The sequence below is a fragment of the Hakea prostrata genome, chromosome 4 (genome assembly GCF_041222555.1).
Source record: "Hakea prostrata isolate BN-2017 chromosome 4, UWA_Hpros_2, whole genome shotgun sequence".
Taxonomy (NCBI): Eukaryota; Viridiplantae; Streptophyta; class Magnoliopsida; order Proteales; family Proteaceae; genus Hakea; species Hakea prostrata.
Window position 1 is genome coordinate 31,167,547 of NC_142603.1, and position 72,089 is coordinate 31,239,635.

A 72,089-nucleotide genomic window follows, 5' to 3' on the forward strand; every position below is an offset into this window, starting at 1 on the left:
GTCACTGCTCTCTCACATCACCGTTTGGTATAAGTACTGGCACATGTCACAGTAAAGCCTAGCCCAATGCAAGTCATCTACTCAGTCGGTCAAGTCAAATCCAGATACGTCCATTCCTCGTCCCCGGCGATCCTTTCCGGTATCCTTCACACTAGAGTCAACGAAATCCCAGATTTCGGACTCAACAACCCTATTGGTCATCCACAAATAGTAAACGGGAAGCTCTCACGTCCTCTCACGGATTGGTTACCGGTCTTGAGCGCCCGTGAGCCCAAGTCTAGCCATTTGCAACCCCACCAATAAATGGCCCCTTTCGGGTATCCGTAGCATGGTTTATGTCCCCTATCGGATTGGTTACCGGCCTAGAGCGCCCATCCAACCATACACTACCACGGGTCGTTCGGTCTTAATGCCATTGCGATTCGGGTCTGACACGACAAGGATAAACCTAGCCACCCAACTAGACAGTCCTATGTATGTCATCCAATAACCCGGGAGAGTGTCGATAGGCACCATCGGAGAACATCCCATACTATTCCCTCCGATGCCTAAGGACAGAAGTGTCAATAGGACACTCCCCAATCCCAAGTTATACGTAGACAATCACATATTCAAGTTCATCATCTTTCATGCATCCAATACATCTTATCATAAAAGTTAAATCATGATATTGAAATGAATCATCATAGACATAAGTAAACAAGAATAGTAATATAATATGACAAGAGTATAAAGATTTCAATACTACTGTTCTAACACATATATAACAGTCTTAAAAAGATTTAAAAGAAATCAAGAGACTCTATTCATAAATAAGAACATAAATCATAAGTTGATGATCTATATGTTTATGGAGATAACCATCCTTACCTTGGGTTTAATTGTTGATGAATTGAGAATACCAAGAAATAGTCTAAAAGAATTGTTAAGACCCTAACCAAACATCAGTAATAAGTTAGAGAAGAAATTGGGAAGATCGGATACTAATTGGATCAAAACTGGCCAAGGTTGTTGTCTGCAACAACTTTGGTCGATGTCCTTGGTCGATGGTATCGACCAAAAGGATCGACCAAAATTCTCTTCGGGACAGAATAGTGGATTTTGGGGATTTTCATCCGAAATTGGTTTTCCGGTGTTCAGATCAATCTGAAACTTGGAGGAATGCTTAACAACAGTAGTAGGACACTATGAGTCAAGAAATTTACCCACTACAATGGTCCAAACAAAAAGCCCCAAATTGAGCTAACAAGTTCAAGTGACAAACATCATGGCATGAGTTGGGATTGATTGCATTGATATGGAAATGGCATGTAATAGCTAGGGTAACTAATAGAAATTCGATTGGAATCATATAGTAGTGATAAACATGAACATAGCATACCCTACAACTCAATTTGGTACAAAATGGCATGATGTTAATAGAAAAATTAAGGAATTATGCTAGGCATGAGATGGAGGCATAGCATCAATGGATGGCTAAGAAGATCATAGGTTAATCATATGTAAACACTTGGAGTGGTGGTTGCAAGGTTGCAGCACCATTTCCAATGTCTCATCAGCAAGATAGGAATAGAAAAGAATAGAAAATGGTAGGATAGAGAGTGGAATGGTGATTCATACCTTGGTGTGGAAGATGTAGACAAGAATCAATGATAAACAAGGAGTTTTTGGTGAAGTGCCCTTCACATTAGCCAAGAAGTTTCTTTGGGAAGCTCCCCCCACGTTTTCAGGTGAGAAAATGATTGCAATAGGGCTTAAGGCTCGAGGTTATAATAAATAGAATGGGAATATTCCATGGAATCATTAACTTGGCAGACTGGGAAACTTTGGTCGATGTCCTTGGTCGATGGTATCGACCAAAATGTTTCTCAGCAGAAAAACAGGTTTAGTTCAGCAACTTCAAGTAGGGTTTTGAAAGGCTATACAAGGTCAATTTGGGTGTGGTTTTCTTCTACAATTCAATCAAGAAGTCTAGTTTCGGAGAATACCTTCAGATTGTGCACAAGAGGTCATTAGGTACATCAACTAGATTAATCTTCTCCGATGTGCAGACTTTCCTTAAACACTGACAAAGCATCTAAGCAAGGGGTATCATCGTCAATGTCCATGGGCTCGGTCTCCGAATCATGATCATCAATCAGAATGGTCCATAAGTCTCTTCTACTAGCGTTTCGGGTCTTCGGACCTAAATACAACAGTGGTTCCGGGTTAGGGTCAGGGTCAAAATAGGGCTGGATATTACACTGTGTACTTCACGGCGTGCAATCTCTACCTTGATGACTAGGGCATCATCATGAGGCAGACAAACGCCTCTCTCATCTTCTTCTCCAAGGATGATCGAACCCTCACCATTTGGTCTCTTACGCTTCTGCGTCTCTCCGGTTTCAACAAATTTTGATTTTGCTATCAGCCTCCGGAGTGATTCAGGCTCGGGACCTCCAAAAATTGTAAGTATCGATGACCGAGTAGCATCAATTACCTCCTTACCCTTCTTAGATTTAGGAGCCTCTACCGGTTGATCCGGGCTAACTGAACGGTCCCTTTTTATTGCTGCATCGCGTGGTTCCTCTCGCCTTCTATTGACAAAACTGGACAAATGTCCTTGGGATATCAATCTCTCGATATCTGCCTTTAAATGTCTACAATCACTGGTATAATGACCGTAATCTTTGTGGAAACGGCAATACTTTTCTCGATCCTGCTCCCCTGGTTTTGAAGGAAGCTTCGGAGGCCACTTCAAGATGTTCCGCTTCTTGATAATGTTCAGAATATCAGCCCGAGGAGTATTTAATGGAGTATACTCACTTTTGTTGGGAGATCTCTGCCGCCACGCCTGATGAGGCTTTCCAACTCGATCTCGAATATTCTACTTTGGCTTCTGTTTATTCTCAGGAGCCTTTTGCTCCTTTGCGGAGGCTTTATTGTCCCCCTGGCGAGCATCTAAGATTTCCATGACTTCGGCCTGTTTTTGACATCTCTATACTAACTATCATAAGTTGTGGGCATATCTTGAAGTAATAACTTCAAGAGTCTTCGATTAGTGAGACCAGTGAGCAAAGCAGTTTTAGCTACTTGCTCATCTAGATTCTCTATCTCCATTGTAACCCTGTTGAATCTTTTCAGGTATTCCCGAATCGATTCATTCTTCCCTTGTCTTATAGTGAACAAGGTTTCCTCGGCCTTCTTGATTTAGATTCCACTCTGAAATCGCCCTATAAATTTGCGTGCCAACTCGTCGAAATTCACGATCCTTCCCGATGGGAGTTCGAGAACCATTTCTGTGCCGCTCCAATTAAAGACGAACCAAAGACCCTGCAGAGAATTTCATCAGAATTACCTGCAACCGCCATAGTTTGCTAATAATAACCGATGTGGGCCGTGGGATCTCTGGAGCCATCAAATGTAGAAAAAGTTGGCAGACGGAAATTGTGAGGAAACTGGTATCCGGTAATGGGCTCGGCAAACGGAATCTTTCGAATAACTGAATAGATATCATCAGTTATCCTACCTCTCGCCAATTGCCCGAGCTTCTGATTGATATTAGCTAATTCCTGACCAATATGTGTCTATCGATCTTCAGCAACACGATCACGACCTCGAACAACACAATCATTATCACGAACAACACGATCATCACGAACTGCACGATCATCACAAACAACACGATCATCACGAACAGCACGTCTAATAGTTGGTGAGTGAGTTCTTACTCCTGTAACCAACCTTGTATTTGAATCAGTAGTACTCCCTTGTGGTCCGTCGAACCGATCATCACGCCTAGGGAGATTTTCAGTTCTCCTAGGTATTCGGTTGCCTTCACGGAAGTTTTGACCGACATTTTGTTCGTCAATCAGTCTCCTGTACCGCTGTGATGCACGCCTTCCTGCATCACGACGATCGGGCTCTGGTGGTACCACCACCTGTTTGGTCAGTGCACGGAGTGCCTGACTTACATCTAGCATCTGGAGTTTCAGTTGATCCAGTTGATGCTGGAGTGAATCTGGAGGATTATTACCTCCTTGACCGCCATCTACTTCGAGCGGTCGACTTCCCTGAGGACTATCTGGATTGTTTACTCCAGGAATTTGGACGCCAGTATCTCGCTATGCAGCAGCTGCTGCTACCGCTGATCTAGTCACCATAGCTTTCTGAAACGTTTCCCACAGACAGCGCCAAATGATGCGTCCAAAATCTGCTCAGCCCTTAGATCTCTTGAGAATGACCTACAAAACAAAGCGTCAAGATGTGGCCCAACGCTGGGGTCGGGAGTCCACCTCCAAAGGCTAAGTTAGTTGATGAACTTAATCACAAACGGCTCTGCTAGAACACAGAGCTAAGGAATGAATAACTGGAATACGATTCAGATAGTAAGCATTTGAGTGTTTTTGTCTGTCCTCACCTTGTGAATAGGTGATGTCTTATATAGAGTGTACATTCGAATCTTCTTCGTTGGATGTATTTGAGCCTTCTTCGGATAATCGTTGGATCTTAACAGATAGATCCGTTGAGTGATAGACTTCTACTAGTTTGGACTAGTAGAGAACTCCTAGGATAACCCGATCGTTATTTGGTGGTTATCCATATGATAGCGATGATTGACAGCCGCCGAACTTTGCTAGCCGTCATTAGGTTAATTAACCCGCTTCAAAAGTATTGGATTAGGGCGTGCTTGTGGCTGATTTAGTTTTCTTCCTCAGCAAGCTATCTCCTGAACCTGGTTCGCTCGGAAACGAGTCGATTCCCTTCGTCTTGACCAGAGTTAAGGGTCGAACCAAGAATGAACCAAGTTCGATCATATTTTCTCCGTATCAATTGTTAAAAAAAAAAATCCACAATAGTTAAAAATATTTGGCACCGTAAATTGAGAGTACAAAGTAAGGTTTCCATATGTCATAAGTATCAAATCAAAATAAGAAGCAGTATAGATTGCATTGGAAGGGAAAGGCAATCGAGTTTGCTCAATTAAAGGACAAATTAATAGAGCAAACTCGAGTTTTATGGGAATTTTTTTTTTTGGTTCCAATCGTTTAATATAATCACAAACTTTAGAAGATTGAAAGCCTAAACGAGAATGCCAAAGATCTGTGGTGGGAGAAGCAATAATGGAAATAGGGAGATCCAACTACAACTAATAAAGACCATTGCATGCCTTACAAAGCCCAATCCTCTCCTTCGTGGAAATGACATGTATCACACAATCAAGAAAGAAAATTAGGGATAAACCTCATATCCAAAAAAAAAAAAGCCCAAAAGAACGAATATGTAACACGTTCACGAGGGATAAACAGAGTGTGGGGCTACAATGCCCGATATGGGTAACAGTAGCAACACCTTATTTGGAAGACGAATAGATTGGGCGTGGGGGACTACTTTGATAAAATAAAGGCAGATAAAAAATCATATGGAGATTGGTACCGAAATCAATAACTCATAATAAAAATACTTTATCTACAACATTTACCAAAGGAGAGAGAAATTTATGAAATTAATTTGTGGATAAACATGATGCAACAATGGGAGCAGCCATAATTGTAGTAGTCATGGAAGAAGATGATGAACAAGTGACGGCGCATGCTTAGAATCGATTGTTAGGTTGATACCATATTAAGATGACTCATCAATAGAAAAAATGATTGAATGAATTTCATACCAGAGAATTCTCAAACAAATAAACAACACATATCCTATGCTGATGGGAAAACAATGAACAATAAAAAAAAGTACAAAATATGAATATACGACATATGAAAAGGTTTGAATGGAAAAACCAATAAAGGAATGAAAGTTAGAGATCATATGGAAATAATTCAAATAGGAGGAGGAAATCATATAAAATGCTTACCCATCACGTAGTCTTCCTTCCCTCTGCTTCGCTTTCCCGATCACATCTGACTCTCTCATCTTCATTGTCTTAATGTGCAGTGTTCTTCCGGAAACGCTTTTAATGGGAATTTGTAAAGAGAGATTTTGAGAAACCGGGTCTTGGGAAATCGGCGGGCTTAAGATTAAATGGTTTACTGTTGGGCTGCCACGCTTAAAAGTTTGCTAGTTTAATCCTAATCGTTTATTTGGTATTTTACAGGCATCTGCTTTTGGCAGTGCACACTGCACAGAGGAATTTTTTCCATCCGAGAATCTAAAACCCAAAACCTGCTTGCAGGTACAGCTATTCTACGAGGTACCGAGATTCCAACATCAACTCCTCAACGGACTCTTATCGACGGACGATCATCGACAACCAGATTTAAGTGTTGGTTCCACATTCTCTCTTCATCTGCATTTAATCTTCAGATATTGTTCGGTTTCTCTGATTCTGTCCAATTGAAGCGTTATAGACATTGTTTTTGGAGGGAATATATCTTTGTCAAGGGTTACTTTTCTTCTTTTAACTTTTCCATTCAGTCCTCGTTGCTTTCATGTGATGGGGGAAGATAAGTAGTTAGTGGATGAATCCAAAATTTCATGTTTTCCAAGCTTTGCCCCGTTTATTCCGATTTCTTTCTATGTTCGTATTTGTGCGTTAAACAGAGAATCTGAAAGCTTTCCTTTTTTTCTCATTCATTACCGGTTTAAGCTCACATATTGTTTTTCTTTGGTTATCAGCTAACTGAATTTCAGAGAAGAAGGCGCTTCCATGGCCGCAAAGGCTTCCAGGAAATTTTTCAGGGAGGCTTTGTACAGGAAAACGAATTTTAAAGCTTTTGCTGGGTCCAGACATTGGAGTTCGGTTGCTGAGACTGCTCCAAAGATCCCTCAGTCTTCTAAGAAAGTATAACTAAAGCCTAAGTTTTGTCTTCCTCTTCCTCTTGTTATCTCTGAATCATTCTCATTCGTTTAAGAATGCAAAAGCTTTGTCTGACTAGTTCTGGAAAGAAGAAAAATATGAATAATAGAATGACTTTGCAAGTTTGGGTTCTATCCGTGTATCTATCAAGTATCAACTAAAGTCCAACATACCAAAAGAGAAGGGAAAAAACTACATATTAACACTAGACGAGATAGGGATCTTTTCCTCGGGATAGCCTTTGCGATTCCTACTGCTTTGTCTTCACTCTCTATTTTCTACATTGCTTGTTCTGTCAGAAGCCTTTTGGTATGCTCGTGTTGCTTTCTTGAGCATTTATATATTATTTACTAAGAAGTTGCCGGTTGCATTGCCAACTTGGCTAAATTTTAACCTTGTTGAGGAAAACAAAATTTTAGATGTGAACTTTCCAGAAATGAAATAGATAGAATTAAGCTTATGCTGAACTGTGGGTTTTATGGTGGATATCTTTTCTTCTTTGTATAAGTTTCTGTTGAAGGCGTTTGATGTTGGCTAACTTTAATTCTAAATTTCAATTTCCTAATACGCTTTAGTTTGTAGGGGAGGTTATTGACTGGGGCCACAATTGGCCTATTGATTGCTGGGGGAGCTTATGTGAGTACTGCAGATGAAGCAACTTTCTGGTACACCATTCAATTTTCCATAATTATGCAGTTGTTTTCATGTCAAACTTACTTATTTATCTTTTGTTTTGATGCTGCTAATGGATATATGATCATAAATAGAAGTCCTTGGCTTTATTATCAATTTTGTTTGATGGACTGTTGTCTTTCTAAGGTTTGAGATTGTTAATAGGTTAAACTGAGTATTAATGTTTGGTGCTACCAGATGGTAGGAGGTTCTTAGTGGTTCTTTCTGTGTATTTGATATACTATTTAGATGGTGCAGAGTGCAGTTGTTGTTTGTGATTCATTTTCATATTGAAGGGATCACAAAGACTCTTAAAAATCTTGTCAACATCTTTGAGTGATACTTCTTCTGTTATTTCACCAACTGATGAGTTACTTGGGATCTTTATTTTCCTTAGTAAGGGCACTATGAAGTTGAAGTGAAAGAAACAAACTATCATTTTAATTTCTACTCTGTAACTAATTAGCTTGTTTAGTGGTTCCTGGGTAGTGGCCACAGTACAACACCTTTCCCCCCCCTTTAGGTCGAATTTGAGTAGGAAATTGAATAGTTGGATGGACTTGATGGTGGCGATATTACAGCTTATCAATTAAACATCTGTTCTTACTGGTGGAATGCCATTAAAATATTTCTGTAAAAATTTCATCCATAGATAATGCACTGTTTGAGGTGGAGTAATAACTGAAATTTTGCTGGAGGGATTATAGTGTTTGTGTTGCCAGGATGCTGGTACGGTTCCCTTCTATTCTTTAGCTGCCCTTTTGCCTGATCGAATGTGCAGAGTGATGCAGCTGGCCTAACCCTAATCCCTGATTAGTAATCAATTAGATTTGCTGCAACAGACTCAGGTTACAATTATTGGAAAAATAATAAAAGATACTTTTTGGATTCACTGTTTTAGCAGTGTACAATGGGGAAAAAAAGGGGAATAAAGAAGAGAGAAGAGAATATAGGAGAGGAGAGAAATTAGGCTGTCCAAACTTATCAAACTTGGATCTAGTGATGTGTAAATGGTTTACAAAAATAAATAATAATATATCAAACTTTTTATAGTAGGATTTTAAGTGTTATTGCGTTCAATTTTTTTGGCTGTTTAATTATGATCATATGAGATCTGATTAAAGACATGTTCGATCGATTGGGATTGGCAACACGCAAGATACATGTCCTATGGTCTTTCAAGAGATATTGTTTTGCGGGGTACATCAATTAAAATGTTTATTGAATGTAATGATAGTATTGATGGAAATATTAAATAGGTTTTAGGTAATTTTTTAGCACTTGCTGGAATCGCTGGATGGATCGCAGGCTTCAAAGAGAGTTTCTAGACAACACAGGGTCCTCCTTAAAAGGACCCTACTCAAACTCCCTTGGCTGTGAATTCTGTATTATTTTCATTGATCAAAACTGATTTGTTACAGCAGTAGGCTTTGAATTTGTAGCCATTACATAAAGACTCCAAATAAGACTCAATGTAGGAGACCAGATTCTAGAACATCTTTGGACTCCTACTCAGACTCCACAGCCACTAACCCCTTCTTTCTCCTCATCTCCCTCTACCCTACGACAATTCTTTTCTTCAATTTCTGATCGAGAAACCTCCAAGAGCCCTGCTGTTCCGATCCCCAGTCCACTGCTAGTCCTCTTTTGGCTACCCAAAACCTTCGGCCAGCAATCCCAGCGCCTTCTCCCCCCTTCAAAACCCAAGAAACAGCCTCCTTGCATCTTGCGCAACCAAGAAAGAAGAAAGAAAGAAAGAAAAGATAAGAGAAGAAAGAAGAAAGAAGGAGAGAAGGAGAAAAGAAGAAAAGAAAGAAAACTAAAGAAAGAAGGTGAGCAACCCCCTCTTGCTGCATGCTTCCCATAGCCCCATTCCCTCAAATCTGAACCTTTCCTAGTCCCATTGCAATCTGTTAAAACACTAACTTTATTTCCTTCTTAACCCACCTAGGTTTTTGTTAATCCAAAGTCCAAACTTACCCTAAACCTTAGTCAACCCAAAACCAACCCATCTGGAGATTATTGAAATCCCTAAAACCTTTCCCAATCCATCTCCAGACCCTAGAAATATTGCTGTGAGTAAAGGTATTAAACCATAAGTACTCCAGCCTCCTTGTTTACATCAGGAAATCCCATCTCTTTCTTGCTCTCAACCTTTGGCTGCTTGGTAATAGACTTCAATATTTACTGCATTTTTGCTTGGGGGGTGGTACATTGAGGGGATTCAACACCAATGACTTCCCTTTGAAATTTAAGATGCTTTGATTCTACACTGTTGTCATACACCCAAGGGCGTCCAAGTAACACATCGGTGAGCACCTTAGGGATAATATCGCGCCAAACATTCTCCTCGTAGTCTTAACTTTCAAGGGGACCAAACAATGGTTCTTAACCTCCAAAGTGTCAATTATTTAACAAAGAGTCAATGACACTGTGTAAGGTTGTGGGTGAGACTCCACCTTGAGTTACTAATCAACCACAAAAGCTTATGATACGACATTGACGCAACTGCCACTGTCAACAATCACTTGGGCTGGGGCTGGGGCTGGTCTGCTTCCATGAGTGCATAAAAAATACAATGTCGTATCCAATCCTCATCTTCTTTTTCAGCCAATAGAATTTTGGTCACCAAATTGACCTCATAAGTATCTTCTTCATAGCCTTCATACCATGTGTCATCTGCTTCTTCTCCTCTTTGATTAGTGTCGATAAGCTGTTCATCAATCATCATCTTCATGTACCTCAATATGTGAAATTAGGTTGTTAAAATTTTCCATGTACTCTTCAATGGATATAGTGCCTTGGCGAATGGTGTTAAGTGATCATATAGCCTCCTACAGAAGGTAGAAGGAAGGAACTTTGCCTTGAGAAGGTCTTTCATCTCTTCCGATGTGGTTGGCTCTTTACGTAGGTGATGCTACTTTGACTCATAATTTCACCACCACTCCCTTGCTGGTCTGGTCAACGTAGCATGAGTCAGCTTTAATTTTTGCTCCTTTGTCAAGGAGAACCAATCAAAATAGCTGTCAAAAGCGCACAACCAGTCATAGAAAAGAATGGGAATAGATTTCCTATATAATCCTTCAATTCCATCTTAATTTTGTGTTTATCATCTTGTCGCCCACCACCAAAGTTGTCATTATGTTCTTTATGTTGCATTTGGACCCTTTGAGGAACCGGGAGATGATGTTGTTGACGAGTTGGAGGTCTCTCTTTAGTAGCTTACTTTGTACTTATTGGTTTTCTGCATCTCTCTCTCTCCATGATGTCAAATCTGTGCATCAACCTTTGTAGAACTTGAAATAGATCATTGATAGAAATTGGAGCATGGTTAGAGTTCTTAGAACTGCCTCCTTGAATCTGGCTTTGATACCAAATAATGTAAGGCTAAGATCAAGGCTGACAGCCAATTAAACCCACAAACCAGAAAATTCAGAACTAAGACAGAATTTTAGTCTAAGATGGCCAAATCAAATTGTAGAGATAGATCAGAATTTGAATGAGGGACAACATTAGTTCAATACAGCAGCAACTTCAACCCTAGCTTGAACAAGAGATGAAAAGAAAAAGGATAAAGGTGCTTCAGCTCTCAGTATTTAGCTTCAGCAGCAAGGTCCTTACCTGTCTTATCACTCAAGTAAAAAGACATGATAATAAATTCAAAGCAAAGCTTCATTAGTAAGTTCATAAGAATCTGTGGGCTGAGAACAGCCTATTATATATTCATAGAGTGCTATTACTTGCTCTCCAAGTTACATAAAATATTTAATCTATGGGCTGAGAATATCTTCCTGACTTAGCTAATATTTTAAGCAACCAAAAAAAAAATAAAAAAATAGAACTTTCTATAATTAAGAAAGTTAGGATCTAGGCTTTATAATCACCCACATGCTTGAATCCTAAAATACAACTAACTTTTAGAATGTAGGAAACAAATAATAGAGACTAAATAAAATCTAATGAGGTCTTCAATCTTCCAAAGCTGGAGATGCAAGTGGGTCTCATCTAATCTTTCATAATAGGGAAAATTTAAGGGACACCCCAAAATATAGTGAAAATTACAGACACCCCAAAAATATTTAAATTGGTAGAGAGACCCCAAAATGTCTCTTATAATGGAACAATGGTACAGTTCATTAGCAGATTCCATTAAGTCAGGTTAGATAATTCATAATTCCTAAATTGGCCTTAATGTCTTGTGACTTTATAGTATTACCCTTAACCACTTGCCTCTAATTTTTTATAATTTTATGATGCTGCCTCTAGTGGAATAAAATCCTAATTCGATAAATCCCAATTAATAGATACCAGACATCCATCTTCTTCCTCCCCCCCCCCCCCCCCCCCAAAAAAAAAAAAAAAAAAAGGGTCATGACTGACTCTGCAACTCCAGTTCCTTCACCTGTTTCACAGCTATGAAGCTGTGCATAATACTATGATTCATCTAGTCTTGTAACCTTTACTACCCACCACCCATCATTATCATAAGCACCCACTTCATTACTTATACGAAACTCAGAAGCATGATTTCCAGAGCTGTCATTTGGTTGCAATGAACAATTTCTCTTAACCAGCATCTGCTAACAATCTTTTTTATTCCAGAGAAACTTGTTTCATTTTTGTTGACAAAACCTTGGCTGCATAGTAAGAATCCTCAAACCCTTCTTCTTGGCTGTAAATTTCAACAAAATCTTCAATGTGATAGGCCAGGGTTGATTTTGAGTGAATTTTTTTTACTGAAAAGAGGAGATTATTTGTGTTCAATTAGAGGAAATTAAACCAGTTTTTGATTTGTAGATGAGAAACCCCAAAATAACAGAAGAAGACACATTCATATTCTCACAGAGCTGGGGCACTTAAACTTTGCCGATGCTTCCTTGTCGTTTGGTTTGCAGCAGGAGCAATGACAAATGAGGAAGAGGGAAAGAGGAGAGAGAAAAGGTATTGTGGTTAAAAATGTTTTGATAAAACCCTTCTAATACCTCCCAAAATCAATACAAAAATGCCAGAAATTAACAAGATAGTACTGGTTTTAATGGTGCCAGTCACCCCCGTACCCAGAGGTGCCCCTTAGCCTACGGCTGCCCAAAATCACTCCCATCATATTTGATGCCCTCACCACTCCCTTGTCCCTCTATTTATTATCCCCAATTAACCCTAATTCTCTCTCTCTCTCTCTCCTCCACATGGGCTCATCCTAGGGTCCTAACAACTACTGGCCCCTCAAAAATCACCTTGTCCTCAAGGTGATGGAAAAAATTTGAGGTTGAGTCGTCACATGTGTGCCAGCCATCTTCCGCGAATCGTGTAAGTGCCGAAACAAAATTACCTCCAACTAACTGTAGAGTTTTTTGGTATTTGATAGCCGGACTGCAAGTTGCCTAATGCTCACCAGATTAGCATCATCGGGAAGCATGTATCTCTTTTCCAATGCTTCGGGTGCACCCCAAGCCAGAACATCCTCTCTGCCCAGTAGAATTGATCCAGCATAAATGGGCACAACACCGTTGGAATTCCCGAATGTAGTGCTTCTGCAGTCGATCCATGCCATGATGAATTACCAAGGCACATCTTGGAAACAGCCACTTGTATGACATAGCCCCAGAAAAGCAAAATAAATGACCACCGAAGAGCAGTATTCCATCCTTACGACCAGGCCCTTGATTGGAGGATGATCTCGTCTTGGCAGCTATCTCTTGGGTGGCAGCATTCAAAGCTTCATAGCCAGCGGTGAAGAGGATGAATCGATAACCTGTGATCCCTATAATTGCTTCAAGTACTCGAAGAAATGCTCGAGGCTTCGTTAGAAAACCCATGCTCCCAATAGAACTCAGCCCTAAAAAGATGGGTAAAATGGAGGCTGGAGTTTTCAGGAAATATTCCAAATCAGCATGCTGTACACACAGTTCATTCGTTGTTTTGAGACACCCTGAAGGCAACAGAGCCGAAATTTCTTTGTAGTTATGAAACAGTCGAAGACTGCACTGTGGAGCATCGCAGTTCCGGCATCCTGTCCCTTTGTGAACGAAATCAACCCTGTGAGAAACATCAGGTCCTTGCGCTTCCACCGCACGAGCAGCCTCCCTGGTACTACCAGTTGTGTTGGAAATTTCTGTCGCTGGCAACGAAACCAGGCAGAACCACAACCTCACGCTGCGCTCCATTCTCGCCGCTTGCGTTCTTACTCGATGTTGCGAGGTTGAAGATGAGGATTTTCCCATTTTATGGCTTGGTTAGGCCTTGGTTCGGTGAGTGCTTGGGTCGAATTAATCTTAGGTGTGGGTTGTGGTCCAACTGGGTTATTTGGGTCCAAGTGTTAAATGAAATGTATTGGATTTTGTTGGAGTGAAATGGGCCAGGCCCATAGTGGGTCTTTGAATCGGTGGGGTTCACACACTTAAACCCATGAGTAGAAAAGGATAAGCTGGATATTTGATTAACAAAATGGGTTGGGCCTAGGGTTAATACGATGGGTTGGGCCCAAGGTTTTTTTTAGGAAACCTGATGGCCCAATCTTTGGTGAGCTTGGCACCGATATTGCGGTCCTAAGTTGGGCCCAAATAAAGGAGTCGTTGGTCCGTAGAGTATGAACCAAACCCATTAATAGGTTTATTGTAAACCAAACAAACCCGGAACTTCCTCTAGTATCGTCTTCTCCATCTGTGGCGAGCAGCAACCCTAGACGCCGCCGGAAGATTTTGGCCATCCTCTCTCGCCTTCGGCCTCATCTAAGGGGGTTTCGCCAGAGCTCGAACCACCCAGCTCATCAACCCTCTGAATTGACGACGCCTCTTCTCTCGCCCAAGAGCAAAGTCTTAAGAAGCCCCTTCTCCAGCAGAATCAGCGTAGAGATCGAACTTCAACTCAGAAAAAATGTTTTGAATGATTGACTCTCCCTTCTGCTTATTTTCCCTTGTTCGGCAAGGAAAATTCTTAGCCACTACTGGATTTCTCATTCTTATGCTGCTAGGCTTCATCTCTTTGCAATTCTCAGCGTAAACTTTTGATTCATCATTGTGTTCCTTAGCATCGACTTCTCTCTGATGGGTGTTCGCAACCAAGCTCGAATCCGGCGTCTTCCCTTCATCGAAATCTTGTTGTAGAGCTGCTTTGAAGTGTGTCCAATCGAACACTGGCCGATGCTTTTGGTAAACCCACTCTAAGGCTTCTCCATCCAGATGTTGGAGAGCCACACTCAGTTGTTGCTCGTACCCGATGTGATTTTCCCAACAGAAGAACATTACCTCTATCAACCATCTCTGAACTCCTTCACCAGAAAACGAAGGCAGTGCCATGATGCCATCACCCCCTGGATCGTTACAGCTTTGATGCCAATTGATAAAACCCTACTAATACCTCCCAAAATCAATACAAAAATGCCAGAAATTAACAAGACAATATTGGTTTTAATTGTGCCAGTCACCCCCACACCCAGAGGTGCCCCTCAGCCTATGGCTGCCCAAAATCACTCCCATCATATTCTATGCCCTCACCACTCCCTTGTCCCTCTATTTATTATCCCCAATTAACCTAATTCTCTCTCTCTCTCCTCCACATGGGCTCATCCTAGGGTCCTAACATGTTTTTTTTATATTGGATTGATTTCAACCATTGGATCTTTTAAGTGGACACGTGTTATGCATCTGTCAAGTATTGGATGGCAATGGATGATACCATAAATGTACACCATAAAAATCCTAAATTTTGATGGGAAAGAAAAAAGAAAATAGTATATTGCTCTTTCTAAGTTATAATATATAGAATAGGGTAAAATCATAATTTTAATTTTTAGTATTGAAATATTACTAAGGATATATTTGTCTTATCCTCTTATTCAATTTACCATTCTAACAGAAAAGGTTGCGGTTGCCAGTTTAAGAGACATTTTGGGGTGTCTTTGCCAATCTGATATATTTTTGGGGTGTCTATGATTTTCATTTTTTTTTTGGGAGTCCCTGAAATTTTTCCTTAATAATATTCTCATTAAGATCACAAATGAAGCTGTGTCACTGTTCACATTACTGCATTAGTGTACACGTGAACAGTGTTTTGGCTCTTCTAGAAGCCCAGTTATGCAACTACTTGGCCCTATGGCCCAAGGGGTTGGTTCAAAAGTGAACCAGCCCTGTTCCTAATTCTTCTGTTATATTTCTTGCCAAACAGCTCAGCATCTACATCACTGCATGTCTGTCTGTGCACAGGTGCTTATGTAAACTTTGCAGCAAACTGAGAAACTTCTGTTTCGTGTGGCTAATGGGTTATGTTGGAACTCCTCTATTAAGTTGATAGGGAAACGTTTCTTTAGTTTTAAAATACTGATGAACTGTTATCTTCATGCTATATTCATGCCTATAGAATAGCTTGCTCTAATCTACTTATACATGCTGTATTTTTCTGGTTAATGGACATGTCTTAAATTTACATTCTGCAGTGGTTGGCTATTTTCAGCTACAAAACTTGTGAATCCATTATTTGCCTTTCTGGATTCAGAAGTTGCTCATCGACTGGCAGTCTCTGCAGCTGCCCGTGGTTTGGTTCCAAAGGAGAAAAGGCCAGATCCATTGATATTGGGGCTGGAAGTTTGGGGACGCAAATTTTCGAATCCAATAGGTCTTGCTGCTGGTTTCGATAAAAATGCTGAGGCTGTAGAAGGACTGTTAGGGTTAGGTTTTGGGTTTGTGGAGGTGGGTTCAGTGACTCCTGTTCCACAGGAGGGTAATCCAAAGCCTCGTATCTTCAGATTGCAAGAGGAGGGGTAAGCCTGCATATTGCATCCCAGCCTTTTCCATTCAGTAAATAACCTTAGTTGAAATTGCTTACTCTTGTGGAGTCCGAGTTTCACTATCAACAAGAAGAGTTAGAAATTGTGTTTGGCCTTGTTCATATTTCTGTTTTTTGTAATGATTTGTGGAGCTGCTTGGTTTTGGCAGTGCTATTATAAACCGATGTGGCTTTAATAGTGAAGGAATTGTGGCTGTTGCAAAACGTTTGGGTGCTCAGCATGGTAAGAGAAAGCTGGCTGAAATATCAAGCACTTCGACCTCCTCTAGTGATGAAGTTCAATCTGGTGGAAAGGCAGGGCCTGGAATTCTTGGGGTTAATCTTGGCAAGAATAAGACAAGTGAAGATGCCGCTGCTGACTATGTTCAAGGGGTTCATACTTTGTCCCAGTATGCTGATTATTTGGTATGTTCTTTCCTTTTTGTTTTATGTTGCCGTGGCTTTTTTCTAACTTAGACACTTGACACAGTATGTTATCTTTTGGTTGGTAGACCTAAATGTTTAAAATGCTGAAAGAATACATTAATGCTCTGTTAATCTCTATGAAAAAGATTCACATCAGAGTGTTATAATATCAAGTCCCATACTAATCAAGTCACTCAACTTTTCATACTTTCTTGGGAATTCATTAAATTTAGCCCATACAAACTAGTAGTATTGCTGTGCAGGTTATAAATGTTTCATCACCAAACACTCCTGGACTGCGTAAACTTCAGGGAAGAAAACAATTAAAGGACCTTGTTAAGAAGGTTTAGATCTCCATGAACATATTTAGCTATTGATTACCCCTAACAACAGAAAGACCAACTGCTCCCTTGTTTTGTTCTGAAGGTACAAGCTGCTCGTGATGAGATGCAATGGGGTGAAGAGGGCCCTCCACCATTGCTTGTGAAAATTGCTCCAGACTTGTCTAAAGAAGACCTTGAAGACATTGCGGCAGTATGTAGAGTTTTACTTTTTAAGTTGTTTTATTTACTATTGACCTGTTGATTCCATCTAAAGTCTCTCGTGGTTTTTGTTGTTTTTCATTGTTACAGGTTGCTCTTACTCTCCGCTTGGATGGATTGGTAAAATTTTCTTGACCAGAATGTCAAGTCGTTAACCTCCTTATATTTGAGTTAAATGATACTATAGTGGGTGCTTTACTCTGTTCTTCGTTATCATATGTCACTAAGTTAGCAGTATTATTGATGTAAACCCAGATTTAGGGTTAAGGGCTGTATTGGAATTTTCCTAAATCAAAGGGTTTCCCAAGAATTCCAACAAAGAGGAAGGCTTATTCCAGAATGTTCAGGATGTTCTATGGCCCTAAAACCCTGCTGTAATGGTGAACTCAGACCTGAACATAACTAAAATTCAAAACTAGGGTGGGTTTTTTTTTTTTTTTTTTTTTTGGGGGGGGGGGGATTCAACTATGGTTGGACAGGGCCTGCCCTTGCCGTTTCTGCAATTTCAGAACTTGTTTATAATGATTCTGGGACTTGGGGAAGGTCCGAATTGCATAAGCTTTAGGTTTTTAGAACTTTGAGAAAAGTTGCAGAAATTAGATGAAGAAGACGAAGTGCGTAATTTTCTTAAAGCTAGGGAAACAGGATTGAATTGAGGGAATAAAGGTAGGACTGTCTTCTAGGGAGTGGTGTGATCCTAATGGAAGCAAAAAGGGGTAAGGTACTGGGGATAGGGAGTTGCAGGGGTAGGATCCTAGGGCTGCCGTGGGGAGACCCGCAAGTGCTGGGGGAAGTGGGGAAAGGGCTGGGAAGAGTTGTGGACTTGCAGGGTTCGGGTGGGGGGGGGCTGCTGGAGTGTTGCGGCAGCAGGGGGGGATTCAGAGGTGCGCAGGACAGGGGAGGGGCAGCGAAGAGGCTGAAAAACAGTGGTAGGGGATGCTTGTGTGGGCAGGGAAAATGGGTTTTTTTGGGGGGGCTTACTTGGTAGGAGCTTTTGGAGATGCTTAATGGCTGCTGTGAAGGAACTTAGCTGCTGGTTGTAGATGAAAAAAGCTCTTCAAAATCCGCCGTGGCCCTCCCAAAGAGAACCACGGCCTGTGTTCCACAAAGACTTATTTTTATTCAATCAAAATTGAAGAATTCCAAAGAAGTTCTTGGCTATTTATGGCCTTTATTTTAACTGACTCTATGTGGGAATCCTTAATAGACAAGGATCCCACCACTTGACTAAACCCTTGATTTGGAATCTAAATAATAAAAGACCTTAACTCTAGGTGGGATTCCTTTATAGATTAGGATCCCATCACATGAATTAAACACATGCTGAAATGAAACTTTAAGTGACTTAAAACTCTAATTAGCACATGCTAAATTTAGTAGCATTCTAATTGACATGTGCTAGACTATTGACTTAAGTACTCAAAAGAGTCAAAACAGATTTAATTCAAGAAATAAAAACAAACTCAAACTCTAGAAGTAGAACTGGAAATAATTCCAGCACTCACAAGAGGGCTAAGATGCCCTAAATACCCTACTAGGGGGTTCGCCCAGATCAAGGGGGCTTCTTGGAGCCATCCAGGTGGCCCCACTTAGGGTTTCTTGTTGGCAGTGAGCATTGACATCTAACATCCCAAGGAAATTGGATGATATTTCTGAACATTTAAATTCCTAAAATGAAATTACAGATATTACAGAAACCTAAATTCATGGCCTCGTGAGGTGAAAAAAGAAAAAAAGCACTCGAAACAGAGGCAGCCTTCTTCCAGCAGCAGTATCATTTTCAAATTTTCGTCTCTTTTCTTCTCCAACATATGTTTTCATCTCCCAGTAAGGATTTTCTTTAGAAGAGATATCTGCAAATTGAGAAGATGCTAACGGAATGAAATTCCTAGTGTGACTATGTACTTACAATAGCCAGTTGTAAGGAAGAAAATCTTAATCTTTATCTCTGGCTATTGTTGGAGTTTTTCTGCAAACCCAATATCCCTTCCATGAAAACAAAATCCTGGGTCTGCTACTCTCAGCAGGACTTAACCTCTACCAACTTTGTGTAATGCTATAACAGCATCAGGAATACAAGATGACAGAACCACAGGTTGGGCTAATAATAACTGTTAAAGGGAAGAAAGAAAAGAAAATTTCCAATGGATGTTACACTAAGAGCATATAAAACACCTCTGCGTCCCTTTTAGGAAACAAATATGTTGAAGTGCTATTCAGAATGTTCTGATCAAAGTGCTTTTGATGCTTGATTTTGAAGTTCCACTGCTTCAGGTTAGCTGCAGATTGACCATGTGATCCTTAATCCTCATTTTATAGTCTTATGGGATTAGGTCTAGACTACTGTTTCCAAATTCCATATCCATACTTTCTTTGTAATTTCCACTACTCGATGAAATTGGGCATAGAAACTAGAAACAGGAAGAAGCAAAAAAGTTCCGAAACCTGTAATTTTTTTGGAAATTTGTTGAAGAAACTTGAGGATATGACAACAGGAGGTAACTTTTATTGATGTTATGTAATGTTAGTGATGATAAGGAGGCAATGGTTCAAAATAGCGGTGCTTGTATCGATGAATACTCCTGATCCAATTCCTACTACAGAAGCCATGACCCATGTAGTGTATCTGAAGAAATCTGTGAGTGTAGCAAAGGAGACCTAGGCTTGACCTTGAGATTGGTATGCCCTGCAGATGGAAACTAGGTTTAAATGTGCAAAAACAGTGGAAAAGGATTGAGCAACAAATGTGAAATGAGAAACCCCATTCTTCCCTGGAAACCCAATTTTAGGGTTAGGGTTCTTGGAAAGGATTCCCAAAAACTAAGGGTTTGCCCAGAATTTTCCTGCAACTAGTCTCCAAAAGTCAATGGGATGAGCTAAGGTACCAAGGATGTTCCTAAAGTTATTACGGGAAGGTCTAGGTAAGATTTGGTTTAACAAAACTAAGAGGGTTGTAGAATTTGGTTAACAAAAAAATGTGGGATGGATTTAGGGTTTTAACAAAGTAGCATGGGGTGATTAGGGGACCTAAACTTAACAAAAGGTACCTAGGGAAGTCTGCTTTTGGGTTTTGAGAGGTTTAGGGTTGATTTTGGGATAACTATGGGTTGATCTCTCAGTGAGGAAAAGTTCTTGGGCAGTCTTGAACTCTCTATCTTCTTCTTTTCTTTTTTCTTTCTTGTTCTTTTCTTTGTTTTCTTGTTTTAGGATCTGCTGCAAGTCAGAAACAGGGGAGGGGAGGGTTGTGACGGAGAAAAGAAAGGGGAAGATGGGGCAGCAGGGTAAGGGAGGTTGGGGGGGGGGGCTGGGAAGGATCGCAGGTGGTTGGGGGAGCATTTTAAGGCTGTCAGGGGCTGGTGGAGTTGCTGCCAGTGGTGGGACAACAAAGGGGGAGGGGTTTAGGGTTTGCGCAAGCGGGATCGCAGGTGGTAGGGGAGGCTGCTAGGGAGGAAATTAAAAAAACAGCAAATCCTACGGGTTGCCGCCACAAATTCCACCCCCAAAAACCATATTTGGATTGTGCCTCAATTATATCAATTGTACTCGAACTGTTAGATAATTATAGTTGGTGATAACAGCACGGTTTCCATCGCTATTACAGAACCGTACATGAGACTTCAGCTTCATACGGCTCCTCGAAGGCCACAAATAAATCTAAGGATCACTTCAGCATTATCTCGATATTTAGTAAGGTAAATAGAGTAAAGATAGATTGGAGTTTTAGGGCTGTTGGGGGCTGGTGGAGGAGCTGGCAGGGGTGTGACAGAAAAGGGGGAGGGGTTTAGGGTTTGTGCAGGCTGGGGAAGGGGGCTGGGGTAGGTGCGATGGGTCTAGGAGGGTTGGGGGCTTGCTGTACCTGGAGGCTGCTGTGGTCTCTTGAAGTTTTTGGAGACTGGAATAAGAGTGCTAGAGCTTGAAGATGGTGTTGATCTTTGAAGAAGATTCTCAATTTTGACTCTACTTTGGCCCCCTCAACAAGGCCACGATCCTTAATCAATTCTTGTTCAAATAATCAGACTTAACTTCATAATGAAAAAAATGTTTATGGCCTATGAAAGACTTCAATCTAATTGGGAATCCTTTATAGTTTAGGATCTCCCTTACAATTAATCTTGTTAGAAGTCACACTCTGAGAATCAAACCAGATGTGAGATTGAAGAAGAAAGCAAGGAAGAAGAGGAAGTAGTAGAATCAGTAGGGGAGAACTGCACCCTGCAATTCTGGATTAGTTTTCCAGAATCACAGGCCCTTTATTTATTATACTGTTCTCCAATTACATCCTTGGAGGACAAGCAATGTGTCCTCTAAAAAAGGAAACAACTAGTACATGAAAAGGACAGAATAAATTGATACAGGATTTTGTCCAAAATAGAAATAAATAGAAATAGAAAGTGCTAAAATAGAAACAGAAAAGAAAATGAAAAAATATGCTAAAAATGAAACTTAGGCTGCAGCCTCAAAACTTGCACACCACTCCTTGTGCAAATTTCAACACTCCCCCTCAAGATGGAGAATGCACAAAGAAAGCTTCAACTTGGACAAATAAGAATAAACTTGAATGGTAGCACCAATCGTTAGCGGCGAAGCCACATAAGGGCCGTGGGGGGCTATGCCCCTCCCCCCCAATTTTTTTAAAAATTGATTATTTCCTTTATTTTTTCCTTATTTTTCTTACTCCACATGCCACATGTGAAATATCATTATTTGGCCCCCCCTAATATTAAAAATAAAATTTTAAGGTAAAGATGATTGGTATAGATGTCATTGTTAATCATTATCTTACGTTAAACCCCTACTTTTAATGAACAAAAAGTTAAATCTTAATTAGAAACTAACTCATTATCCATAAATTTCTCCCGATTTATTCTCTCATATTTCTATTCTTATTTATTCTCTCCCGAGTCTTCTCTTTTATTCCCTATTTTTTCTCTCTTCTTTCCTCACACTTCTCACAACCGGCTTAGGTAGTTAGGGAAAATTTGGAAAAGCTAACATACGTTGGAGTTTTCCTAAATCATCTTCACAATTATCAGGTATTCACTCTCTCTCAATTTTTTTGGTATTCTTTTCAGAAAATTTTAGAAAACCACGAAGGCATGAACCAATTAAAATTATTTTTTTCAAATAATTATTGAACCAATTGATTTTTTTTTCAATTTAATTACTAAACTAATTGTTTTTTTAACATTATATTGAACTACTTATTTAAGTAATAGGTATTCTCTCTTTCTTTCTCAACTTATCTCTCTCTCTCTATTTTTTTCTTTTATTCTTTTTAGAAAACGATGACTTAATTGAATTTTTTTTGTTTAATTATTGAACTAATTGCATTAATTTTTTTTCTTCTAACATTGTATATTTGTATAGTTGTATTGGACTAATTATTGAAGTAATTGGACTAAAATATGATTAAATAATCCAGCAGTGGGTCTCACATGGGCCCACACAATATGTGTGGTAGTGTTAATGCTCGCCTAACGGGGAGGTGATCCAGACTTATTATTTGCCCCCCCCCCCATTTATTTAATCCTGGTTTTGCCCTTGCCAGTCTCGAACAGTGTAGCAATAACAGAAGCCAATGAACACTACGAGAACTTCACCTAGGAGATGATCAACATCAACTTAAAATCGTAAAAAACTTTAATTCTTCATGTCAACGAACCATCTAATAATGAAAACAATTGGCAAAATCCATAAGTACAATAGCATCAAAGGCATTGTCAGGCAAAGGTATGAGTAGGTAAAAGATAATATTGGTTACTGTAGATCAAGTAGGTAGGTAAAAGGTAGTATAAGTTACTGCGGACCAAGTATGTAAGGTCGTATGTGTTACCACAAACCAAGTAGGTAGGTAAAGCTAGTATAGGCTACTACAAACCAAGTAGGTAGGTAAAGGTTGTATAGGTTGTTACAGATCACGAAGGTAGGTAAAGGTGGTATAGGTTGTTACAGACCAAGTAGGTAGGTAAAGGTAGTGTAGGTTGCTACAGACCATGTAGTTAGTTAGGTGTTGCTGTAGAATACCATCTTAAGAGGACAAAGATCTTCACCAATAATTTTCTTCAACAAATCCTGTATAAATATAGAATCTTCATCAAGAATATTCTTCACCAAACTTGAGTAGATATAGAAAGAGTCTCCAATCTCCCCTCACGTGCAACATTACACATGGACTAGACAAAATTATAACAAAAAATAGCATTGTGGCCAAATTCCAATATAGGAAAAGAATGTCAAATCTGTAAATATCACAAAATTGAAATGGGAATGACATGATGTAATTAGGAGAAATCTCAAAAGGAACTATAAATCAAAACCAAAGGGTAAACTTGAAAGGAGAAAAAACATTTAATGGCAACATGTAAATATGGAAGCTATGGATAATAATTAGAGATGAGATTCCCAAATAAAAAAAATATTTGAAAAAGAAGAAGTCAAAGGATGTAACATGTGCTCAAAGCAAATTTCAGATACTTCCAATCAAAGTTCAGAAAACTGAAAACAAAGTGCTGAATTTTTTTTTAAAATTTTAAATCTTCATGGTAACCCTAATTCAATTAATAGTTTATCATTCCGTTCTTCAAACTGGAAACCACGACGCTCAAACCGGCAATGTATTATTGCTTTGATACCATGCTAGAAATCACACTTTGAATTCAACCAGATGTGACTTGTGAGATTGAAGAAGGAAGCAAGGAAGAAGTAGTAGAACTAGTAGGGGAGAACTGCAGCTTACGATTCTGGATTAGTTTTTTAGGATCGCAGGTCCCTTATTTATAATATTCAGTTCTCCTATTTCATCCTTGGAGGACAAGTAATCTGTCTTCTAAAAAAGGAAACAACTAGTACATGAAAAAGACAGAATAAATTGATAGAGGATTTTGTCCAATATAGAAACAAGCAGAAACAGAAAGTGCTAAAATAGAAACAAAAAAGAAAATGGAAAGTATGCCAAAAAGGAAACTCCCGCTGCAATCTCAAAACATGCGCAACACTCCTTGTGCAAATCTCAACAAATCTCTGCCACACAAATAAAGACTTTAATTTAAACTAACATCTAATGGAATCTCCTTGAAAATAGATTCCTCCTAAGACACTAGGACTTAAACATAAAGAAAGGGTTCCTTCTTGTAAATAAAGACTTGTAAGAGTCCTTTAAAGAAGACTCCTAAGGACTCAAGGACTCATCTTTAAATTTAACAAGACTTCTAACTAGTCAAGACTCTTTGAAAACTAAGAAACAATATTTCTGAAAATTAATTCCAGCATGTATTTAGCTGTAATGGACCAAAATACCCCTCTAGGAGGGTTTGGCCAGCCCTAGGCCACCCTAGGATTTCGACTAGGGGTTGAACCCTTGTTCACATCATTCCCCTTTCTGCAATTTGTCATGAAACATGAAGAAATGGTCCCCCCCCCCCCCCCCCAATTTGAAGTAGTTCAATACGTATTGATTTTATGGATATGTATCAATTTGTATTGCCATGTATTCATGTGATACTTATTGATATGACTGATACCTCTGATGCTTTTCTTTAAACAAATGTGTCTTTTACAAAATAAATGATAAGTATTACAATATTGTATCGTTTTGAGCTGTATCGTCGGATACATATCAATATGTACTGCCATATTTGAATTTTTTTTTGGTTAAAAAAAAAAGAAGAAAAAAAAGAGACATCTCGGTGTATAGTAATGTCTCAGTGTATTGGCAGATACATTGAGAGACATGGGAAACGATAAGGGAAAACACATTTCTATCGCAGGCGTGCGATATCAATGTGTATTCGACGACATGAAACGATATGGGCCGATACTTTAAACCTGGCCGATCATTCTCGACACTGAACGTTATACAAGAGTTACTCAAGTGTTCACTTGATGACCTTGAGTTCCAGCTGAAGAATGGAGTTTGTACTATAAAGAAAGGTTGGTGGTAGTGGAGGACTCTCTCTTGATTACTAAGTTGCTCACTGAATTTCATTCCACCCCATATGGAGGACTTTCCAGCTTTCTCTGGACCTATAAGCGCATTGTGGCCCTTGTGTATGGGGTTGGCATCAAAAGAACCATTAGTAACTTCATGGCTTCCTGCGATACTTGCCAACAGAAGAAACATCAATCCATGAGTCTCGTGGGACTGATTCGGCCATTACCCATATCTGAGTGTGTATGGGAGGATATCAGCATGGACTTCATTATTAGATTGCTGAAGATAGAGGAAGATGACACAATACTAGTTGTGGTAGACATGTTGACTAAGTGTGGGCATTTTATGATACTATTCCATCCCTAAACAGCCGTGTGACATGGCAACATAATTCAGCATAGAAGTCGCCAAGCTGCAAGGTTTAGCACGACCTATTGTATCCAATCTAGACCGACTGTTCCTAAGCAATTTCTGATCCGAACTGTTTTAGATTACCGGTACTAACCTCCAATACAACAATGCTTATCACCCACAGACGGATGGCCAAATGCAGTTAGTTAATAGGTGTTTGGAAATTTACATGCAATGCTTTTCTGCCCGACAACCCAATGACTGGCCCAAGTGCCTTGCATGGGCTGAGTATTGGTATAAGACCACCTATCATACTTCTACTAAGTCGACCCCTTTTCAAGCTGTGTATGGGTGTGTGCCTCCATCACTGCTCTGTTGGGATTGGTGTCCTACCAAGGTTGATGAGGTTGACACTTACCTCAAGGAGCAAGACAGAATTTTGGATTAATTAAAAAGCCAACCTTCTTGACAAATAATGTATGATCAACATTACTTTTCTTGTACCCAATAGAAGTCATTGCCTTCTGGGGGCATCCAAACCAGCATCTAGGAGACTGTATTAACCCATAAATTGACCTCTTCAACCAATAAACTTTCCTTGCAGTATTGTAATCGGAGAAACCATGTGGGATTTCCATATAGACTTCTTCTGCTAACTCCCCATGTAAGAAGGCATTCTTTACGTCTAGTTGGTGCAAGTTCCAATCTTTGTTCACAGCTACAGACAACAAGAACTCGACAGTGTTTAGTTTCACAACAGGGTGCAAAGGTCTCTTGATAATCAATCCCATAGGTCTGATAAACCCCTTTGCAACTAGTCTAGCTTTCAACTTGTTGACTGATCCATCCATATTTTGTTTAACCACAAATACTCATTTGCAGCCCACTGATTTTTTTCCTGGAGGAAGTGTAACCATCTCCCAAGTGTCATTTTTCTTCATTGCCTGTATTTCCTCTACCATAGCTGCCTTCCATCTCTTATCAGCATAGGCTTCCTGCCAACTTTTAGAAACAGATGTATATGACAAAGAAAATATAAAAGCACGGTAGGAGTCAGACAAAGAGTTATATGAAACATATTTAGCTATGGGATGTTGAGTACAAGATCTGACCCCTTTTCTAATAGCAATAGGAAGATCAAAAGAAGATACTTTAAGGGGAACAGTAGAATCTGATTTTGGAGCAGGAGACTGAAGTGGTAACGTATCACCTTTCTCCACCTGCTTTAGCCGGTTGTAATTCTTCCTCTGATAAGTCTGCACCTCCTTATTCTAGTCAATCTGGTTTTGAAAGATCCCAACAGTGTGTCTCACAGGAGTGGTCTCCCCCTGGCTAGGTTCTTCACATGGTTCATAAAATGAAGGGGGAGGATTAGAGTCCTCAGTTATACTGGACGACGTCTCCCCCTGGTCAAAAAACACATGCATCCAAAAACCTTTGGAGGAATAACAAAAGAAGAGGCTCCCTGAAGAATCTCATTTAGGACATTTAAAACCAAGTATCCTACTGGGCATTCTATTCATAAGGTAAGAAGCAGTGAGTATAGCATCACTCTAGTATTGGTCAGGTACATGCTTAGCAATCATAATGAACGGGCTATCTCTAAGAGATGCCGATTCTTCCTTTCGGCAACCCCATTTTGGGCAGCCGTATCAACGCAACTGGTCTGGTGTATTATGCCAGAGTCAGAGAGATATCTCTGAAATTCACCATCAATATACTTTGTGCCATTGTCACTGCGGAGGATCTTCACAGTGGCATTGAACTGAGTTTTAATCATATTATGAAAATCACGAAAACATCAGAAAACCTCATTTTTTTGTTTTAAAAGATAAATCCATGTAGAACGAGAGTGACAATCAATAAAAGTAAGAAAATACATATGGCTAGTAATAGACACAAGTCGGAAAGGACCCCACACATTAGTATGAATTAGCATAAAAGGAATAGTTTTTCTATTATGAAGAGAAGGTAAATAAGTAAAACGAGTTTGCTTCGCAAAAATGCAGGCTTCACAAAAAAAATTATCCTCATTACAAAAGGAAACCAAATCAGGAAATATTTTCTTAAGAGTTCCTAGAGAGGGGTGACCTAGCCTACGGTGCCACTGATGAAGGTCTGATATTACCGAATGGACCGGATTAGATGTAGTCAAAGCAGAAGCAGATCCTCCAATTGGCTCGAGCAAATAAAGTCCATTGTCTGGTTTACCACGTCCAATCTCCTTCCCCGTGACCAGATTCTGGAAGACACAATAAGATGGGAAAAAAGTTACTTTACAATTCAAGTCATGTGTAAGACTATTGATAAAGAGCAAGTTAGTAGAGAAAGAAGGAACATGTAAAACTTTAGACAAAGAAAGTGACGGAGAAAGCCGAATGGTCCCTTTTCCAGCAATGGAAGAATATGAGCCATCAACAATTCGAACTTTATCCTTTCTAGAAGTTGGAGAATATTGTAAGAAAGAGGAGGATAAACCTGTCACATGATTTGTGGCTCCTGTATCAATGATCCAAGGAGTAGAAACTGAAGAAACTTGAAAGCCTGTAAAAGTTTTACCTGAAGTAGCAAGGTAGGAGTTGGTATGGGTAGTAGAGGAAGCAGTGGTCGAGGCTGTATTGGCAGTAGAAGACTGTAGAATACGTCGTAGAGTAGCGAACTCCTCCTGTGAAAAGCCAACGTCTGCAGAGGGTGTGGTGGAAACTATCTCAGAAAGATTAGCCTTTGGTTTTCCCTTTCTTTGTGCTCGTTTTTGCTAAAAATCAGCAGGCTTCCCATGCAGTTTCCAACAATTTGCCTCGGTATGATATGGTTTGTGATAGTGCTCACACTTGACAATCTCCTTAGCCGGATCAAATTTAGTGCGAACAGACTGTTAGGCTGATTTCTCCATAATAGGAGTATGAAGCATGACTAATCGACGACTTTCCTCACACTGAACAAGAGCATAAGACTATTCTAGTGTAGGAAAGGGAGAATGACTTAAGACTTGTACTCTGATTTGATCGTACTCCACATTCAAACCTGCCAAGAAGTCATTTACCCGAATCTTATCAATGTGCTTCCTATAAGTAGTCACATCTCATCTGGGTTAGTGGGATGATAATCCCCATAATGATCCAACTCCTACCAAAGAGATTGCAACGCGGCATAATATTGGGTCACAGTCAGTTCCTTTTGGGTAGTCTCATGAAGTTTTTTCGTAGCTCATAAACCTGTGCATCATTCCCCAACTGTCCATATGTTTCAGTAGTAGCCTTCCAGATTTGGGCTGCAGTATCAAGTAATAGATATCCACGGGCAATATTTGGAATCATGGAATTCAAAAGAAATGACATAATAAGAGAGTCATTCGAGATCCATTTATCCTGTGAAACACCTGTGGTAGTAGGTTTGATAATGGTGCCCGTAATGTGTCTAACAAGTCCTCTTCTGGCAATAGTTAGGTAAGCAAATCGGGACGAAATCAAATAATTTGTCCCATCAAAGCTTATCAAAAGAGGATGAAGAGTGGGATAATGTTCGAAGCCAGTGGGAGCAGGAGTACCATCAATAGTTGTCATGTTGACAAAATTATTTGCAGTTCTTCAGTCTTCACCCTTTCGAAGTAACAGAAATGTCACAAAATGCAATAGCCGAACAACTCAAACAAGTCTAAGTAATGACAAGTCTGAGTAATGATATGAGCCAATTTTGCACTCTCTCTCTCTCTCTCTCTCTCTCCTTTTTCTTTTTCTTTTTCTTTTTCCCTCTCTCTCTCTCTCTAAGAGAATAGTAGATTAGAAGAAAGAAAAAAAATAATAATATGGTTCGGCCAAATATGCAATGGTCTGGTTTGGTCTAAATTTGGAGAGAACCAAAATATGGTTCGGCCAAAGAGTAAAAGATTTAATGTTTACCTGGTTCAGCCATCGTCATCTTTCAGAGGGTTACCTGAGGAGGCTTCAATGGTAGAGGCATCGCTAGGCTGTCTGATCTGAACAGTGGAAACTGCAAAGGCCCTTATTTCTTGGTTGTCTGCTTTGTTTTCTCTACTTCTTCCTGAAGTCCCAAAGGGTCACCAGGTCTTCTAGTTGATACCTGTGATCAGAATCGGAAGCAAAAAGCCGGAGAGACGATGAGAACGAAAGCTAAGGCGAAGGCGATGGCGATGGTGGCTTCGTGCAGCAGTTTCTCTTCTACTTTTTTTTTCTGTCACTGTTCTTCTCAAATTGAGGCTGTAGATGCATCAAGTAGCGACAAGCAGCGGCGGTGGTGTTTCTCTTCTTCTTTCCTTTTCTTCTTGGCCTTCCCTAATCGAACCCACTGTAGTGCAATGGAACTGAAGAACAGAGAAAAAAGAGAGACGGAACTGCCAGAAAAAAATAAGGAATCGATGGGTTGCGATGGGTGCAGCGGAACTAAAGAACCGAAAAAAAGGCGATGGGTTTTTGAAAAAAATCAGGGAATTACGATGGGTGGCTTCTGGAGAGATGTCTCGGCAATGGAGGTAGGTTTTCCTCTGCCAATTTTTTTTCCCTCTTCCCTAATTGAAGTTAGGCTGTGATACCATGTTGAGAAACACGATATTGTTAGAATGGCTTATGGATCAATGATCTCAAGCCCTCTGTTTATAATTAAGTAGAAAGTAACTATTATAAGGAATATAATTTTCCATGAATACAAACTCTAATTTAACTCCTATACAAACTCTAATTGAACTCCTAGTAGAATCCAACAGTTAGGAGTCTGGTTGTTTCATTTAAGTTATTAAGTTGGGTGTTCTAATATAAATTGGATTCCCTAAGTTGAGTTCAAGTTGGTTTTCTTTTTCAGGGCCCTAGTTTAATTTTCCTTTAATGTAAGGCTACAAGGAGAGCCACATCCTCATTTAAAAATCAGATTTGATGAATTGAATAAACAAGCATTGAAGGACGACTTGGGAGTCGTGGGTTCCTAGGAGGAAGCCCACAGCCTGGGTTATTTGAGTTCTATAATATTTTGCAATTTCTAGTTCTTCATCTTCTTCTCTAAGTCTGTGGCAGCCATTGAAGCTTCCGATTCTGCAACTTCTTCAAGAAACACCCTCTACACTCAAGTACATACATTCCCCCCCTACCCATCCTCCCAAACCCTGAAACCATAACCCTAATGCTCCTATCACCCTTTTCCTTTTTCTATTTTTCTGTAATTTTTCTGCAATTTTCAAACCTTTTCTTAGACCCAAAATTCAAGATCAGATCTATGGCAATCAAACTATTAGATCTGTCTCAAACTTTAGGAACATCATTCCCCTAACCTATTGACCTTCTGTCCCAATTTCGGCCCAATTGGACGAACCCAAACCCTAGGCTAACCCTAATCCTAGTTCCACTCAAACTCTGATAACTCCCAAAGTCCCCGACTTTGCCCTGAACCCTTTTAGGATTACAGTCTCCCATGCCTTCTCTACCTCCCCTCCAAACTGTAACCCTAACTAAGAGTTCTAAGCCAAATACAGAACCTAGATTTGAACCCTAGCCTTAGAAATTAATTCTAAAATTAGAGAGCAATAAAACAAAATTAATTCGCTCAAGTTTCAGCCCTAATACAGCCTGGTCGAACCCTATCTTCCTGGCTTCCCCTCCATGCCATTCCCCTCTTAAGCCTAGGCCTCCTAACCCTAGATCCGAGGTTTGGAAGTCAAACAAGCTCATCCCGCAAGTCATATTTGGTCTAAGTACTGCTGCTGTCCATAGAGAATTGACTAAGATTAGACCTGAGACAGTGAGATTCAACGCTTACTGCTGGTTCTATTTGAGAGCATCCTGAAGAATGGCCCAGACCCTGGGTTACATCAAATGTGGAATAGTAAACAGAATCATTACCATGCAGAGCCTAATAGAACCTGTAGTACTCTTGGTCTTAGCCATGAGAATAAGTTATAAAGAGCATACCAAGAAGCACCGTGGGTTTTAAAGGAATCAGAGTAATAATATATGGCTGGAAGACATCACCAACATCCCAGCAGTAGCCTTCCAAGATCACCTCGAAATTCAGTGAACTATAGGTAATATGAGCCGACTTAAGAACCAACAATCATCATAAGGGGTTCACAGCAGAATCTCCTGTACTAAGTTTCCGCTGCAGCAGCACAGAAAATCAAGGCAATAGCCTTGATGGATTAAAATTGAGTTATCTTCAGAGGAATAACCGGCTTGAGAATAATTAATATTGCAAGCCAAACAATGCATAGCATCCAGGTAAGAACCACCGGCAGCAGAAGCACCTGGAAAAAATCAACAGGATCAATTCTTGAGAGATCAAGCCTCCATATTAGGTTGATCCAAAAGTCTTCGAGGCAGCAGCACTAAACCAAAATAGAAACACTTTGGTGATGAACGCAGGAGTTATTTGTACTTAGTATTATTTGCAGGCTTGCAGCAGGAGGTGGCTGCCCTCCACATTGGAAGAACCGAAAAAAATAACAGGAAAAAAAAAAGGAAGATGAATTCATGAACCTAGTTATAAGAGTTTGATATTATGCTAGCATATCAGTGGACTGTAATCAAGTCAATTAGAAAGTTGGAAGAAATAAAGTTGAATAAAAGAAGAGGATTCAGATCTCTTGAAGGAGACCTGCGACAGAGTTTATTAGGAACTCTACTGTTAGGCTCTCTTTATAATGTCAGCTTTCTTAAAGTGGATCACATGACAATTCTGCCCCTATACTCATAACACACTTAAAACACCCTATAATCCACAACTGAAACCAGTCTTAAGAGGCTGGAGTGGACGGAACTACCCCTAGACTTTAACAAGAAGGTGCTTTTTGCAATTTTTTAAATTGCGAAGTGGGATACATTTACTGGACTTTTTTGAATTTTTCCCCCTTTAATATTTCCATTTTCATCGAAAGAAACCTTGACTTTTTTCACTGATAACTTTCAGTTTCTTTGTATTACGTATGTTCTGTCTTTTGGTAAAGCTTTTTATTACCTTTTATGGGTATATATATGTGTATTTTTCTTGAACTGTATGCTCTTATTTTCTTCTGTTTCCCTGGTTTATTTCTTTGTATAAGTTTTATCCTGCAAAATTAGTTGTCCTTGTCTGCTCATAATGATCTATCTTATTCAGATAATATCAAATACAACCATTTCAAGACCTGATCCTGTAAGTCAGAACCCAGTGGCTGAAGAGTCTGGTGGCTTAAGCGGGAAGCCTCTTTTTAATCTATCCACCAACATCTTGAAGGAGATGTACCTTTTAACAAGGGTATCTTGTACTTTTTTTCTATTCTGAGATTTTGGAGGGGAGGGGTTCTTTTTGTCAATTTCTTGTTGCTTACTTGACCTCATTTATCTGCCCTTGCCCTGCTTATTGTGTTTTTTCTTTTGAGTTGATAGATTTCTTAATATTGACTGGCAAGATCTTGCAAGGTCCCTCCACAATTTTAAGCCAGTTGCAATATGTACTTACACATGACATCTGGGGTCTGATTCCTAAATATCTAGTCATTTCCTCTCTATGTTGAATGAAGGGCCATCCTTGGTGATTTGGAACCACTTTTGGTGAGGGAGAGAGAAAAGGGGGTGGGGTTAAGAAAATTGAGCTAGAGATGGTCAGGGTGGGCAGGGATTTTGTGTGATGAAGAATCCAATGATGTGAATTTGCTGGAAATTACTCTCACAGGCTTCTAACAGCCACTAGAAAATTTCCTGTATTAAATCATCACACCCTCAAATTTTTGGCTGTGGGGAAGATTGAATTCTGCCAGCTGATGGGATTGTTATTCAATAATAATGTGAAATTACGTGCATGCTGAGAGATCTCGCGAGATATCTCGTTTTTTCAAAGAAGCGAGACAAGATGGAAATTGAGAGCAGAGAGTTGGGATATCTTGCTCGAGATCTTGCCACATCTTGCTGGATCTCGCCATATCTCGCTGGAACTCTCAATTTTAGCCCTTTTTTTGTGGATTTCAGTTGGGATTTCACTTGCAATTACTCTTAGCACATCTATGACATCGAAGGAAGATCAATAATTCTTTGTTTGTCTTATGAACTTATAATTTAATGACTTATATAAAACTTCTAATGGTTGTGTAATTTTATTATTATATTCTTGAAAATTGAGATTGTGATCCTCATATAGATGGAATTTTGATGACGTTTAGGTTATTTGATGCATTTGATACACTTGCTTTTCATTTATATGCCTTAAATGTTCTATATTACATGTTGTATAACCTTGCATTCCTTAATCCTACAACATGTCGGTTTCACACTATGGTTAGACTTAGAAATCATACTTAGGGTTGTTTTCTGGCAAATCTAATGCCACCAATGTGTTCAAAAGGCCTTAAATAGGCTAAATACCAAGTTTCAGCTCAATTGGGACCCTAAAACCCAACGAGATGGGCCATCGAGTTGACGCAAAAAAATTGCATGTCTTGACTGAGATCTCAGTTTTTCAAGGTGGCAAGATCTTGCTCGCTCTCGAGCGAGATCTTCTACCATGATTATGTGAAGCCCTTCCCTTTAGGTGGAACCTTCGAGTAACATAAGGGTGAAGGAGAGGTTGCACTTTCCAAGTTCTGCTTCATGGGTGACTACTGCATGTCCATGGTTTATTATCTACTCTGCACTCTTCAAACTTCCGCTCCATGTGAAGGTCCAACAATATATAGCCTCTTGAGCACATTGTTAAATAGGTTTGTGGACACCTGAAAGGCTGAAACTTATTAATAATAATGAAAAATTAAAAACAAATCAAGGTATAAGCTTTATTTACCAATAGGATGAGAAGAGTATAGTTGTTTTATTGTTGGGAGATGTGAATGCCTGGACTACTTGTACTCCACATTATAGGAAAAACAAAGCAAAATAAAAAAAAAAGAGCGAAGGTATCATCCACCTGATGCATGGTTCTAGATGTCAACTTTGATCTGGGTTTCTGCTGACGGAAATCTGTTGCAGTTTGATTATCAAAAGTCATATCTTGGTTTGCAGTTCCAGTGAAAGTCTAAGCATATTTGAACCTTTATATTATAAAAAGAAATACCAAATGTTAGTTTGACTTTGGAAAGTATGTTGGTCTTGTATATTGTGTGCTTCAGTATCCTTTCTTTTTCATGACCTATTCTACACTTAATTTAGTAGTTTAAAACACAGTTTAGAAACAGCATTGAGATATGCAGCTTAAGAATGAGGAAAAACAATTCTCCCATAGACCAATATAAAAGAACTGTTAACATAGCAGTTAATAGGGATTGTCTATTTGAGCATGTTTATGCATGTTTGAAGCATTCGATTGGTAGAAAGAACACCTAAAGTTGTAGTTTGGCTTTGAATCCTATGACATATGGCAGTCATGTCATGTCCTGCCTGAAGCATCTAGTACATCAGAAGAAATCCATTGGTGTTAAATTTGAAATTTGAGGAATTTTTTCGGCCACGAGATGTTATAAATGTACCACCCAATTGTTGTTGTGGGCACCCCCAATTGACCACCAAGTCTTGAATCAAGTAGTAAAAGGAGTTTTCTAAAATGTTTTCTGGTTTTATAGTAGCCCCAGAGTGCTGAAGAGAAAATGGTGCAAAATCACGGAATTTTTGCCGAGATGACCAAAATAACTGAAAATTTGGCTGACAATGTCCTATCGAAATTTGGTATTCCAGCAGAGTCAATCGTTGTTCTGTTTTGATCAAGATTTCAAACTTTGATTTGATCTTTTGAATTCGTGGCTAGGAAATCTATGGTTAGTGGTTCTTGAATACGTTTTTCGCATTCTGTGTGATGTTATTTGCAACTCCTTGTTTTTTCAGGGAAAGATTACCCTTATTGGTTGCGGGGGTATTAGCAGGTTAGTATCAGTCTCTTTGTGACAGTATCTTTTGTTGATTGTGAAGATGATTTATGGTTTTTTAAATCTGGTGATTGGATTTTGTTCAAAATGCAATTGATCCAGCGGTGAGGATGCATACAAAAAGATACGAGCTGGAGCTACTCTTGTTCAGCTTTACACAGCTTTTGCCTATGAAGGGCCAATTCTCATTCCCCAGATGAAGGTACACCCATAAGTTGGTTTATAGGTTTTTGTCAAATGCACAGGCATATAAATTTGCATTTCTACATTTTAGAGAAAATGGTATTCTCTATTTGATCCAGTTGTGATTTTTGAGCTCTCCTACAATCTTGACTACTAGTTTTCACAGTGGGAGTCATTTTCCAGATTGTCTCATGTTCATGTTGATATGAATTTCTGGATTAATTTTTTTTTACCTGGTCAGAAAGGGCTGTCCAGATTTTATTGTAAAGCTAAAATTGGGATTGATATAGCCCCAAAATACCCACAAAACTAAATTAAAAGCAACATCCAGAAATGCTTCTATTCATAGGACCCTGTAGAATTTGATCAAACCTGGATCAGTGATGTTGGGATGTAGTAGACACATTGCTGAAAGGTTTCAATTGATTCCAGGGATTGAATTGAGAAATATGGCTTCAAACATCAAAACAGTAACTAGGGATGCTGGAGGCCAAAGAAACTACAGTTTGGCTCCAAATTTGGGTCACATGGAGGGTCGATGGTGAGCTTACGATGCAATTTATGGTTGAATTCTGATGACATAATCACAGTTATGAAGGTGGCTTGTGAATAGAAACTATGTGATTGTGTGTGAAATAACTGATGGATGGAGTGAAGGGATGTATTGAATGAAAGAGGTCTGAAAACCCAACAAGATTTGGGGAATGAAAGAAGTAGATGAGGTGTCCTGCTGGTAGAACAATCAATTCAGATTACTGAGGAGTAGTGGTGGCATAATACTGTACTTGACTAGTTGTATTAAAAGCCAATTAAAATCTTTTCACTTTGAATGAATTTCATATTTGGAAGGTTAACTATGATACAAAATCCGATGTGGAACAAAATTGAAATCCAGAGTGATATCATAATGGTAACTTTAGCATAACATTATGACTAGAGGAACAGAATTGTAATTCAAAGTAGGCCAGAATTGTAGATCAGAAATGAGCTAGGCTGAAGTGTAAATTACCACATGAAATAAGAAAGATACCTGGAACACCTAATATCAAGTAGCATGGTTTGAGATCTTGATCGCGATAGGGATCTTGGTCCCTCGAAAAATTGAGATCTTGTGAGGTCTTGGCCAAGATATGGTAAAAATCCTCGGTCAACTCGACCCAACTCGTGCGCTCATCTTGGTGGTATTAGGGTTCAATTTGGGCTAGAATTTGGTATTTAGTCTATTTTAAGCCTTCTAAACATGGTGGTGGCTCTAGATTTGTTTGAAAACAAGTGTATATATGAATTCTTACTTGACCTTACTTTGAACTAATGTGCTAAAGGAGTGAATATGCAGACTTATAAAACATGAAATAACAACCATTACTTGATATAAATGAAAATGTAAAGGTTTAAAGTCAAATAATACATCAAACCATGGAACAAATTTCCATTGAAAGGGTCGAAATTTCAATTAAAATATCTGTATTTTTCAAAATTGAAACGAAATCTTGCAAGTTTCGTTTCGTTACATTGTTTCGGGCGAAATGGTCAAAAATTTTGACCAATTTCGGTTGATTATTCATTATAAAATCCTCTTATCTATTTCGCAGGTTTAGACCTTTCTGCCTTGGTTTTGCAGCTTAGGTATCTACCTATATTTGCTAATTTCTCTTATTTTTGTGATTTCTATCTCATTTTCACCCTATTTCCACAACTCCTTTGCCTTCAAACACCTCTTAAGCTACAAAGTAATTCATGGGCGCAAGCCCAAACTACAAAGGAAACTTCGAGGCCCTAAGTGATATAAGGCCTGTACAGGCATAGAATGTGAAGCATGAGCCATACCCAACAATTTCAAGCTTCCCATTTGCCTTAAATGAGCAATCACTTGATCTAATTGGTCATTGTATTTTGTTGGCTTGTTGTATATGTAACCATTCTATCAAAAAATTCATGTATGCTAATGACTGATGAGTGATGATTTTGTGCTTGTAGGCAATATAGTTTGTACTTCTTGGAACCAGTCATTACCAGTTACATTGTGCTTCAAATAGTTAGGAGGCAAGAAATCAGATGAAATGGAGGCCATGTAAGCCCCGGAACCTAGGGTTGATACCTTGCTAGAAGAGTATTAGGCTTTGACCAAAATTTCGGTCAAAACCTCAAGATTTTAGTTTTTGGTCCGGTTGAAACCGGCCTCTAAACTGACTTCAATCTATGCATCAAACATGTTCCATTGTTCACAATTTCACATTGCAACATCGGTATGCTTATAAGTTAAAACCATGAGAGTATAATATAAGAGTAAAATCAATGATTAAGCAACTCCTCCAACTTTTTCTCCACCAGCACCACCTCCGTGATGTAGAATATAATTTATAAAAAAATGAAGTTTGGGAAGAACACTCACCCTGCTTCAAGATTGACTTCAAATTTTGTATATTTTTGTTTTAGATGAGTTAAATAGGTTTTTGATGGACCTTAGGTAGATATCTGACCAACTTTTCGGCAAAAATTTGGCCAAAACATCAAAGCTAGCGAAGGGAGGAGTACAAGATCAAGATATCTTAGCTCACCTCGATTGAGATATAGTATTTTTAGGGATTGGGTTGAACCAAGATCTTGCGAGATATGAGATCTCAAACCGAGATCTTGTATCTTTTTGGAATCATCTCATTTCACATGAGTTCTTGTCTCTAGGTCTCAAGAAAACGAGATTTCAGCTGAGATTTCGCAAGGCCTCGAACTATGTCAAGTAGATAGGCAGTGCTAATTAGTAACTGAAAGCAAAAGATTAGTTAAATAAACTAGTGAAGAGATGTAGAAAGTGAGGGAACAATATTAAGGAATGAGAAACAATAAGGGCAAGAAAGTAACACCTAAGCTTCCACACTGTAAGGTGGATCAAACACCAACTTACCTTGATTATAAACCAAAAAAAAAAAAAAAAAAACTAGTCAACACTTATCAACAAGAGTATTAACTTAAACCTAACATTGATTCAACCACTACCCAACTCTTGACAAGTGAATGCCCTTTTAACAATGAAGTTTCTTATTTTACACTACAGCCCCTTTTAATGACTTTTTTTGTTTATACATGGACTGGACTTGGGCTGAGGCTTAGGCTATAAGACTATACCATGTGGGCTGATACTAGCCCTGTATTGAAACTACTAGTCAAGTGATGAATCTGCTTCAAGTCCCCTGGTTTGACTGGGAAAACACAGTAACATCAGCAACACAACAATCCTATTTGCAGGGTATGGTTAGAGTAGAGTTTGATGTTCTCTTCCAGTGGCAGCAACTAGAAGCATCTTCAAATCTTCAACACAAGTAAAATTTGATATAGAAGAGGAAGGAAGGAAGAAATAATAAAATTGAAAGTAGGGGGATAAAGGTATTTTGGTCCTCTCAACCAGGTTCTACAGCCCTTTATCTATACAAGTACAAGAACTCAGTTTGCTCTCAATGGCAATCTCGTAGCATACATCAATAATCAGAATCATCAGGAAGGCTCTTACAGCTTATTACGTATACATAGAACTTTATTGCTTGCATATAGGCTAAAAGAAATTAGAAACTATGAATTTCTAGAATAAAGGATAAACTTTAAACTTTAAGCCCATATTTATTTGCACTTGTAATGGATGAATTAAAAAGACATTCAAGATGAGGTCCCTTGGTGAGTTGGTGTATACTTTTTGATGATGATATTGTGTTGATAGATGAGACTTAAGTGGGGATTAATACCAAGTTAGAATTATGGAGAGCAACTTTGGAATCAAGAGGCTTTAAATTAAGTAGAACGAAAACAGAATATCTAGTTTGTAACTTTAGTCATGATCAAATAGACGATGAGGTGGTGAAACTTGACAATAAGGAGATTTCTTAGAGTGATTCTTTTAGGTACCTAGGTTCAATCATAAATAAAAGAGGCGACATAGAGGATGATGTTTCCCAAAGAATCAAAATAGGGTGGACGAAGTGGAGATGTGTGTTCGGGGCCTTGTGTGATCGGTGAATTCTATTAAAGCTTAAAGGAGAATTCTATAGGACCGTCGTTCGACTAGCTTTGATGTATGGTGCAGAGGGTTGACCTGTTAAAAAGAATCATATAGATAAATTCAGTGTAGTAGAAATGAGGATGCTAAGATGGATAAGTGGCAAAACTAGGAAGGATAAGATAAGGAATGATCATATTAGAGTTGGTTTGGGAGTTGCTCCCATAAGTGATAAGCTTTGGGAAAGAAGTTTGAGTTGGCACGACCATATTCAACGGAGACCTATGAATGCCCATGTACGGAGAAGTGATATAATCCAGATTGAAGGAACTAGAAGAGCTAGGGGTAGACCTAAGATAACCTTAAGAGAAGTGGTGAGAAATGATATGCATAGCTTAGGCCTTGTATCTAGCATGACCTCAAATAGAACTGATTGGAAGGCAAGAATCCATGTTGCTGACCCCATTTAGTTGGGACAAGGCTTGTTGTTGTTGTTGTGAATTCCTAGAATAAAAGTCTTAACTTTTCTGGGAGTTAAAATTGATACTTCCAACACTAAAATAGAAACAAACAGGTAAGATCCTTGGCCTCCTAAAAGATGCAAGTGTACCAGCAAGATCTGAGTTTGAGAGACTTATCGGCCTAACTGTTGGCTTTGTGGCCCATGGGATTGGTTCACCAATTGATAAGTGAATCAGCCAATCAAGATGTTGTGAGTCTTGTGACCTTTGGCTTTTCAAAATCTATTGTTAGAGAATTAAACCAGTAAAGTAAATCACATGCAAGTGGTTTAATTTGACTTGTGAATGAAGTATGGAGTTGTTCCCTTGTTTTATGTGCTCTAGCTTTTTTTTAATGCCATACATCTTAGCATCTGCATCTGATTTGAAGTTGGGATATCCTTTATCTTTTTCAAGGAAATTTTTAAGATTCTTGTTATGGTCTCTTTAGAAGCTTATCAACATCTGGTGAAGTATTTGAATGGGGATGAGGATGCTGGATCCCCTTGCGAAGATTCAGTCTCCAATAGCAGCATCTTGTAGGGCAGATCCTCGGTCGAAGCCTGATTTCACATCCAAAACAGTAATTAGGATTTTAAGCATCGAACACTTGTTGTGATGACCATTATAAACTTTTATAGGACAGATTAGTGGTTGCAGAAAAGGTGGTACTTGGGTGCAGAATAGTGGACGACAACAAAAGAAGAAGACAAGGGGGAAAGCTGAGAAGGAAGAAGATTGAGGGAAAGAGAATTAATTTTTTTGGGTTTTTCTTTCTTTCATTCTTTCTTTTTTTTGGTGGGGGAGGGGGGTGAGGGAGGAAGAGGGTTGGAGAGGAAAGAAGAGGAATTCTGAGAATATAGAATCGCACCAAGGGAAGTGGGAGAAGAAGACTTGTATATTATAAATTTATAATAGAGTAAGACGGGGGTAGAAATGCACACTCAAAGCATCAAGTATTTAATTCATCTTTCTCTTCCATTTCATACTTGATAGACCGATACAAGCGTTTAAATAATAAAAGAGAGATACTTCTATAAGCAAACAACAATAGTAGGACTGTTAGGACCACAAGGCCTAGGGTTACTTCCCCATAGGACCCCTTTTTCGAACACGGGGTATTTTAGTAATTTGCCAATTTCGTGATGTCCTAGGTTTGGGCCCCATTGAGTCAAGTTTGTCATCTGGACCCTAGATCCATTTTTGTTTCTTAAGATGAATTAGTATTTTGAGAGTTATTGCAGAGTCCTTGTCTACGTGATTCCTAGTTGTGTTGGGATCCCCTACTTTGAGTTTACTTTTATTAGGATTCCATATCTATAGTTTGAGTCTACCTTTATTAGGATTCCATATCTATTCTTAGATTCCTAATTGGATCTCTCTAGAGCAAGTTATGATAGAGTCCTTGTTTATGTGAGAGGTTGTTAGTCAAGTTAGAGTCCTAATTAGAGTTAGAAAGTTAGTTTGAATTTAATTAGGTTTCCTAGTTTGATTGTTATTCTGTTTCGTTTTTGAGGCTGTAAATATATCCTCCTTACCTGTAATTGACAAGTTGAACTGATTAACAAAATTTCTGAGTTTGGAGGAAGTGTCATGGGCTTCCTTGGGAGAGTCACGGTGGTAGAGGGAGTGAACAACCATTATCTTCTAGCTCCAGCAACTTTCAGCAATCATTCAACAATACCAGCAATCTTCTTCCACCTACAAGTCAGTATTGCATCTGCATCCCCATTTTTTAGCCTTCCCTCTTCTTCCCCCATACGTCGCTCCCTTGTTTTTTATTCTCTTGAATTTTCTTGAATTTTTCGACTTTTCTAGAGACACAAATTTCAAGGACAGATCTACACCAACCCAACCGTTAGATCTGTCCCAAACTTTGGGGACCTTATCCCCCCCAACCCTAGTGACCTTAGATCCCGATTTGAGCCCCTTCTGATCATCTGATCTCAAGATGTAATTATTTTCTTGAATATTCGTACTTCTCAATACCCTAAAAACAAGAGCCTTAATATATTTTAATTTAGCCATCCAGACTCCACCAAACTTGATACCTACATTCCTTCCAAGTTTCAACCCATTCTGACACCCTATACACCCCACTTTTCCATCTCAATGAATTTATCCAATATCTCCCACGGGATGGGTTTCATATAGTTGAGATCCATAAGAACATATCTAACTACAAAACATTAATCTGACCTTTCCCCCAGGAATCATCCCTTCACAACCCATATTGCAAAGGAACTCCACATCCCCTAAATTTGCAAAACCCTAGTCGAACCTAACCTTAGACCTTTCCTAACCCTAGGACCCCCACAACCAACCCATTCCATTCAACCATAGGGTATTCTAAACACTAAATGAATGCTGATTTTATTGAAGACGATTCTGGAGTGAGCCTAAATCTAGGGCAACATCCCTACAAGCTAAACCCTAGAATTCGGTGCACATCACAATGGCGAGTGAGAAAATGCTTACAACCCTCTCTCTGAGAATTGAGAAGCTTCACTGAAGATGCCCTAGTGGTGCGGATCTCCACTTTTCCTCATTCCTTGGTATTTTCTTAAACGTAGATGATGTGATCAAGGTTGAAACCCACCCCCCCCCCCCCCCCCCCCCCCCCAAAAAAAAAAAAAAGGGCCCATAACCCAGGCCTAAAAGGCCCAATCCAAAGCTGGCTGAATACCCAAGGGTATTTTTGTCATTTTTCTAGCCCTTTAAGGGCTCAAGATGGATCTAGTTGGAATTCCTTCGATCCAAGGGTTAATGATCTAACTTTATTTTTTATCTGGGTTCGTATTTTGAGAGTTATGAAAGAGTCCTAGTCTAGTCTAAATTTTCAAGTTAAGTTGTGTTTGAATAGGTCATAGGAGTTTTATTTTGATTAAAAGTTGTTTTGTTGAGTACTTAGTTATCTTGGCACGAGTTTTAATTAAAATACAATTCAGCATGTGCTTATTTAAGTTAAAAGTCTAATTATCATGTGTCTTTTAGTAGATTCCAAATTAAGAGTTGAGGTCTTTAAGTAATTAGATTTCAATTCAAGAGTTTTGGTCAAGTGGTGGGGTCCTTGTCTATTAAGGATTCCCATCTAAAGAAGAGTCTTATGAAGGCTATAAATAGCCTAGTATCCTATGTAAATCTTCAGTATCGATGATTAATAAAATTGTTGAGTTTTGGGATCAGGATTTCCTAGTTGAGGCCATTGAGTAGAATTGTTCAAATTCAAGCTTCTTCTTCTCCATTCCAGCAGTGTACAAGAAATTATCAGGCTACTAACAATCATTCACAGCATTCAATTAAGTAAAAGAAGCCCCCACCACCATTCCCTGTCTCCTCCCTCTCCCACAGACCTCCCCCACCCTTCCCCTCTCTTGTGTGACCTCAGAACCCCCTCCCCCTTCCACCTTAAGTCTTCCCTGCCCTTTCCCCTACACCCTACGACAACCCCTGGGGCTCCCCTAATTCTCTGTTAGCCCCATGACTCCCCCACCCCTTCCTCTTACCCACATTAGCCCTAGAACCCCTCCACCTGTGGATTCCCAATCCCAGCCCCTTAAGCCTCGCTTTCCACTCTCCTTTGGTCACACCATCCTTTAGGTATTAAACCTGTAATTAATCTCTTAGTTAAACCTTGTTTTCTCAGTTTCTAAAAATCCTGCACTTCATCTTCTTTACCTGAAAATTCTGCAGCTTATCCAACTTCTGAAATACCCTAAGTTTATAAACTTCAGACCCACCCAAGCCCTTGAATTGCTAAAGTTCTTTCTGAATCTGCAGAAACAGTAAAGGCAGAGCTTGCCCTACCCTAGCTGAAACACCCAGAAACCCAAGTTTTCTGCCTCTGTTCAAATTTCAATTCTGAGACTATGTTATAGCAGAGTTTTTAAGAGCTGTAGAATAACCTAAACACCCTGAATCGACCCTCATCTTTGCTGGAATTCCTGGGCAACCCATAGATTTGGGGAAATTACTAAAATATCTTTAGCCCTAGATTTGGGTTACATCAATTGGTATTAGAGATGTAGTTTCCAGCAACCCTAATACCATCATAGATGACTCAACAATAGCTAGAGGCATGGAAGAATTTGTTGACAGCCTTAGTATTAAAGGTTACTTGGAGTATGCCCTCAACAATAGCTAGAGGCATGGAAGAATTTGTCGACAGCTTTAGTATTAAAGGTTACTTGGAGTATGGACCATCAGTAAACTTTCTCTCCAAATTCCTTGTTTCTGAAAGCGAAGATGAAGATTGGAAGAGAAGTAGTGTCATTACATCAGTAATTAAGTTGACCAATCTTATCCAAACAGAGCTAAATGATTACCATACTGTAATGACCAATCTTATCAGGCAAGGTACTACCACTATCAGTGGTAGTAGTGTCAATTTAGTGTTTGATGCATTTGTAAAAAGGGCCAATCTAAAATTAGAAGAGCATCCCCACCCCTATAGTGTGTCCCTCTTGAATGATGATAGGATAGAAGTTTCTTAGAGGTGCTTAGTCTCCATCAGTCTTCATGCTTTTACTCGGATGAAATTTGGTGTGATGTAAATTCCCATGGGAGTGAGTGACATTGTATTTTGGGGACCTTGGTTGTATGATAATGATGTAACCATTATGGGGAGAGAGAATGTCCGTAAGTTTGCCACAATGGTCATGTAATCGTCCTATTACCACTAATGGAGATGTTGGTCCTAAGATTTCAGGCCGTCAATGTTTTTAGGAAAGATAGAATGATGCATCTGGGAAGAACACTTCAACTGATGGTCACATCATCAGAACAAGGCTGCAACCCAGATTCTGGATAATCTATCTTTCTTCTTGCTTTACAAACTGCACCATTCAGTTCCTCTTGAAAAAATACACCTCCTTTCCCCTCGCCCCCACCAGAAAAATAAAAGGAAAAGAAAGAAAGAGTACCTAATTTCAACTTTTGTTAGCTCAAGTTACCACATTTTCAGTTCCAGCCACTAAGAAGCATCAAAATAGAATCTCAGGTTTTGTGTACCTAACCGAAATGGGATCTTGGTCATACGGACTCATACCCTCTCGTTTGAAATCCAAGTTGAGCATTGCTTGCTCTCGCATGGCCATGACGATGAGCACTACCAATGCAAATTGTCCACAGCAGCAAACTTCTTGCTCTTATACAAAGGAACTCCAAAAACATTTTGGATTCCATAAAATGCCCTTCATCTAGGCAATCTGCACTGTGTTCAACCCCTAGAGAGGTGAAAACCTACAACAGGATGTGGATTCTTGCCATCAAAATCCCTCCTAACTACCTTTGTATACACATAATTACTTTTCAACCTGCCAAAAATTTTCTACATTCTGCGCTCTTTAATCCTTAAGGAATACGGTCATTCTAATCAGGATCTAAAGATCAATGTTGATCCTTGAATCATTACAGTATGCTAATCATTTAGCTCTGTTTGGATAAGATTGGTCAACTTAATTACCCGAATATCAGCTGATCCAGCTTTGGCTATCAAATTTGTTCAATCCATCACACTATCAGAAATAGTTAGATCTCGAATGTACTAAAGCAATCTTTTTAGAATTCTCTCGTTTGTTAACCAATTGTTTTACTGAGTCATCAGCAGTCTTGATACATCAATAATATTGATATATGATTACCCTATCATGGAAGCATTTACTTAAAGAGTAATTTATGAACTATGTTATTTAATAGACTTTCTTTACCAGGGACTCTTGTGTTACTTCTTTACCACACAGAAGAAAAGGTAAATGAAACCCATGAAAACTGACCTGGCCTTGGTGAGGATCATCTATAGAATTGGTGTTGATGCTTTTTGCATACATCTAACATCATTTATACATTTACCAAAAAAAAAATAAAAATACATCATTTATACAAAAAAAGAAAAACAATAATAAAAATAGAAATCAAAGATATAAAAATAAACTATAGAGAGTTAAATCCATGTCATACCCATCCATAGTTTGCTAATTAACTGGACCCAAACTCAACTATCTCTTATGCATTACTTCTTGCCAGCTGGGCAGTGCTAGATAACTGTCGTACTGTATTGGCAAAAGAGAGTGTAGTCATCAACCTGCGTGTTCTTTTCTTATTTTGCCAGTCTATGATTATAGTGAAGGTTGATGATCCCAGCTGATTCGTAATGGCATAAAGCTTTGAAAAAAAATAACACCAAAAAAAGAAAAAAAAAAAAAAGAAAGGCAAACAAGGTTGAACAAGTAGGTCATTGCTAACATAAAGCTAGTACCATCAGATAGAACTGAGTTCAGGATTATTTTTTACAAAAATTCTTGTGATGAAAGGGCAGTATTGCATTCCTCGTATGGTACTAAAGATAGCTGATGGATTCAAGTTAACTGTAGGTTTGTGATTTGACTTAGTGTACTATGTTTGGTTATTCTTGAAACTTCCGAGATAACCTTATCTGATTAATTTGGGCACTGGAAGTCTATAAGTGGAGCCTATTGATTGGTTGAACTTGGCCTTCTAGCTTGGGGTAACTTGTTTGGCGCTGATTAACATATTTGGTGCAGAGAAATTTCTGCTGGCTTTTTCACTACTTGGCAACTGCTTGGTGTTGATTGATGTATTCATTTTGCTTCTTCTCAGGCCGAGCTAGCACAGTGCTTAGAAAGAGATGGTTTCAAGTCCATAAGCGAAGCTGTTGGTGCTGATTACAGATAGCTTTACCCTGATGCTGTATATTAGCTTCGGGACTATTCCTTAAAACTGAGAGGCATGCATACCTTTCATTTGAGCTCTGATCTTTTCCTTATTTATCATTTCAATTCTTCCTCCCCCTCACAGTTGACTGTTCAATAATTTTTCCTCAGTTTTCCTGTACTTTGGATTAGATGTCTGGTTTATGTGTGATTACAGGGAGAAGGGATCTGTGAGTAGAGTCAAGGATCTGCTGGCTAAAAAAAAAGCCAAAAGAAAGAAAGATCTCTCCAACTTTTAATCCAACATTGTGGATGTTGACTACTGTGAATACCTAGAAATTTTGTATACCATATTTATTTTGGTTGAGCAAAAGAAACAAAGTTCTGATAGAAGTTCCAGGTTGACTTGGTTTTTCATGTTCCCAATTAATCAAATTTGTTTGTGACAATGTATAAAATCTCACGCTTATGGTAGATGTGCCTTGCCGTGGTGGCATTTTCCTATATAAAGGTAAGCAAGTCCAAGGAGGTCTTAAGTTTGAATTTTTCTACTTTCACTACTTCCCCTTCCCCTTCCCATCCCCTGGGTCTATGGGCCACCCTGCCAGTTCTTGTGATTAGTTGATGATGACAAAACAAAAAAACTCAAGTTTATGTATTACTCACAAGTGTGAAGGGCCAATAGTAGGAGTCGGGATCATCTTCCCATCGGGGAGCACAAATAATAAAACCACAGATTGTAGTGGGGCCCACAGGTGAAAAATAATAAAACATGTTGAAAAAATCATGAATTTCACCTGTGGGTCCTACTGCAATTTGTGGTTGTAAAGCCAAGTGCTCCCTGATGGGGAGATGATCCCGGCTCCAATAGGAGTTGGGGGAAATTGTCATTTTGTTGAATTTGATTTTAGAGGAGGCAAACTTGGTATACCCCAATTGATGTCACCATTTATACCCCAACTGATGGCACCAAAAATACCCTACGAGTTCCTATCTAAAAAACAAAGTACCCTACAAGAGGTTTATAATCGCCCAATTGGCTCCCCAGGTCAGTAGGGCCCACGTTTAGATGCTGTAACATTCCTAATTGAATCAACATTCTTTTATTTCTATCATCAACCATTGACATAAAGAATTTAGAGCTTTTTACATGGTATCAATTATTTTTTGGTTGAAAATAGTTATCATCCACTATTATGCTGTAAATTACATGGCACTCACTTGAAAAAGTAAAAGTTATTTACAGTTAAATATTTGTTGTTAAATGACAAGTAAATTATTTAAATGTTGTCAAACCTATTTAAGTCATTAAAAAATTTAAATTTAAATTACATAAATGCCTCCCCTTATTGCTTTTATATTATGGGCAGAGAAATTATAAAAATACCCACCTTCTCTCTCATTCTTTGCAACTTGTCTTCTCCGATCGGTATTCAATCCCTTTCCATACTCAGGATCTATCACCCTTTGTTCTCACCCATCTTCTTCTGATCTGACGGTTCAAAACCCTAAAGCAAAACAATTCAATAACACCTTTTTTTGATTGAGCTACAACCCAAACCAAAAGAATTTCTGACATTCGCATCGGGCCGAGTTTGTGATAAGGTGAATAATCAACCCCATTTACCTCTTCGTCACCACCTGCAATATCTCTTCTTCGATCCGAAGGATCTAATGTTCCCAAATAAAATAGATCAGACGTTGGTCCCATTTGTTCCTGCACGAATCTTTGAGAGTTGTTCTCTAGTATTTTCATTGATGTCCCAAAATTAATTTCATGATAAGCTCTATTAGTTGTCGGGTTTCTGGTTTCATCGTCACCTATTATTTCAAACGGGATATAAGAAACACGATGATTCATTAGCTCTTTCAATGAATAATGACTTGGATATCACCCCTATCCTAGTTTGCTCTGTGCTCCTGTTACACATAAGAAGCACACGTGGACATGCACATGTGTAGGGTCCGCTTGGTACTCGGGTTTCCACTAAGGGTGTAAACGGATCGGATTCGGGTCGGATAGTGGTAATACCATTTCCGCATCCTATTATATTTGGACGGATTCGGATAATATCCTATCGGTTTTCGGACGGATTTAGTCGGATTCGGATAATAATCGGATAGTTATTTTCTTATATGAATTCTTCTAAATATGCATAAATACATACTGAATATAAGTTTTCAACTAGCTGTCTATATCTTTATCATTTTATTTGTGAGGATTAGGTTTGAAATTTAAGAATTTAACAACTTTGGTAGTTATTTTAGTAGAAAATCTAGAAAAATAGTCACATATCACAAGTAAAAAATTTATAAAAATAATTAAAAAGAATCTAAATTAGTAACTTAATTGGATAATTTTATCTGACGGATAATAATCGGTAAGAAAAGGGCATACCACATCCGCATTCTATTAGTAATTGGACGGATTCGAATACCCCTAAACAAATGCGGATGCGAATTCAGAAACGGATTTCGGTTATCCATTTACACCCCTAGTTTCCACCCAGTTATATGGTCAGGACATAGCCCGGTCAAATGTAACCAATATGGAATGTTTCATTCACGCTAAGACAAAGAAGGAAATGCCAACATAAACAAAAGGTTCTCCCCAGGAACAACTGGGCGAGTGAGTGCTCGGGACCCTGTCTGTTCCAAGAAAGGTAACCCATATATTATTTAACAGGGTCTCAATTCTTAGGTAAGGATACAAACATTTTCTAGATAATTTCTGAGCAAACTTTGCTCGAAATCCTAATCTGATCCCCAAATGACTTAGCCATCGGAGGCGGTTGCCCGGCATCCAAGCCGGCCGCGTCTAATCTCTTTTGTAGGTTTTATCATCTTTTTGATCGGATGCTCACTTGAGAGTCAATCCACCTTAGTCGGGACCAGGATCAGATCTGAGACGCAATAGTCTTTGGCCCATCTAAGAATTAGGATCAAGATTCTTCTTTTCTCTTCATATCCCATCCCTTTTGCAATGTGGGGAATCGATATCATGGGCAAATTCACCAAGGCGTCAGGTGGAAGAGAATATCTTATAGTAGCAATCGACTACTTCACCAAACGGGTTGAGGCTAGTGCCCTGGCAACCATCACTGCAAGAAAAGTGGAGAAGTTCGTGCTCGAGTCTATTATATATCGGTTTGGGATGCAAAAAATAATCGTTACCGATCATGGCACCCAATTCGACTGTCCACAATTTGAGTAATTTTGTGGAACTTATTTGATTGAGCATTGTATGTCATCAGTGGCATACCCCCAAAGCAATGGTCAAGTAGAGGTTACAAATTGAACATTACTTGAGGGAATAAAGAGAAGAGAAGACTCGAAGCTGATAAAACCTTGTGGGTGAAAGAATTACAAAATGTACTGTGGGCCTATCGAACTACGGTTCGAACACCCACAGGAGAAACTCCATTTAAGTTGGCTTATGAATCTGAGGCATTGGCACTTGTGGAAGTAATGGTTGGAACACTACGGGAAAGAGAGTTTGAAGAGAAAGCAAACGAACAAGGACTGCTAGATAGCCTTGATTTGTTGGATGAAATTCGCGCAAAAGCTATAGCACGAACTCAACATTATCAACGAAGGATAGCGTCACATTATAATTCCCAAGTGAGGAATCGACGGTACTTAGCAGGATATTTGGTATTGAGAAATACCTTAGCTTCAGATCCACGCCATCAAAGGAAATTGGACCCTTCATGGGAAGGACCATATATGGTTATTAAACCAGTCGGTTCGGGAGCTTATAAGCTGAAGAACATGACAAACCAGAGAGAGTTGGACCGTTCGTGGAATGCCAGGAATCTGAAGAAATATTATCCCTGAAGATTATCATTTTCGTTCATGATGTAACAAATTTCAACTCAATCAATACAATTATCAGTTTCCAACATACTGTCTTTTGATTGGGGGGCATCATACAACACTTAAGAACAGATCTAGTGACAAAATCAAAAGGCATCAGTTTAAAACCCGAGTGAGTTCCTTCTACAAGGCATCGGTTTAAAGCCCGAGTGAGTTCCTTCTCAGACTTACTGAATTTCTCCTGAAATTCTTAAGTAAAGGCATCGGTTTAAAACCCGAGTTAGTTCCTTCTCAGACTTATTGAATTTCTCCGGAAATTATTAAGTAAAGGCATCGGTTTAAAACCCGAGTGAGTTCCTTCTCAGACTTATTGAATTTCTCCGAAAATTCTTAAGTAAAGTCATCGGTTTAAAACCCGAGTGAGTTCCTTCTACAAGGCATCGGTTTAAAACCCGAGTGAGTTCCTTCTCAGACTTAATGAATTTCTTTGGAAAACTCTAAGTAAAGGCATTGTATTGAACAACTAAGACCTACTACAACAATAACTCAAGTGACTGACAAAGTTCAAAGATGAAGTTAATTCTTTATTTCCTTAAATGACCAGAAGGGGCCAACCTTTACATCAAACATACATATGAGACAACAAGTGTTGGGGTACAATCTTCGCTCGGTCAAAAAAAGAAAGTCATCATCGGTGATCATTAAGATGTTAAACAAGATGGAAGCAGCTTTGTCAGAGGTAACATAGAGTCAAGAAGCAACATAGATTCAAGAAGAAGAAGAAGAAGAATGGAGTCGGGAAAACGTATGTTATCAAAATCCTCTGCAATTCCATACTCTTTATCCGGCTTGGCCAGGAGAAGTTTGATCTTTGATCAAACCAGCATTCAAGGCAAGCTCTTCATAACTGAATCCTTTGAGAGGAGAATAAGGAGGAGAATTGTCAAGATAATGCATGATATCCGAATCTGGGGGTGGAAGGTCTGTTGCATCCTTGGTCCAGGCAGGAAGAGGAAGTCCCAGCTTTGCAAACACTTCAGGATGACAATTGGCGCGATGGGGAGTCGTGTTGAAATAAGGATTTCTCCTTAATATCGATTCCCATACTTCGTTTTCGCCATCTCGGTATGCCTGCAAGTTATAAGCGTTCAGCATGTCAACAAAAGACTTACTGTGCAAATACTTGAAGATGCAAGCCCTGCGAACATCAGTGGAGGGACTCGGGCAAAGGAAAAACCAGCTTGCCTTTGGGGTAACGCTTCAGACCCTTTCACCCCGAGCTTCCCTGCTTCCCGTTCCAGCCGAAGGATCTTCTCCCTAGCATCATCCAAATTCGAACGAAGACGATCGATCTCGGAATTCTTCTCTTGGGCAATCTCCCAAGCTTGGTTTCCAAGACGAGCAATCTTAGTGTCTTTGGCTTTGGAGTCTTCCCGAAGCCTGGAAACTTCATCACTCAGTCTACTGAGTCTAGAGGTTGCTTCCACTTGGTTGTGGAAGTTACCAGTGAGACTCCTGCAACAATTTTAGAGTTAGTCATGAGTAAAAGAAAAGTCTTCAGAACAAAAGGTAATGAAGAAAAACTTATATCATCAGTGATTTCATAAAATCACTGTCTGGGATCGTGGAAAGGGCTCTACTCTCGGCAGGCATCGAACAAGTAGTGCACCATTCCAGTGCCTTGTCAAAATCGCCTGTCACCAAGTCAGACCTCTTCAACGAACAAGAAGGACGAGCTACATCATCAGCTAACCTAGGGCGCTTCCTAGTGGCAAAATCCTCCAGCTCCAAGGAAGGAGCAGAGGAGGATGCCAAACAAGCACTAGAGTTGGAAATAGAAGCGGTACCACCAGGGACCGCATCTTCTTCAGATGCCCGAAGGGTCTTCATCATGGAAGACTGAACGATATCTTCGGCAGGGGCATCATCAGTACAGGCAACGACGGAGGGAGCCACGTCCTCCTTGGAAGACCGAACAGTCTCTTCGGGCAAAGGGAGTGTAGGAGAAACATCAGCAGAAACTGTGGGAATCTGATCTGAAGATTTACCAACAGCAATCTCCTCACATTTAGAAGATTCACCAGCAACAATCACCTCAGAGGAAGCAACCTTCGTCGGTACTGGGGCAGTTTTCTTGCAAGAGTTTGCCCTAATAAAGTCCAAGTTAATTCTGCAAGGCACTGCAAAAACAAAAAAGCAGTGTCAATACGAGAATCCAACAACAAACAGAAAAAGGGAAAACCCTAGATCTCTGTTGAACATGAACTACTCAGAATATCCGTCATAAGTAAACCCCAAGTATGAATACTGTGGAGTTTACTCAGGGAGAAGAAGAGATTCGTGACATAGACAGAGCAGAAGGCTTACTTGTTCAGATTCTAATCGAAAATATTGTTGGAGGACAATAGTACGGATACAGCAAAGGAAGACGGAATGTCGTTTTGCAAATCTATCAGACAGAAATAACTTGCAGATAGCGAGACAAGGATGAAGTACCCTTGAGGGGCTTAAATAGCCTCAAAGAGAGATGCAATGGTTGAAAGCCTAAGACAATCAAGGGACAAGATCGAAGAGACGTTTCGAATTCCTAAAAACGCAGGATCAATGGTCAGGGGATAACGACGCTTCAAATTTGAAATTCGAAGGTTGAACAAAGTTTCCACGTGGAACAGTATCCACCTGATACGAGGATACTACCAAAATATCAACCGTCGCACCAACATTAAATAATAGAGTATTTCCAACTCCTTGGGAGGAGCGATTGGTATACGAATACAGGAAATGTTTGGACTTCATCATAAATGAAGGAGCAGTTGGGAGTAAAAGTTCAGAGCTGAACACATCTCTCCCGAACGCATCTTCATGATATCCTGAACGTTATCTCCCGTTAAGGTACAAGTTAATTTGCGCGATAACTTATATCATTTACATATTGTTATTAAGACATTTTTTGGATATGAGATGAGGAAGTATTAAAGCAATCATTGGAAGAGTTCGAGAAAAAAGACCGATTTCCATTTCATTAAAATTATGGAGGGCCAACCCTTACAAAAGAAAAAGGGAAAATAAGGAGATGGTTTCCTATGTTTCTTTGTCACGCCCTCCCAGCCGGTACCCTATCTGGCATACCCGAGAGTGTGATCCACAGCCCGAAGATCAGGTATCGAGTGATCAACCTCCCACATAAACAATAACATAATCATGAACAATCATAACAAGAGTGCGGAAGATAAATCATAGATCCAATAAAGAAAGAATGAATCATAAATGAATCAGAATAATAGATATAATCGAGTATCAAGCGGATAAGTAAAGTGAAGCAAAAATCCCACTTTACATCCAGCGGAAAAGTAGCTCTAAAGAATAAACTAGACAAAATCTAATCCCGTAGCAAGTACATTGGGTAACTAAATTGTTCTCCACTTTATAGACAACATCCTTGTAAGTGAAACCATAAATGGCAAAGGCACAAGGACGCTTCCACTCAATGGTCGGACTAAGCATCGACGGAGCATAACCACCGTGGGATCTTCGAGTAATTGTGGTAACCGCAATCACCTTCCCGGAGATATGCCTCTTCGCCTTGCGCTTCTTCATAGCGGACCGTCATAGACCGCTGCGGATAGTCTAACAACATTGTACAATAAAGGAATGAGTTTCAAAGAAACTCGGTAAGGCGTTAAAAATCCACAATAACATAAATGGCGGGATTCCGGAACAAACATAAATGCAATATGATATGAGACAAACAATGAATGAATGAATCTAACTCTATGTATGCTTGGTCTCTATTGGCAGCACATGCTTTAAGTCATAGCACCGTACCTCTTTAGGAAAGTCCACTCACATCCTCAACCATTTAAGATATCTTGGATTCTCTCACGGATCATTTCACCGGTCTTGAGCAGCCGATTGGTAATGGGTCCTTCATCCCTCGGGACAAACCATGGCGGGGGTTAAGTCAACACACTCTCTCACAACCATTTGGTATAAGTGCGGCGCATGTCGGGGTAAAACCTAGCCAAATGCAAGTCTTCTACTTAGTTACATCAAGTCGATCCAGATACGTCCATTCCTCGTCCTGACGATCCTTTCCGGTATCCTTCACACTAGAGTCGGCGTATCCTATGGCACCGACCAACTCGGACTACGGACTCATCAACCCTATTGGTTATCCACATATGGTAAACGGGAAGCTCTCACGTCCTCTCACGGGTTGGTTACCGGTCTTAAGCGCCCGTGAGCCCAAGTCTAACCATATGCAACCCTACCAATAAATGGCCCCCACAATGTGATTCCCTGTCCTCTCACGGGTTGGTTACCGGTCTTGAGCGCCCATGAATCCCCATTGCTACCACGGGTCGTTCGGTCTCAATACCCCTCCGATTAGGGTCGACATACACGGACATCCTAGCCAAACACTACTAGACAAATCCTAGATATGTCATCCAACAGTTTAGGAAGGTGTCCAGAGGGCATCTCCGGAAACATCCCATAATATTCCCGTAGTAGTCCAAGGACGAAGTGTCAAAAGGACACCTCTCCTTTCCAAACCATACTTAAGCATACACATGCATCAAATCATATCATCACATATATGGTAACTTCATATATGGAAAGAAATCAATAATTACAATCACTTGTATATAATTGGTAAGTAAATCATACATGAATCAGTTCAATATGAATAAGTAATGCTACTGTAATCAAAGTTATGCAACAGTAGTATATCATTGTAAGAATCTAATTTAGGAATCATATCTATGATATTCAAATATAGAAACTAGATTCATGCTATCTATGTAATTAAGGAAATAACCATCCTTACCTTTTATAACTCGCAAAGGAATCCTAAGAAATCAAGGAAGATCTCAGCAAACTTGAGAAGAAGGTCCTAAACAAGTATCTACAACATATTAGGAAAGATCCCTAACAGAAAAGATACCAAAACATCCAACATAGACCAACTGGAGTTCTGTACTCATTGGTCGAGTGGATTGGTCGAGTGGTCGATCGACCAATCGTCGACCAATGCGAAGATAGCCTAAAAAAGCGAGTTTTAAGATATGAAATCCGAATTTGGTGGTTCAAAAGGGTACTAATCAAGGGGTAGACTACATCAGTAGTATTCTAACATATAGGGGACCTCAAAACACTAATCAAATCAAGATATCAAGATCCAAATTAGGAAACAAAAAGTTACCATAATTAAATCAACCATGGATCTTGATGAATTTGAAATAGAAAACAAAGACAAGAACAATAGGAGGATGGATCATTGCTTTCGGTAATGGTTTCATGAAAACATACATAGATCTTCATGGAATATGGCTTAGAAGCATAAATCTAAATAAGGAAATAAAACCTACCATATATGTAACTACCATGCATCATGAAGAACACATAGTATGGTAGAAGAGAACAACTAGAAATCTATAGATTATGGATCATGGAAAGAAAACAGTAATTAACTACTAACATGATCAACAAAGAAGATCCAAAGAGATCAGAATTCAGATTAGAAGTTTAATCAAAGATTAGATCATGGTTTGATCATGATTCCTTCAAAAGCTTGCAATGATCATGGTTAAGATCATTGTTCTAGCCTCAAATCCTTAGGATGATCATGAGAACATGTTCAGAGATGTTTGCAACAGAGAATGCAGCATCTCTTCTACTGTCTCAACTCAAAAAGGAAAGAAAAAACAAAGATGGAGGAGAAGAAGAGAGAGTAGACATACCTTTTGATGCAAAAAGAAGAGTTTCGACGAAGATCCGTCAAGAAAACACCAAGGATGCAAGAGAGATGACTTGCAGAGGTCTTTGGTTCGTTCCGAGGGTTTGGAGGCAGCAAATACGAAGTGGACTCGAGATTGGACTTAAATAGAGCAAGAACAACCTAATTGCCAAAGACAAGACTCATTGGTCGAGTGGATTGGTCGACCGGCCGATCGACCAATCAATCGACCAATGCGACAACGAGACCAAAACAGGGAATTGAAGGTCCAGATCAAATCCAATCCTAAAGGGGTTTTGCACACAAGTCAAGTGACTTACCTAATAGGTAGAAATGCCTTCAAACCAAGATAGAGAGCACTCCAAGTCCATCAACTAATCAGATCTTCATCAGGATTCAGTTTCCATAAATAGAACCTCATCATCAACTTTCATGGATTCAAAGCCAAACACCAAGTCCTCCTTGGGATGGCCCAAAGCTGACTTCTTACTTTACTTCGGGTCATCGGACCTACAAATAACAAGGTTTCCGGGTCAAGGTTAGGGCTGGGTTTTACATTCTTCCTCATTGTCGACCGAAGGCTCTTTCTCAGGATCTTTCTCCGAAGCAGGCTATTGAGGTTCTTCGGGAAGAGGCAAAACCCAGTCAGGGAAAGAAAACTTAAGCTTCCCGAAGATTTCCTTGTGACACACCTCTCAAAAGGGAGTTGTATCAAAGGAAGGGTTGGATTCACGGATCTTTTCCCAGACTTCATTTTGGCCAGCTCGGTAAGCTTGAAGGTTAAAGGAGCCCATCAATTTGGTAAAGGGGACGCTGTTCAGATATTTCCGAATGCAGTTCTTCTGAAGACCCAGTCTAATATGTTTGGGCTTGCTAGGAACTGCCATCTTCGACAAGCGTTCATTATCCAAGGACTTAAACTCGAGGCTCTCACCAAAGGCAATAGCCTCATTCTTGTACTTCTTGGCCTCACGTTCGGCAACAACAGCACGAGTAATTGATGAGTCAAGTTCCTTCTTCAAGGAATTCATCTCCTCATTGTGCTTCTCCTTCAACTCTTTGGTTGCTTTCTTTAGCCGGTCTATTTCAAAATTGGCCTTTGCCAAATTCTCTTCGCAGGTCTGCAGCAAGGAGCCATTGCGACCAACTCGGTTCAATGCCTCCATGTGTTGATAAAAGCTCAAAACATCATTCCTAGAAAGACGAGGAGATTATCAAAAAAGCTCATGAGAGATTATAAAGCATTTGGCCGAAGATCAAGAAAAATAGTACCTTGTGGAATGGCGAACGAGAACGTCATCCTTCAGGGCCTCAAAGGCCTGACGATCGGCAGGAAAAAGACTAAGAGAGCTCCATTCAGCAACCTTCTCAGGATCCTGTGTTGCATGATCTGTCCGCGTCAGCGTCCAATGAGGCATAAAGATCTCCTCAGAATCTTTATTCTTCTTGGATTTCTTCGGAGCGGAAGCATCGGCTGAATCGTGCTTCCTTTTAGTTCGAATGGGAGAGGGGAGGTCGAGTCTACCTCTTCAATTGGTCTTTTCCCTCTCCCCGAAGCCTCGACCACTGGCTTCAGGTTCCTAATACCCTTGTATGAAGGGTCTGGAGGTGGTGTAGAAGCTGCCTATTCTGCAGTCAAGGCTCGAGGGGACCGTTGTTCAGCAGTCACAACAGCCCTGGCAGCCTTCATCCGAAGACTTTCGGGATTCATTCTTGGAGGCACTGCAAAGAAAGACGAGAGTCAGAGTTGAAAGAATTCGCAGTATTTTCAAGTAAGTGAAACGTGGCAGTAGAAAGCTCACGTTGAGCCAACCCCCAGTACTGAAGTATGGAGTTGTATTCCATCTCGTATCCATGTATCTCTTGATACCATGGAATTGACTTGATCTTCGCAATGGCCGCTCTGTCTTCTTTGGATAATGGAAGGACCCGGTTACCCTCAGAATATGAAGTGTGCTCCTTCCAGACAGTCGGGAACTTAATATTTGATTAAGGCACTTGGTAGAAAAAATACCGCATGCGCCATCCTTTGTGATTGGAAGGCAAGTTCCTTTGGCAAGAATCTTGCTGTCCAGTCAAGCTCCACTTTGTTGCGCTTAGAAAGTGTGAAAACCCAGCCTTAACCTTGACCAGGAAACCTGTTGTTTGTAGGTCCGACAACCCGAAGTAAAACAAGAAGTCAGCTTTGGGCCATTTTAGTTGAAGACTTCGTGGCTGGCTTAGAATCCATGAGTGTTGATGTCAGTGTTCCATTTATGGAAACTACATCCTGATGAAGATCAAATTAGTTGATGGACTTGGAGTGCTCTCTGTCTTGGTTCGAAGGCATTTCTATCTACTAGGTAAGTCTCTTGGTGTGTGTGCAAAACCCCTTTATGCTTGGATTTGATCTGAGCCTTCATTTCCCTGTTTTGGACTTGTCGTTTTGACTGGTCGACTGGACCAGTCGACCAATCCAATCGACCAATGGGTTCTATTTTGCTAATTAGGTCTTTGCTTGCTCTATTTAAGTCCAATCTCGAGTCTACTTCGTATTTTCTGCCTCCAAATTCTTTGGAACGTACCGGGGCCCTCTGCAAGTCATCTCCCTTGCGTCCTTGGTGATTATCTTGACGGATCTTCGTCAAAACTCGTGCTTTTACACAAAAAGGTATGTGATCATCCTCTTCTGTGTTTCATCTTTCATTCTTCGTTACTTTTCTTTCCTTTTCTGATTGAGGACAGTAATAGTGATGTTGTCTCTCTGTTGCAACTATCATTATACTCTTGATCTTTGGGGTTGTGGATCACACACTCGGGTATGCCAGGTAGGGTACCGGTTGGGTGGATGTGACAGAGTGGTATCAGAGCGCAAAGTTCAAGGAACCCTAACCATAGAAAACAATAATGGAACATTCTTGAGTCATAGATCTGAAAGGACTCCTCTACTCTTAGAAGTGAATAATAGAACACTTGGATTAGAAACTTAACCAATGAAGCATAATTGAATATTTCTGAATAACATACCATAATTATATTTAAACAATTGTCACTTAATGCAATAAAAGAAAAGTGCATAATACACAATAATAAAGTGAAACAAAGTGAACTTCATTAATTTCAAAAGTTTTTACAACGATTACATCAGATAATGCATAAAGGGAAATCCTAAAGTACAGTTTATCTAAGTGATCTCCTATGATCTCTGATAGCTTTGAAGTCCTCTGCTAGCTGAGTCACCTGATGCTCTATCCTATCCTGTCGTGACTCCATCCTCTCATACATCTGCTCCTGTCTGACCTCCATCCTCTCCAGCATGGAAGTCATCGATCTCATCTGTGCACCGAGATCTGAAGTCTCTGGAACTGCATGAGATGGGCCACCTGTCTCGAAGTGTGAAGAAGGAGGAATCTCATGATGCCCCGGCTCAGCCTCGTGCATCTCTGTATCATCTCCTGCCTGGTCATCACTATTAGGATCGACATCCTCTCCTCCATCCTCTTACTCCTCCTCCTCATCCTCCTCACCCTCTAGACCAGGAGATCTCGCCGTCTATTTCAGCTTCATCTGTCGAATAGTCCTAGTCCTGATCGTGTACCCCAGTGAACCAACATCCATTGGTGTATCCTCGAAAATCACTCCAAAGTGCCTGAAGATCAAGGTCAGCAGCCTCCCATAGCAAAGGTTCCGCATGCTAGGCCGCAGAACCAGATCCAGCATGACCTGCTGAATGATGTAGGAAAGGTCTATCTCGAAGCCCATGTAGATGCGGTAGATGACTAAGGCCTCCATCACTGTGACCCGATGGTGATGTCCAGCCTTCGGCATAATGTTTCGGCCGACAATGCGACCGATAATCCATGCCGAATCTGTCATCCGCCCGCTGTTCCACGGAGTGTGGCATTAGCGATCATCCCATAACGTAGAGCATATCTCGTGCAGCTCGTACGGCATCAAGTAACTGTCTATCCCTGCTCCCGCAGGTATCCACACGCACTGTCGTGGGTAGTAAGGAACCCGCAAGATCTCAGCCAATGATCTCGTGGAGAAGCGGATTCGTGTCTGAAGGACCCTGCTCCTGAGGACTAGCCGAAGAGGATGTCCTGGACCTCTAGACTCCTCTGTAGATGTAAGGTTGCTAAAGAACAACCTCACTAGCTCCGGATATACCGGCAAATCCTCGGTAAGGAGATGCGTCCACTGCATAGTGTCAAATCTCTGCCGAATCCTGAAAACCCTGAGCTGTCGAAGGTGAAGTAGGCGTCCCAGCTCGATACTACAGTAACTGAAGTAGGCCTCGTACAAGAACTCGGCCTGTGGTGTATCGAATTTGTTTGGCCGCCGAACCTCTTGTCTAGCCTTTGAAGGAACCTGACCTCTACCCCTGAGTGCCCCTACGATACGACCTCAACCTTGTCCTCGCCCTCCTCTCGGCATAGTGTATGTCTGTGGAAGAAACAAAAGACATTGCTTGTTAGTGCTATTTCAAGACTTCAACCAAAAGGGTATTTTCGTAATTTTTTGGAAAATTTGAAATTTGGGGAAAATTTGATTTAAAGATACTAACATGTGCACAATACTTGGAATTGCATGATTATGAAGTTTATTTGAAGAAAATCGACTGAAAACTTGGTTAAAAGTTGAAAATTCAGCAAGAAGAATTTGGGGATTTTTGCAAACTAGGTCAAAATTGGATTTTTGAAAAGTTGGAATTGGTTAAATCAAACTATATGGACATATCTACAATATCATCTTGAGCATGTAGCATTTGATTTCGTGCGAAAACTCCAAACGGTTTGTGAGAAATCGAAATTTTTCTAAAGTTAACGATTTCGGTACGAAAACGTTGTGAAGTGCTAGAATGTGTTAGAACCTGTTGTCTATGCATGTCATTGTGTTTAAAACCTAGGGAATATTTTTCTAAGTATTCCTAAGCATGATTTTTAACATTGGATACAAGCAAAACATGGATTTTGTTGAAATGCAAGCACGAGAAGATGAAAATGAAAGAAGGAATGAGAGATTTACCTTGTATGTGATGAATGTGTGTTGTTGTTGAAGCACTAAAACACCTCAAGAACACTTGAATGAATCTTTGAACACTTTCCCCAGAGCTCTCTCACGTTTTGAAGTAGTTTGAATGAAGTTAGAATGAAGAAATGAGGCTTAAAATGAGAATTTTCGTATTCTGTGAGCATTGGTCTACTCATTGGTCGACTGGGCCAGTCGACCAATCAATCGACCAATGGACACAGAGACCTCATTTTCTGCTGAATTTTTGGAAAATGTGATTTTTGTCCGATGGATTATTGTTTGATGACTAAATGGATATATTTAAGCATGATTTAAATTTTCAAATCATTTGGAAATGTGGAATGTGATGAAACTTTGAAATTCGGTGTTTTTGATGTTTTTAGTTTTTGCAGAATGGTTACTCTGAGAAGTGGTGAGATACCTCATGGAAGTGGTGAGATACCCAGTGGTGGTCATGATCAGTAGACCAACAATGACAATCAGGGTACCCATGACATACCCGGTGCCCCGAATGTTGGAAGCTTTCGTGATATTGACAATATCATGGGCAATATGATGCAACAGCAAGCAGCCCAATTTAATCAGATGCTGACGGGTTTCATGACTCTCCATAATGAGACTCGTACTGGTGCTAATGTGAATCCTCATGCCAAAGTTCTGAATGCGGGAGGTTTAGCTGGAACTCCTCATACTCGTCTGATGGAGAGTTTCTTGAAACTGCAAGTGCCCACTTTCATTGGAGTTACCAAGGACCCCTTGTTCCCTAATAAGTGGCTTCGTGAATTGGAGAAGGCTTTTCGACATCTGCAATGTTCTGAAGCCCAAAAGATTCTGTTTGCTGAGCAGAAGTTGCAACATGAAGCCGATGCTTGGTGGACCACCACTCGGCCTGTTTTGGAAGGTTTGCATGCGGGTGTTGTAACTTGGGAGTTGTTTAAGGAAGCTTTCTGCATGGATTATTTCCCTGAGGCGGTGAAAAATGCGAAGGAAGCTGAGTTTATGGTTCTTACACAAGGATCTTTGTTTGTGTTGGAGTACCAGCAGAAGTTTGAGGAGCTTCATTTCTTTGCTCCTAATTCTCTGAAGCTTGACCTCGCCAAAGCGAAGAAGTTCTTTAAAGGACTGCGCCCTGCCATTAAAGCTTACCTCACTGTCCAGCCTATAGTGAGCTATGCCCAAGTGGTGCAGAACTCGAAGAAGTTGGAAGAAACTGAGAAGGAGAATGCACATGTGCAAAGGCCCTGGCAGCCTAGAAACCCTGGATTGGTGGATCATAATGATCGGCGTTTTGTGAGACCTACACCCTACCCCACTCCTGCTTTTCAGCCTAGGAGTGTAGATCAGAGCCCTGGTTTTCAGCAGCCCGGCTAGTTTAGACAGTATGGCGGGAATCGACCACCATTGAATGCAAATGCTAGGCCTGTGAATGCGAATCCTAGGCCATTGGTTCAAAAGCCCCCTGTTGCAGCTACTCCAGTTGGACCTAGCAATCCTGTTTGCTTTTTCTGTAAGCAAGCTGGTCATTTTGCTTGTGCCTGTCCGAAGCGGCCTGCCCAGCAATCTGCTCCTGTGGTGAAGAATGCCCCTGCTCCTCCCTCTGGTAGAGTGTTTAGTATTTCCAGTACTGAGCAAGAAGCAAGCCATGACGTGATTACAGGTACATTGTTAGTTGCTTCTATTCCTGCATTTGTCTTATTTGATACGGGTGCATCTCATTCGTTCATGTCATCTGCATTCATCAAGAAGACTGACCTAATCCCTGAGAAATTGTCTAGTTGTTTATTGATTAGTACACCTACTGGTCCTGTTGTGAAACTAGATAAAGGGTTAGTTAAATGTCCTATGTTGATTGGTGAGAAGAACTTGGAAGCCAATTTGGTACTTCTTGATATGAAGGACTTTGATGTCATTTTGGGAATTGATTGGTTGACAGCCCACAAAGCTGTGTTTCTTTGTTCCTCAAGGAAGATTCAGTTCCATATTTGTGGAAGTCCGGTTTTTGAATTTCAAGGTGAGAAAAGAAGGGTTTGTAAGAAGATACTGTCTGTACTGATGCAAGTCTATGCCCTGGTAGATGATGCTTCATCTGAAGGCAAGAGTAAAGTGGAGAAAAGAGTTGGCGAAGTCAAAATTGTCTGTGACTTTGTTGATGTCTTCCCTGATGATCTATCGGAAGTGCCTCCAGATAGGGATGTTGAGTTTTCTATTGATCTCATCCCTGGTGCCGCTCCGGTATCTAAGGATCCGTATAGAATGGCTCCTACTAAGTTGAAGGAGTTACAAAACCAGTTGAATGAGCTCATTGATAGAGGTTTTGTACAACCTAGTGTGTCACCTTGGGGAGCTCTAGTTTTGTTTGTCAAGAAGAAGGATGGTAGTATGCGTCTATGCATCGACTATCGTGAGTTGAATAAGCTGACCATCAAGAATAGATACCCGCTGCCCAGAGTTGATGATCTCTTCGATCAGTTGAAGGGTGCAGCTGTGTTCTCGAAGATTGACTTGAGATCTGGATATCACCAGTTGAAAGTGAAGCCAAGTGATATCTTCAAGACAGCCTTCCGAACAAGGTACAGTCATTATGAGTTCAGAGTCATGCCTTTCGGTTTGACTAATGCTCTTGCAGTGTTCATGGACCTCATGAACAGAGTATTTCATGATGTGCTTGATAAGTTTGTGATTGTCTTCATCGACGACATCTTGATCTATTCGAAGTATGAAGAAGAGCATGCGAGCCATCTAAGTTTCACTTTGCAAAGACTGCGAGAAAAGAAACTGTACGCCAAGTTTAGAAAGTGTGATTTCCGGCTCAAGAGAGTAGTATTCCTCGGCCATGTGGTTTCAGCTGAAGGTATTCGTGTCGATCCTGAAAAAGTCCAAGCAGTGGCTGATTGGGAAAGACCGAAGACAGTTACGAAAATAAGAAGTTTCCTTGGATTGGTTGGTTACTACAGAAGATTTATTGAGAACTTTTCTCGGTTGGCTACTCCTATGACTAAGTTAACCAGGAAAGAAGAGAAGTTTGTTTGGTCTGACGCTTGTGAGAAGAATTTCCAAGAGTTGAAGGATAGATTGACAAGTGACCCGGTTTTGACTATACCTGATAGTTCCGGTGGTATGACAGTTATACTGAAGCGTCGAAGATTGGTTTGGGTTGTGTACTGATGTAGCATGGTAAGGTCGTAGCCTATGCTTCTCGGCAATTGAAAGATTATGAGCGGAATTACCCCACTCACAATCTAGAACTTGCCGCTGTTGTCTTCGCTTTGAAGATTTGGAGACATTACCTCTACGGTGAGAAGATTGCCATTTTCACGGATCATAAGAGTTTGAAATACTTCTTTACCCAAAAGGAGTTGAATATGAGGCAAAGAAGATGGTTGGAACTAGTCTCTAATTATGATTGTGATATTCAGTATCACCCTGGTAAGGCAAACGTTGTTGCTGATGCTCTTAGTAGGAAGAATCAGAAGAAGACTTTGGATTTGAATGCTTTGAGTCTACCATTGTTGTCTTCTATTTAGAGTTTTGATTTGGAAGTTGTCCCTGAGAATTCTGATTTCGTTCTTTCTGCCATGACGGCAAGATCTAGCCTCAGAGATAAGATTGTTGCCCTGCAGAGTCCTGATCAAGAACTTAAGGACAAAGTTGAGAAGATTTCTTCGAATCCTGAGTTGGATCCCGACTTCGGTATATTCATGGATGGTGCTTTATTGTTTAGAGGTAGACTGTGCGTGCTAACAAATGAAGAAATTAAGAAGGAAATATTGAAGGAGGCACACCAGTCAGTCTTTACAGTACACCCTGGAAGCACCAAGATGTACAAGGACTTGAAGGAACATTTTTGGTGGATTGGTTTGAAGGCTGATGTTGATAATTTTGTTGCCAAGTGTGAGACTTGCCAGCGTGTGAAAGTCGTTCGTCAACCCCCATCTGGATTACTTCAACCCCTTCCTATTCCTAGTTTGAAGTGGGAGGATATCTCTATGGACTTCGTGACTAGCTTGCCTCGGACAAGTAAAGGCAATGACACTGTGTGGGTGATTGTTGATAGGTTGACCAAATCAACCCACTTCATTCCTATGAAGATCACTCATACTCTGGATAAGCTAGCTAGGCTGTATGTGGACAATGTGGTTCGTCTGCACGGAGTGCCAATGAGTATTGTCTCTGATCGTGATCCTAGGTTTACCTCAAGGTTTTGGAACAGTTTGCAGAAGGCCTTGGGAACCCAATTGAATTTGAGTACAGCTCATCACCCACAGTCGGATGGACAATCTGAGCGAACAATTCAGACCTTGGAAGACATGCTCAGATCTTGTGTTGTGGATATGGGTGGAAATTGGGATGAACACTTAGCTCTGGTTGAGTTTGCCTATAACAACAGTTATCAAGCAACAATAGGCATGGCTCCATTCAAGGCTTTGTATGGTAATACTTGTAGGACACCATTGTATTGGACTGAGACGGGTGAAAGAAAGGTCTTAGGTCCTGAGATGATTGAAGCTACGAGTGTGATGGTTGATATGATCAGAGAAAGGATTAAGTCTACCCAGTCAAGACATAAATCTTATGCTGATAAGAGAAGGACTGATCTAAAATTTCAAGTTGGAAAGAAAGTTTTCCTGAAGGTTTCACCAATGGAGGGTGTGATGAGATTCAATGTTAAGGGAAAGCTTAGCCCTCATTTCATTGGACCTTTTGAGATTTTGGAGAAGGTTGGACCTGTTGCTTATTGATTGGCATTACCTCTGCCTCTTGCTGGAGTTCATAATGTGTTTCATATTTCGATGCTTCGGAAATACATAGAGAACCCGGAACACATTTTACAGCAAGCACCTGAAGGACTTAGTGCTGATCTTACCTATGATGAAGAACCGGCTGAAATCCTGGATAAGAAGGACAAGCAGCTACGGAATCGCACCATTCCCTTGGTGAAGATTCGATGGAAGAACCATACCCCTAAAGAAGCTTCTTGGGAGAAGGAAGAAGATATGAAAGAGAAGTTTCCTCACCTCTTTGGAAGCTCAGGTACGCTTTCAATTTCGTGGACGAAATTTCTTTAAGGGGGGGAGAATGTGAAACCCAGCCCTAACCTTGACCAGGAAACCTTGTTGTTTGTAGGTCCGACAACCCGAAGTAAAGCAAGAAGTCAGCTTTGGGCCATTTTAGTTGAAGACTTGGTGGCTGGCTTAGAATCCATGAGTGTTGATGTCAGTGTTCCATTTATGGAAACTGCATCCTGATGAAGATCGAATTAGTTGATGGACTTGGAGTGCTCTCTGTTTTGGTTCGAAGGCATTTCTACCTACTAAGTAAGTCTCTTGGTGTGTGTGCAAAACCCCTTTATGTTTGGATTTGATCTGAGCCTTCATTTCCCTGTTTTGGACTTGTTGTTTTGTCTGGTCGACTCATTGGTTGACTGAACCAGTCGACCAATCCAATCGACCAATGGGTTCTGTTTTGCTATTTAGGTCTTTGCTTGCTCTATTTAAGTCCAATCTCGAGTCTACTTCGTATTTTCTGCCTCCAAACTCTTTGGAACGTACTAGAGCCCTCTGCAAGTCATCTCCCTTGCGTCCTTGGTGATTATCTTGATGGATCTTCGTCAAAACTCGTGCTTTTACACAAAAAGGTATGTGATCATCCTCTTCTGTGTTTCATCTTTCATTCTTCGTTACTTTTCTTTCCTTTTCTGATTGAGGACAGTAGTAGTGATGTTGTCTCTCTGTTGCAACTATCATTATACTCATTCCCTCTCTTTTCCTAAGGATCTAAAGCTTGGTGGATGATCTTCATTAAGATCATCACTCGCTTTTGAAGGAAAAAATGTATTCATTCACTTTCCTTATTTAGATTCATGTTCTTCAATCTTAGATCTAATTTTCTTTAAGATCTATGTATGCTTTTCATGATTTCTTATTCACAATCAGTTATCCATCATCTTATTGTTCTTGTCCATGATTTTTACTATGAATTCTTCAAGAACCATGATTGATCTAATTATGACAACTTTTTGTTTCCTAATTTGAAACTTGAAGACTTGATTTGATTAGTGTTTTGAAGTCCTCTATATACTAGTATGCTGCCATTATAGTTTACCCCTTGTTTAGTACCCTTTTGAACCATCAAATTCGGTTTCATATTCTAGAAACTCTGATTTTTTAAGGCTACTGTCTCTGTTGGTCGACTGAGGCAGTAGACCAAGTCAATCGACCAATGAGTACAGCAACTTCATATTTGGTCTATTTTGGATGTTTTGATATCTTTCCTTCTAGGTATCTTTCCTAATATGTTGTATACACTTGTTTAGGACTTTCTTCCCAAGTTTAGTCAAGGTCTTACTTGATTCCCTAAGATTCCTTTGCGAGTTATATAAGGTAAGGATGGTTATTTCCTTAACTACATAGATTGCATATCATAGTTTCTATATTTGAATCTTGTTAGTTTATTTTCTTAATTAGATTCTTACAATGATATACTACTGTTGCATAGTCTTGATTACAGTAGCATTACTCGTTTATGTTAACTTGACTCATGTATGATTTACTTACCAATTATATGCAAGTTATATATTATTATTGATTTCTTTCCATATAAGAAGTTACTATATATGTGATGTTATGGATTTATGCTTGTGTATGATTAAGTATGGTTTGGAAAGGAGAGGTGTCCTTTTGACACTTCTGTCCTTGGACTACTATGGGAATATTATGGGATGTTTCCAGAGATGCCCTCTGGACACCTTCCTAAACTGTTGGGTGACATATTTAGAACTGTCTAGTAGTGTTTGGCTAGGATGTCCCGTTATGTCAGACCCTAATCGCAGGGGTATTGAGACCGAACTACCCGTGGTAGCAATGGGGATTCGTGGGCGCTCAAGACCGGTAACCAATCCGTGAGGGGACAGGAATCACATTGTGGGGACCATTTATCGGTAGGGTTGCATACGGATAGACTTGGGCTCACAGGCACTCAAGACCGGTAACCAACCCGTGAGGGGACGTGAGAGCTTCCCATTTACCATATGTTGATGACCTATAGGGTTGATGAGTCCGTAGTCAGGGACTATGAGGACTCTAGTGTGAAGGATGCCGGAAAGGATCGCCAGGGGCGAGGAATGGACGTATCTGGATCTGACTTGATGTAACTGAGTAGGAGACTTGCATTTGGCTAGGCTTTGACCCTGACATGCACCAGTACTTAGACCAATGGTGATATGAGAGAGTGGTGACTTAACCCCCAGCCATGGAATGTCCCGAGGGATGCCGAACCCACTACCAAAAGGCGTGGTGTGATGAGACCTTCCTAAAGAAGTACGGTGCTATGACTTAAAGCATGTCTGCCAATAGAGACCAACATACATAGAGTTAGAATCATATTGCATCATGTGTTTCATATCATATAGCATTTTACATTGCTTTGAAATCTTGCCGTTTGTGTTGTTATGGATTAACTGCCTTACTGAGTTTCTTTGAAACTCATTCCTTTTGTACAATGTTTTGTTAGACTACTCTACAGGTACTGATGACTATGAAAGTCAATTCGAGGAAGCGCAAACTGAAGAGGCGTACTTCACGCAAGGTGTTGGCAACCATGAAGATTACATTGAGGATTCCTCAAGTGGTTTTGCTTGTTACCAGGATTAGCCCTACTGTGGAGTGGGAACGTCTGAGTGTCATTGATGAAGTCTATGTTTATGAAGACGTTCTTTATAAGATAGAATAGACTTTAGTTTAGTTTGTTATTTCTTTCTTATCTTAGAAACAGATGTAACCTTTCTTTTGATTTGCGATCTACTTTCCGCTGTTTGTAGAGTGGGATTCCGCCTCACTTCACTTATTGATTTAGACATTTTTGATTGTCTTCCATACTTTAATGATATATGATTTAATCTTTCCTTATTTGGATCTTTTGTTTATCTTTTGCACATTAATTATTATTGTTTATGATTATGTTATTGTCTATGTGGGAGGTTGATTACCTCGATACTTGATCTTCAGGGTTGTGGATCACACACTCGGGTATGCCAGGTAGGGTACCGGCTGGGTGGATGTGACAGAAAGCACAACCCAACCAAGATGATGGGAGATAGAAAGAACATGAAAATGTACAAAAAGAGGAAGACAAGGCATGATGCCAAGTTCAAAGCATAAACCCAAGAAGCCGATGATTAGATGCCAGCTATTGGGAAGAAACATTCTGGGATAAATGTCCCAATGATTCAGAATGGCTGCAAACAAAGGATTGAAGAAAGGAAAGCGAACCTTGCTTTCTAGTGTATCTATATACGGGGAAAATTCGCCCGGAAGGGTCGAATCAACTCTCTCATCAGAATTGGGAGCCCTAAGATGGTACGAAGAAGGAAAATTAAAGCCCTGGACAGCTAAAGGAAGGTTTTCCTCATTATAGGAGGAAGCAGCAGAATCAGGTCCACCGACGGATTTGGTAGGTTGTCTCGACTACCTATAAGATTCGGCAGTCACCTTAGGTGTCATGGAAGGTCCAGACTCAGGAAGGGCAGAAGAAGTGTCAGCTTTCTCTTCTACTCTTCTCTTTTGGCTAACTTCTATGAAGTCACGCCAGAGAATAGTTAGGGTTTTATTGTCACTATCCGATTGCTCAGAAAGGACAGAAACAAAGGCCTCATCACTATCGCCTTTACTGACGCTAGGTACAGCGGAAGTCTCAAAAGAAACCCTACTATCTTCCATTACCAAAAGGTTTGATTGAAGTTTCCAGAGGAAAAAAGAAACCTGGAGACGAAACTAAACTTTGCGAAGGAGTCAGTAAACTTACTGAGTCACTGAGGCAGAAAGCTCGAGGACAAGAGAATCATGAAGGCGCGAAGAAGACGACGAGGTTTCAAAATTCTAGACACGGAGAATGAAACCTATGGAAAGTTCGAGGACGTGTACGATCGAGATTAATTCGGCATCAACGATCGAGATTTGAAGACGGTTCGAAAGTTTGAACTCACGAATCCAAAACAGGCATTCAGAAACCGTCGTTTTGATTGCGTGAGACACGAGAGTTTCAACTGCAAAAAGACGCGTGGCGTCACCCTCACAATGCTCGAGGAAAAAGCGACACTACCGCATTAAATGTGAAATGACATTTAATGGGTTACGCAAGATTATTGCTTGATGAAGAACCCAGTTAAAAACCAAGCCCTCGGGATCGGCCGAACGCTTGGTCTGGGGGGCTCGTGATATGGAGAAAATATGATCTAACTTGGTTCATTATTGGTTCGACCCTCGACTCCGGTCGAGACGAAGGGAATCGACTCGCTTCCGAGCGAGATGGGTTCAGGAGGTAGCTTGCTGAGGAAGAAAACTAACTCAGCCACAAGCACGTCCTAATCTGATACTTTTGGAGTAGGTTAATCAACCTAATGACGGCTAGAAGAATCCGGCGGCTGTCACTCATCGCTATCGTATGGATAACCATCAGATAACAGTCGGGTTATCCTAGGAGTCATCTACTAGTCCAAACTAGTAGAAGTCTATCACTCAACGGATCTATCAGTTAAGATCCAGCGACTACCCGAAGAAGGCTCAAATACATCCAACGAGGGAGAATGGAAGGTACACTCTATATAAGACATCAACCTACCCACAAGGTAGGGACGGACGAAAACACTCAGATGCTTACTATCTGAATCGTATTCCAGTTATTCATTCCTTAGCTCTCTGCTCTAGCAGAGCTGTTTGTGATTAAGTTCATCTACTGACTTAGCCTTCGGAGGTGGACTCCCGACCCCAGCAGTTGGGCCAAGTTTGACGCTTTATTTTGCAGGTCACTCTCAGGAGATCTAAGGGCTGAGCAGATTTTGGACGCATCATTTGGCACCGTTTGTGGGAAACGTTTCAGAAAGCTATGATGACTAAATTAGCGGCAGTAGCAGTAGCTGCTGCACAGCGAGATGCTGGCGTTCAAATTCCCGGAGTAAACAATCCGGATATTCCTCAGGGAAGTCGGCCGCTTGAAGTAGATGGTGGTCAGGGAGGTAATAATCCTCTAGATTCACTCCAGTATCAACTGGATCAACTGAAACTCCAAATGTTGGAGGTAAGTTAGGCACTCCGAGCACTGACCAGACAAGTGGTAATACCGCAAGGGCCCGATCATCGTGATGCAGGAAGGCGTGCATCATAGCAGGATCAAAGACTGATCGATGAACAGAATATCGGTCAAAACTTCCAGGAAGGCGACCGAGTACCTAGGAGAACTGAAAATCTCCCTAGGCGCGACGATCGTTTCGACGGATTGCAAGGGAGTACTACCTATTCAAATACAAGGATGGTTACAGGAGTGAGGACTCACTCACCAACTATCAGACGCGTTGTCCGTGATAGTGATCGTGTAGTTCGTGATAATGATTGTGCTGTTCGTGATAATGATCGGGTTGTTCGAGGTCGTGATCGCGTTATTGAAGATCGATCGGCACATATTGGTCAAGAATTGGCTAATATCAATCAAAAGCTCGGGCAATTAGCGAGAGGAAGGATAACTGACGATATCTATTCGGTTATTCGAAAAACTTCATTTGCCGAGCCCATTGCTGGATATGGATCACTCTTCCAGGTATTTCAGATAGGGTACCGGCTAGGTGGGTTTTGCAGGATGTGACAACATCACTACCTAACATGTCCTTAGCTTGTACAAATGATAGAATTGGCTTGATGTATGAGTGTGTGCATTTCACATATGGGCATACGTTCTAAGTGCAGTCAGTTCACTTGAGCTTGGTCAATTCTTCTTCATGGTTCTTCAAGTTTTCATATGATCTTCAAGCTTGAAGTCTACATTATTCAATTGTTGATTGAGTCATTTGGGTTTGGCCTTCACTAATGTCTTGGTTCCATTCATTGATGTCTTGATCCATCT

At 40.1% G+C, this 72,089-nt stretch overlaps 1 protein-coding gene across 6 annotated transcripts; it reads left to right on the forward strand.

Annotated features, from left to right (window-relative positions):
* Window positions 1-5,826: 5,826 nt before the first annotated feature.
* Window positions 5,827-47,253, forward strand: LOC149018684 (dihydroorotate dehydrogenase (quinone), mitochondrial). 6 transcript variants are annotated; one of them, XR_016172962.1, is made up of 14 exons: window positions 5,827-6,040; window positions 6,161-6,250; window positions 6,604-6,769; window positions 7,367-7,449; window positions 15,888-16,211; window positions 16,387-16,642; window positions 16,906-16,986; window positions 17,069-17,176; window positions 17,275-17,304; window positions 32,564-32,701; window positions 35,254-35,291; window positions 35,397-35,496; window positions 46,581-46,707; window positions 46,851-47,247. XR_016172962.1 is itself a non-coding variant. In XM_089152836.1 (13 exons), the coding sequence occupies exons 3-13, from the start codon at window positions 6,635-6,637 to the stop codon at window positions 46,653-46,655; spliced, it is 1,368 nt and encodes a 455-aa protein (XP_089008962.1). In that variant the 5' UTR covers window positions 5,827-6,071; window positions 6,161-6,250; window positions 6,604-6,634; the 3' UTR covers window positions 46,656-47,250. The 6 variants fall into 6 exon arrangements, 5 of the variants coding, with proteins under 5 accessions (XP_089008962.1, XP_089008961.1, XP_089008964.1 ...); XM_089152836.1 differs by having other exon boundaries at window positions 5,827-6,071; window positions 46,581-47,250; XM_089152835.1 differs by having other exon boundaries at window positions 46,581-47,250.
* Window positions 47,254-72,089: the final 24,836 nt, after the last annotated feature.

Excerpts from the sequence above, each read along its gene's own strand:
- LOC149018684 (XM_089152836.1), top strand. The coding sequence starts at position 6,635 with ATGGCCGCAAAGGCTTCCAGGAAATTTTTCAGGGAGGCTTTGTACAGG. Across the intron at positions 6,770-7,366 it reads TCCCTCAGTCTTCTAAGAAA|GGGAGGTTATTGACTGGGGC; the intron begins GTATAACTAAAG and ends TTTAGTTTGTAG. Across the intron at positions 16,212-16,386 it reads TTCAGATTGCAAGAGGAGGG|TGCTATTATAAACCGATGTG; the intron begins GTAAGCCTGCAT and ends TGGTTTTGGCAG.